The 72,089-nt window shown below is 40.9% G+C and overlaps 2 protein-coding genes across 4 annotated transcripts in view; both read right to left on the bottom strand.

Moving 5' to 3' along the window:
* ywhah (tyrosine 3-monooxygenase/tryptophan 5-monooxygenase activation protein, eta polypeptide) overlaps positions 1-6,923 on the bottom strand; it is a 7,431-nt gene extending 508 nt beyond the window's left edge. Inside the window, exons 1-2 of the mRNA XM_084047692.1 lie at positions 6,491-6,923; positions 1-4,730 (exon numbers count right to left, since the gene is read on the bottom strand). The exon at positions 1-4,730 is cut by the window's left edge and continues 508 nt beyond it. Coding sequence (XP_083903818.1) covers positions 4,077-4,730; positions 6,491-6,580 — 744 coding nt within the window. The 5' untranslated portion in view covers positions 6,581-6,923 and the 3' untranslated portion in view covers positions 1-4,076. The remainder of the gene's footprint in view (positions 4,731-6,490) is intronic.
* A 21,454-nt stretch (positions 6,924-28,377) lies between these two features.
* On the bottom strand, positions 28,378-71,288 carry gnaz (guanine nucleotide binding protein (G protein), alpha z polypeptide). 3 transcript variants are annotated; one of them, XM_084046884.1, is made up of 4 exons: positions 71,022-71,288; positions 56,289-56,354; positions 41,835-43,197; positions 28,378-28,729 (listed from the first exon to the last, which is right to left on the bottom strand). In XM_084046884.1, the coding sequence occupies exons 3-4, from the start codon at positions 42,555-42,557 to the stop codon at positions 28,385-28,387; spliced, it is 1,068 nt and encodes a 355-aa protein (XP_083903010.1). In that variant the 5' UTR covers positions 42,558-43,197; positions 56,289-56,354; positions 71,022-71,288; the 3' UTR covers positions 28,378-28,384. The 3 variants fall into 3 exon arrangements, with proteins under 3 accessions (XP_083903010.1, XP_083903011.1, XP_083903012.1); XM_084046885.1 differs by lacking the exon at positions 71,022-71,288 and adding an exon at positions 64,603-64,698; XM_084046886.1 differs by lacking the exons at positions 56,289-56,354; positions 71,022-71,288 and adding an exon at positions 47,539-47,581.
* Between the last annotated feature and the right edge of the window lie 801 nt (positions 71,289-72,089).

Genomic DNA, 72,089 nt, shown 5'->3' with positions numbered 1-72,089 from the left:
TTCAAGGACCCCCAAATTAATATCTATTTGGCCACGGAACCCCATCACTAAATATTTTGTGGCAAGATTTGTGTTGTTAAAATGTTCAAAAATATTAAATGTTCCCATATTTTCAAGATTTTTGAAAATAGATCTACTGTACAAGTGCACACTGTTGTGAGCTTGTAGATTGGCTTTTCAAAAAGCCAATGTATAGGGTTAAAGTGGTTAAACGGATTTTGATGCTACTGTATATTAACACATTCTGCTGGGGACCCACTAGAGCCCCCTCAAGGACCCCCGGGGGTCCCGGGACCTCACCGTATTAGAAGAGACAAACAAGAAAACATTCTGGTGAAACTCAATCCTAGCCCGGCAGGTGTACAGTGCACTGACTCATCACTGGGCCCTTCCACAGTGCACTTTAAGAAGCTTCTCAAATCAAACATCTAATCATGATCGATATAGGCCTAATATATTGTCTTCACAAACATCCTGTGTAAATATCACCTCAGTACCAATTAGTTCGCTCATCATCGGCATGAACAAAACATGATAAATAATATATATTAGAACACAGAAAGTGGTCTATGAGGAGGACGCTTTTAAGTTTCACACAACAATGACAGAGATAACAGTACAAGGGAGAAGGCAGCTGAATATACTGTATATAGGTCAAATGTAGATATTGTCACTTAAATATGGGTCATCATTAAAGACATATCCCAACTATCCCATATTAATTCTTATCCTATCTCATGTTAGGAGGCCATTGTGGATTTGCTTCCAAAATGCATTCAGGAAAGAAAACAAAATCCCATCTTTGCGGCAGATAGGCCTTTAGCTCTTACAGAAACAGAAAAATCCTAATTAGGAATATCCTAATTAGTTCAGCATGGCACAGACAACAATCTTAAATTTGAAATGCTACTTGCTAAAATGGCTAATGATTAAAATGGCTATTTTCACTAGGGCTAGATGGTGACAAAATGGACCATTAACATTTTGATAGTAAAGAGATTATTAAAGCCAGAAGATTGACATGTCATCGTCTGCAGACTACTCATAGACACAGCACCCCGTTTTTATAAGCAACTGTTTTAAATTCAAGGTTGTGCTATAGCATCAAGATACCAACATTAAAGGCATCTCATTCATTCAGTTACGCTTGTAACATTTGCCATAGTGAATGGCAAAAAACAAAACCATTGACGCAAAAAGTACAGATGCTGAGAACGCACGAGTGCTGCTTAAAAACCACAATAAAATCAATAAAAAAAACATTTGGTTCCCATTCTAACAATAAATACAAACATAAACAAATGATTACTGATTCAGATTTTCAAAAACTAAAATCTAAGGTCTGAGATTTGCTGTAGTTATAGAACTCATTTATATTGATAGCAAAAGAGGATTATTCCCATCTCAGTCATTTAGGATCAGATACATTTAGGATTTTTCCTTTTCTATAATGAGGCAAATGGGGAGGAATTCACTATATGCAATAGTGAGTGACATTACCGTACTTCTTTAGACCCTCTGAATCTTTACTCATCCTAGATACAGTACATGGACTGCACTGCATGCCACACAGACCCTGCTCCCCATTTGGACAGGTGCCCCAACTAAATATTACATTTTACTAATGGACAAATCATGTGGTTTTGTGGTTCAGATGCCCCATGATGAGTCTAAAGCACCTCTTAATGACGGTGGCCTGACTTCAGACTGTAAAAAGGTTCTCTTTTCATCCACAATCAAACGCATTAGACCTAAATATCTAGCACAATATGAAAGCACAGACGATATTTGTAGAGATGGCTAGTAAATTTAGACGAAAAGGAAAAAGCATTTTGGCGCAGTTACACAACTTTATTGTAACTTCAACTCAGTGTAGGCAATGCATATTGAATATAAGGTAGAACTAATATCCATACTGTAGGAACTAAAGAGAGAAATGCTGGTTAGTTAGGCATAAATTCAATGAAAATGCCACATTCTTCAGCAGGGCTTGGAATGTGGGCAAAACAATTCAGCCTATCCATTTCTGTTCTTGGTAGGGTTTGGCAGTATCCAATTTTGGGATTCTGGATAATTTCCCCCCATATTTTACTTTAAAAACAACGTGGCCAGAGGGCACCGCCGTTTCACTGAAATCTCACTGAAATGCAGTCAGAGGCTGCTGTACAGTCTACCGTCACAAGGTGGCTGCATTCCTCATAATAGCCCCTATTATATATAGTCATATTAAACAAGAGGGTTTTTAGCCTACTGTTATTATTGCCTCCACAATGCATTTTTTCATTGTTGGGCCACACACACCGCAAGTTAAAGTCACACTGTGTAACTTTCTCAATTACGGTAAGTCATTTTTTATATCACCTTTCACTGGTGAATTTTTCACAACCCCCATTCCACATAATTAGTTTTCTCTGAACAATATCTTAACCGCAAGTCTTCCCCATCACTCACCGGAATTGTACCAGAAATGTTTTTATCTATTTGAAAGATAACACATGCCATTTCTGAAGACGCCTGTTGCTTTGCAAAATATCCTCGGCATTCATTTTGTTATGGTACTTCCATGTTTTTGTTTCAGTTCAGTTCAATTTGCAGTTCTAAAAGACAACAGAGCTACGGGAGGTATCGCCAAAAAGACTGCTAAAATGGATGTTACACAGTAAGACTTTTAACTGTAAGGTTTTAATTTGTTCCACTTTAATATAATTCATTCTTCTCAAATTACTTTACTACAAACAAACAATATCTGTGGCTGCTGAAGAGATCATTTGGCATCACTGAGAGAAGGGGGGGGGGGCATAACTGAGTGGGTAGAGAGGCTGTTTAAAACCATATGTCAAATTACACAAGCAGGTTGGTAAAATCACTGCACTGTAGCTTAAACACTGTTTAAAAGGCAGGTTTGTCATGGTTTTCATTCCGGATTTTTAAACGTAACACACAACTGTGTGGCATCATTCTTTCTTTTAACGGTATTGCTGACGAGACCGTCAAGATTTCATTTATCTCAGGACAGTGAAACCGTCAACCCTATATGCTTGTCTTAGACACTTTAATATGGCATCAGTACCCAGAGCCTATCTCATTAACTGCTCTATCTGGTGGACAATTTAAATATTTTGTGTCTTCTCTGAAATTAGTGTGCAATGTTAGATGACAAAAAATGTATCTAATCGTTTTAGTTAAGCGACGTGAATGTGGACAATCAAGAATTAATTTAACATCCGTAGTGCAGACTTTATTTTGCTTTCCTTGCTTGTCTTCAATGTCAGCTATCAATCAGCTAGCCGAAAGCTCTGCTGCTTACTTGCTAACAAGAACTAAATAAATGCTAATATTGCTTCTACTTTTGAAAGGAGCTACTAAGTTTGCTATCCGTTTCTTCTTGGATTGATTTGAAAAGGATTATTTTATGGTTCAGCACATTTTTATCTCTCCGATTTCCTCCGCTTGAAACAATAAACCGACTTTAGCAAAATATGAAAATATGAAATTTGGATGGAGATTGAATGACATATGGCCCCAGCCTTTGGAATGGCCTGCCAAAGTCTGAGGGCTGGTCAAATAAGGACATTAAAATGTGTCTTTTTAGTACTGCTTTTACTTAACTTGATTTATGTTTGTATTTGTTTTAATGCACACTCATGCTATTTTATTTGTTGTCTTTCCATTTGCTGACAACACAACCTCACTGATTAGGTCTATTGACAAACTAAAATGGAACTGATTCTTTCTGACAAGGCCATAATTGAGCATTCAAATGGCACTAACGGATTATGAGGTGAATATTAGAAATAGTTTACCACTTTCAACCTGGCGTCCCTTATTTTGGGCATATCATTAGAGGTGAAAATTTTCAAAAAAGTTCAAAAATAGAGAAAATAGCAGATGTTCAAGCTCACAACGCATCACAATGTGACACGTTGTGAGCTTGTCGATCTGGTATTTTCACTATTCGTCGTATATGACGAAGTACATAGGGCTTAACTGGTTAAGAAAGAGTAGGGGTCCGGGGATATTGACAGGAGTAGAGGGGAAGTAGCTATTCTGAACTAATGAACTACTCATTGAAGGTCTCAGTTGTTGGCCTCTCCCCCCTCACTGTCCTGCTGGTCGCTAGCCCAGAGGGTCAGGTTATCCCGCAGCAACTGCATGATGAGCGTGGAGTCCTTATAGGAGTCCTCATTCAGATTGTCCAGGTGTCCGATTGCCTCGTCAAACGCCTCCTTGGCCAGCTGACAGGCCTGCTCGGGGGTGTTCTGGATCTCATAATAGAAGACCGAGAAGTTGAGGGCCAAGCCCAGGCGAATGGGGTGAGTGGCCGCCATGCTCTTGCTGATCTCGTAGGCTTCCTTGTAAGCCCCCTCCGAGGACGCGACAGCAGTGGCTTTCTTCTCATTGGTGGCCACCTCTGCCAGATAGCGGTAGTAGTCGCCCTTCATCTTCAAGTAGAAAACCTTACTCTCCATCTGGTCTTCCGCACAGCTCTTAATGAGATGCTCGTCCAGCAGGGAGAGGACATCCTGGCACACCGTCTCCAGTTCTTTCTCGATGGTCTCCCGGTAGGCTCGCACCAGTTCCAGCTTCTTCTCGTTGCCATCGGCCACAGCTCTCTGCTCAATGCTGGAGGTGACACGCCAGGACGACCGCCTGGCGCCTACCACGTTCTTGTAAGCCACCGAGAGCAGGTTGCGGTCATCGTTACTCAGAGGTTCACCGATTTCAGTTACCTGCAATGCACACGATCATAAATGCTTATTACAGATTAATTACAAGCACATTATAGTTAAGTAGGCTATGGATGCTAAAGAGAAGAGCTTGCAGAGAAGAATGCCCAGGTATCTGTTATATAGTAGGCTATATCTGGTTATCTAACTATATTTGGCCACATATTGAAGCACAAGATATTGTTCAATGGCCGGCACCTTAATTCGCGAAGAATTACTAGTTTCCTAACCAAACTAATCAAAAAAGAATAAAAACGTATTAATGGCTGTGTTGCTTAGGAAACCGCATGTGTCATTAGTTCATGTTGTCAATGAAAAAGCACCACCTAAAACCAGGGATTGTCATTGTAGGGTGCCAACCTCGCGTCATCAGGCTTTCCACACATCCACAGAGCCTGGTTTCCATTTACTGCTCAACGCTCTGATCCGGTCTAGAGCCCGCCTACGGTATCGACAAATTTACACCTACACATATGTGCACGCTAGGTTTCCGTATCCGCTCTAGACCGTTGTATTATACCTCTATGACCCAGACCAGCTCGGCAACCTGCAAAACGAATTAGATCCAGTCTAGTCTAGATTAGAATAGATCCGCCTCTCCACTTGTCTGAACAGTTCATTGTTAGCCACGAGCTGTAGAGACACAGCTTTCGTATTCTATTGCATTCAAAGAAACAAAATGTTGAGTTGAATAAGATAAGAAAGTTTAAAAAAAATTGGGGTGAAATTCTCATTTATAGCCCAGATTTCATTACAAAATCACAGCTGCAGGTAATGAACCCAGGGTTACAATGATGCTTGCTAAAGTGGCTAGCCTGCAAACAAACAGTGTTGCCATGTCGGCTTATTATAAGCGACATGGCAACACTGGCAACAGTTGCGGGTTGCGGTCTTTTGGGCTCCTTTCTAAAGTGTACTTGCTTATTTAGTCTTGCTTCGCGAAAACATGTATCGTTATTTAAACCAGTGGTTCTCAAATATATTCATGAAGATGTGTTATGCCCTGTGGAGCATTATGTTGTTAGAATGTTTCAAAAGATATTCCAAATATTCCACATTTTATTGCAAGAGTTTTTGAAAACAGCAGATCTACAAGCTCACAACGCGTCGTGAGCTTGTATCAGCTATTTTCAAAAAGCCGATGCATATAGGTTCAAAGTGCTCATGTGGCCTAATAGTTGCTTCTTTTGGGCTTGTTTTCCTAGACCCGGTTGCTCATTTCTCTCACAACATGTGGCAACACTGCAAACAAAGCCAGGCGCTTCAGTTCAGTCAGTGTGATACGAGCTATGATGACGGTGATGATGCTAACTATGCTAACACCGTCTTGTCTGCAAGTCATGCAGGCATAGATGCTCTCAAACGATAACAATGAGGTTGTTGAGTCAAGGGAAATATAATAAACGCATTATGACGGGGCCTTCCTTTCACATGATCTTTGTCGCATAACGACATTTTTTGTCACGACCAAGAATAATAAAGCAGAACGATTTATACTCCGCCGTACGACGGGGTCACTCCTCGCCCGAAAAAAAATAGCGCCGATCTGCAAGCCCACTTCAGCTCTATTTTTCGGGCGAGCCGAGCAACCCTGTCGTACGGCGCAGTATAAATCTGGCTTTTAAAAAAAAATAATGAGCGTTTGTTCATTCTTTAATAACAGTACAAAATATATAGATAAAAAAAAACTGCAATCGCACCTGGCAGCGGCCTTTAATAATAGTAGGGGGAAAAAGAAAGGGATAAAATAACTGCAATCGCACCTGTTTCATGGCAGCGGCCATGTCATCATAGCGCTCTGCCTGCTCTGCCATACGGGCTCTCTGGATCAACGTGTCCCGGTCTGCTGCCATTCTGTCTGCTGCTGCTGCTGCTGAGTGGAAGGTCGGATGAGGAGGAGGAGGAGAGCTTTCAGGACACACGCCAAGTTGCACTAAAGTCTCTCTCTATCTTCTCTGAATAAAGACAATGGAATAAATGCGTTTCGCCGATTTCTGTCGTCTCGATCGCCCAGTTGTCGCTGCTGCACAGTCAGTCGCCCTTTTATTAATCTCTACTGGCCTAGTACTACTATCCAATGATGCGGCCTGGTACCGCTCTAGACATGGATGGATGGGGTGCTGTCTGCTGGATGGGTGGTTGCTGCCTGCCTGGGTGCTGCTGCTGCTGCTAAAGGGCGTCCTGTCCTGTCCTGTCAGTCCGGTCTGTAGGGTGGAGGGAGGCAGCGTTGCCAGGTCTTGCGAGATAAACAAGCATCCAGGGCCTATGAAAACAAGCCCAAAAGAAGTGACTAGGCTACATGAGCCCTTTGAAAATAGCCGAGCTTAGATAGTAGATCTGCTATTTTCAATAAAATCTTGAAGAAGATGTGAAAAATGTGGAATATTTTTTTGAAATATTTTAACAACACAAATCTTGTATGGGGGTCCCTGGCACAAAATATTTTCAGATGGGGGGGTCTGTGGACAAATACATATTCATTTGGGGGTCCTTGACATGAAAATGTTTAAGAACCACTGGTATAGTATAAACAACAACATTACACAGCAACCCCAAAATAAGCAACAACTACATTTTAGAAACAAGCCCAAAAAATAAACGCAACCCGCAAACAATATTTGCAAGCAACTTACAGAAAAAGAAGTCCAAAGTGGCTTATAATAACCGGACATGGCAACCCCGGAGGGAGGGGGTTGTGAGGGGCTGCTGCTGCTGCTGCTATTTCAGGGTGACGTCACTTTCTAAAAATAGTCACCAGCGCTGCGGCCTCGCACCTGCGCACTGCCACCGTGGGCTTGCTGCATCGAGTTGCAGCAAGAAAGGCATGGATGTGGGTTGTTGCAGCAGCATCTATAGCACTGTTTCTCAAACAGTGGGTCGGGACCCATTTGTGGGTTGTGGAACGACTTTTGTGGGTCTGGAGTAAATATCCCCTTATTTTCTGTTTCCTACATTTTGATTTAATTATTATTATTAAAAAAAATATATATAGAGAGAAAATAAATGCTTAAGAAGTAGTGAAAATACTTTCACTACTTTCACTACTTAACAACTTTCACAAAAAAAAATCCACTAGTTTGGGTCTCGGGGAGACAAAATTTCTCTTTTGGGTCTCGAGCAAAAACGTTTGGGAACCACTGATCTATAGAGAGAAGCATCCAAATAAGTAGAGACATAAATGGCCCTTCTGTTCTCGCCATATTATAGCTTTTCTTGATGGTGCAGACAGACAGTAGACGCATAACATGGCAGTATAGATTTGCCTCACATAGATGAGTGCCCAACACGATTATGGTAAGGAAGAAGAATGAAGAAGTGGCATGTTTTTAACATAAGCTCCCATTAGGTTCTTTACTGTTCTCTGTTTCTCAACATTGGGTCGAGGGACCACCAGGGGTCCAAATGGACCCTTTCAGGTCTGTAACTTGTGTAGCTACAGATGGAACCACTTGGTTGCATTTGTACACTCTCAGGGTTAAATAAATACGGCTGGACTTTAGGTCCGTGGCCTAGTGCATATCAAACTGAAATCAAAGTAGAGTAACTCTTCTGTAGCAACCACCAGCTGGTGGTTGCTACAGGCATTGATTTTCAATCAATGCAGTTAATGGCGTAGTGCAAAATCGCGGGGGCCCGACGCAAGGAGGGGATGGGGGCCCAGTTTGATATGCACTGCTAGCCGTGCTAGGTAGGCCAAATGGACCCTTATGAGTCCATTTTATTCTGTTTGTTCACTTTCAGTGTTACATACCCATAAGGGTCCATTTTGGACCATTGGTGGTCCCCAGACGTTGAGAAAACAGTCAACTACTAGGGTACTGCCTTTGTATTGGATGGCACATGAAAAGAGCTGTAGGAATATGTGCTTTTTTATCCCCTCAAAGCTGTGTGACTCAGAGGTTTCACCTTAAATGCACCATGCAGAGAAAGTAATTAACATGTTGGCATTTATTGTACCAAAAAAGAAAAGCATTTTAAAAAATTACTTTTTTAGAATCATAATAATTTTTGGTTGGCAGGTTTGGAATATACAAGAACATTGTCTTGGTGAGGTTGGTGCATTACACTGAAAGCAACAGTATACAAACAGTTTACAAACAATGTACAACTATTTGCACAAAATATGAAGATACATTTTGCAGTCCCAGATATCTGACCATGAGAGGCAGTGAGCCTTGCTAGTGATGCCACATTCTGAAAACCAGAGACTACTGTTATGCACATAGCCTAGGGTCTGTCATAATAGACAAACATAGGCAAAAATAGGTGAACATTTGCTGACAATAGCAAATCTACAAACTCACAACATGTGGCTATGTAACACGTTGTGAGCTTGTATCAGCTATTTGCCGCGAAGAGCTGGGGCTTGGGGGAAATTTTCAACTGAAACAGAGAGGGACTTATAGACTTTTTGTTCAGAGCCCACAAAAACCATGGGCCGGCACTGTAGATCGGTACCTCACTGGAAGAAGTGCTTTTGGAAGAGGTTGTGACCAGGAGGAGAGGGGTCATTGTCTCCGCCAGGCCGAAGGTGTGGCAAAGACTATGTTTTGCACCCTGTCCGTCCGTCCGTCAGTGAACAGCTAATCTCCGCCACCGCTGCCCCGATCAACGTGAAACTGTGCACGCACACTCCCTAGATCCCAGAGCAGAACCTCAGAACTTTTTCACATCAGCCTGTTATAGTGCCACCAGGAGGCGGATGTTTTCATATTCCATCCTGATTGGCTAAGTTTACAGGAGTAGTTCACTTTGAACAAAATGCCTCAAATCATGAACGCAGCATCCAATTGCCGTGAAACTTTGCACACACATTCCTAGGCGCGGACGATTTTTCCAAAACACATTTTATTATATTACTTACAGAGACTGAATTCCGAACATTGCTGGCCCACAATGACCTACCTGACCTGGCAGAGACCTGTGCTCTGAGGAACACTTTTTCTACTTGATAATCTTTCCTGCTCGCTTTGCAGTCCTGAAGTAGTGCATGTGTTGGCGAGACGGTAAGTTGCAAACGATGACCCTCTTAGCCTCTCCTTGTCAACAGAGGCAGCAAACCGGATGGTGATGATACTGGACCATCATTTTCTGCAGCAAGTGGAATTTCTTCAGCAGCCACAGGCCTCCTGGCAAAGATGGTTTACTACACAGGCAATGAGGGTACGTGGATAAGGGAGATAGTATGGCACATCCACTTCAGTGTCCAGGTGCAGGACGAACGGAAGATCAACAAAATAATAAAATAATACATTGGCCCACTGGTAATATGCTCCCTCATGTTTATTTCAGATTCAACGTTTTGATCAAATGGATCTTCAAGAATACTCCTGAAGAAAATCTATTTGTCTACCCTACAGTATTTACCATATTATTTTATCAATGTGCGCATATATATATATTTTTTAATGTTTTCCTTTTTGTAAATTAATGCCCTACTCTGTCATGCAAGAGTGTTGTGAAAAAATAGCGAAAATAGCTGATCTACTGTACAAACTCGAACGTGTTGTGTTGCAAAATGTCATGTGCTTGTAGATCTTTTGAACATTTCCTGAAAAGTAACGGTTTTGGACATGCAAGGTTTCCGCCCGACAGTGACAATAAACTCAAAATGGCCACCTAAAAGCTTCCTGAGGAACAGGGTAAGGTCTTTCAGGGCTGCAATTAATCAACCCCCTGACTGTAGGGAGGAAGGGTGATGGGGCTTAGAGCGAGATATGTTGTCGCTGTCAGGCAGACACGGGCAGGATACCAATTTTATCCAATCAGGAGAGAGAACTCACACAGGATACAGATTAAACAAGTGAAATTGGAAGTGATGACACAAAGAAATGAGCAGACAAAATTGGTTCTGGAACACAACACAAATTGAAGTTGATAAATGGGTACTCACTCCTGATTGGCTGAAATTGGCAACCCAGCTGAAAAAAATCTATTTTGTGTTTATTAAGGAGCTGGAGAGACGGGGAGATCCCTCTAACAGGACAAACACTGTATAGGCCTACAGCAATGAATACTATCAGAATATAGTGCTTTTAAAACCTTTTAACAAAAAACGTACCCATAGCTTTAATGCCCTACTTTACTTCCTCGTACAAGAGTGTCACACAAAAGTAGCCTAAATGGCACATTCTACAAGCTTTGGAGTTTGTAGATTGGCTATTTTTGTTAATTTCTTTATTTTAAAACAGAAAGTGGTTAAGGGTGTTTGTGGGTTTTATGAATATTTAAACAATGTAAAGTATTAGCACAAGAGCTTGTGACTAAATAACAACTGCATTAGATACATTGGAACACAGGCTCTTTTTAAACGGTTTTGGACATACAAGATTTCCACCGGACAGTGAGGATATGTAAAAGGAAGAGAGAGATGGAGATCTATTGAACTGGCCTCATTACAATTGGCTGCTGGAAGCCTCTAAATGAGGACAATCAATATTTGCCTTAATGAGAATCATTACTGGAATGAGGCCAGTGACCTATGTGAATTACCTACAGTATGAAATCACAAGTGTGTTTGTATGTGTATACATCCAAACTGGTATGTAAATGTGTATTTTAAAGTCACAATGTGTAACTTTAATTAATTAAATAAAAGTATTTTTTTTATACATTTACATGCGAGTGTCTGCCCCCCGACACTCGCTCCCAAATGGAGTAGACACCAGAAATTGTGACTCGTGAGGCGTGCCCGAGCAAGACGCTATAGGCGAGCGAGTGCCCATGCCTGAGCAGCCGATGGCAACGTGTGCCTGGCTTGTTGTAAAGTGATGTAAACATAACAGTGATGGAGGCATGGTTTGCATAATATGCAAACCATGCAGTCCCAGCCCATGCAGGCAGTCCCCCCCCACCACACACACACACACACACACACACACACACACAGTCACTCATGCGCGCGCGCACACACACACACACACACACACACACACACACACACACACACACACACACACACACACACACACACACACACACACACACACACACACACACACTGACGAAACATAGTAAACGCAGGCTTTTCCACTCAGGTTGTAACTGCACACCTGTCCTACATATCAGACAGTAAACAGTTTCCCAACAAACACACCCATCCCCACCAAAAGAGAGGGAAAAAAAGAGTTATAACAACAAGAAACACCTGTGTAACCATACACTGGATCCATTCCAGTTGTGTAACTGTATCTCCATGAAAATAACTACAAGAATGAGGGCAAGGAGCTCCACTTGTCCACACAGGTATGTAGTGCATATCGTTGCTGTCGGGCGGAAAACTTGTACCTCCACATCTCTACTTTTTATGTTTTTCCGCCACTTAATGCCCTAAGAGTGTCAAGCTAAAGTAGTGAAAACAGCAGATCTACAAGCAGACAACGTGTCGCACCTGGAAGCGTTGTGAGCTTGTAGATCTGCTATTTTCACTGTTGCTGATCATTTTCGTTCCATTTCCTCAAAGGTAACGTTTTTTGGACGTACACGTTTTCCACCTGACAGTGACGATATACAATAAGCGTACCCTCACATTTACAAAGCCTGCCATGATATATTATTCAGTATTCACGCACAAATCTCATGAGATGTTCAGTGACCTCTGGGATTTCCATGGGCGCGCAAAATGAGGACATGTGATAAGGCTGCTCTTTTGTGCTGTCAGCTCTAAACCAAGATCCACATGTAGAGCAGGCGGAATAAAGAACCAGTTTTCTATACCATCCAACTAAAAGTCATACAATATTTAATGACTTGTGTGTATATAATGCTTAATTTAGAGCTATACTCTGTATGACAGACTTGAGTGGAAAAAATAGCAGGTCTACAAGCCCACAAAGCCCAGACTATCCTCTTTTGCTCCGTCCGACATCCAAAAATATTTTGGACAGGGTATACAGTAGGTCAAAACTACAAAATGGCATCATTCAGAACTTCGGATGGGTGGTCTCAGAACTGTCTTCGGATGCTCCTGCACCCCTAGATATTCTGACTGTTCACTGAAAGTTCAGACAGTGATAGTGGTCAGAAGTTGGGTGGGTGTGATTTTATCTCGTTTTGTTTCCGCATCCAGCCGAAGGCTTCCTTCTGATGCCATCCTCGGGCACTGCACTGCTGTATAGAAGTCGCGAATATTTATATCAAAGTTTGTACAAGCTGACATGATACTGACCATGATACTAGCATGATATACTGACCATGATACTGGCACAATACTGACCATGATATGCCAGATTCATTCCTCTGTCGTTTAAAACACAGAAGAATTCGGAGGGAGTATGCATGGGCATGTCCGAAGGTTTTTCGGACAGGTCTGTCCGAAGGTTTTTCGGACAGGCCAGACGAGAAATGGTCGGACTTCGGATGGATTATTTTGAATCACGTAACTACCTTAAGACTGTGAATCCTGTACAATATATGTTTACAGGTGCTTTCTTGACTCACTATGCCTTACAACTCACTCCTCAGTAGTGTGTTTGCCTGCTCTTGGTAATGTGGGATGTGGGATGGGGGCCATGGGGCCTCTCTGAGTCCTAATCCATCCCTGGCCGAAGCACACTGGCTGTCTGTCATTTAATGTCTCTATGAATTGAGTACGGAGGACCACAATTTAAATAAGCCACAGGCTTTCTTGGGTCTTTTTAATCCTATTTAGTTGACCTTGTATTTGAACTGTTCTTTCATGTGCTTTTTGTCTGCAAACGTCTAAATAAAGTATTCAATCAATCAATCAAAAATGGTGTGCCACAAGACAAGTGTGCTTTGGGATTTTGTGACAACCACACATTATCATTGCAATACAGCTGTACAAAATGTTATTAATTATCTTTTAATTTATTATATCAGCTCTCATATCCAATTACAGAGGCAAATTCTATACCCTAAAAGAATATATATTTCAATGACTTTTAATTACTTTTAATCTGGCAGATCTACAAGCTCCCAACGTGTCGTGATGCATGTTGCATGGTCAAAATACAGTCTCATTTTAAAAATATCTATAATCAAAATCTTTTTTTTTCTCTATGGTGGAAGTTGGCAGAGTTTTTCCATCACAGGTGAGTTGAAATTGGTCACAGGGAGACAGATTATGGGGAGGGATTAATGATTCAAAAAAGTTTTTTTTTTTACTCTCCTGTTTGTAGTTCTTAGCTTTTTTCTGCTGGGAGCTAGAAAACATCCCAGATGTGAAGCTGCTGTACAAGAAACATTTCAGCATTATTCAGCCACAAGGTGTCACAATAGGACAATGGTTGTTGAAATTGCTAGTTTCATTCAATGGGTTGAAAACATAGAAAAGGTGCAAGGGTTCAGATTTTTGGAAGTATACCAAGTGTGGGAGAGCAACAAGCAATACATGAAGAATTAACAGTAAATACCACTTTTTGATTGAGCATTCTTTATTCCAAGGTTCAAGGTGTTCTGATGATACTGACATGATACTTACCATGATACTGACATGCTACTGACCATGATACTGAGCATGATTAACCCTACTGACGTGATACTGACCTAGACTAACCATGATACTGACATGATACTGACCATGATATAGCCTTGTATGCATTGTAATTGGTGAAAATATGTGCCTCACTTTTCAAATGATTATTATTTGACTAACGCACTTCTGCAATGAAGTATATTCATATTGCTATAAGTGAACTGTTGTAATGTATTTGATTCATACCATATGTCTGAATCTTAACATTTTTTTTGGTTCACATTTATGATTGCTTGTCCATTTCCATTTCTGTGAAAGGTTTACCTGTTCTTGTTTTACTTAGCTGGTGCTTGCAATTCTCCAACCCCTTCTATACCTTACACCCGATAACGATGAGTCACAGACTCACAGTCAGGGACTTAAATACTCCTTCATTTTGCGATCGCGTCATAATGAACATAGAATTGGGGTAGGTGTTGTATAGTGGTCCCACACTGACTGTACAACACTAACTATGGGAACAATATGAGATGTAATATTTCAATGTCATACATCTGGCACCAGTAGTAGATTGGTGCCAGATATAAATTCAGACAGTAACTGTCATGGGATATATACTGTCCCATTTGTGTGGAAAATACTGCCCATGCACCAGATGTTTTGTCCTTTTTTAACCCAGGAATGACCTGAATATTTGAGTCCCGTTTGTGATGTATTCAACAGTGCTAGATAGCCCTTTTTTAACACTGGGAGGCAGCAGTGGTCCGGAAATAAATTACGTCATTGATTCATTGACAGCTGATTGATCAATTTATTCATTCATTCATCCATCCCTGGATTCTTTCATTTAAAGGTGCTGTAAGGGATTAATTTTCTTTCTTCTCCACAGTCAGGAAAGATAAGACAACCCATTTATCAGCTTTCTTATTAAGGCCAGTCCACACCAATGCAACTCCTTGCAACATGCAACTATACTTGCAACTTCTCGCAACCATTATCCCCAATGGCAGTTGCAAGGAGTTGCATTGGTGTGACATGGCCTTTAAACTGTTTTGTTGCAAGGAGTTGCACTGGGGTGGACTGGCCTTACATTTTATATTGTTCCCCCTTTTCCAATTTCTTTTCTTTCTTTTTTTCCAAGTTTTTTTTTTCTTTTTTCATCACTTCCAATTCAACTTGTTTATCATTATCCTGTATGAGTTCTCACTCCTGATTGGATTAAATTGGTAGTATGTGACCTAAAAATGTATTTACTGTTTACTAAAGAGCTGGAAAGACAGGGAGACCACTCAAAGCACCCAAACACTCAAAAGCAATGATAGTTATATGAATATCGAGCTAGTTAACACTTACCAAAAAATATCCCTTACACCACCGTTAACTCTCTATGTCCACTGTTTTCTCTATGAGTATAGGTTTTTACATGACAAAATGCATACAATTCTCTTTACATCTTGGTTTGATACCTGAACAATGTCAAAAACAGACTATAATAGATACACTGTCATACACCATAATAGACATGGGGGACCATAGGGGACATCGTAGTGATCTACAAGCTCATGTGATATGTTGTGAGCTTGCCTTTTTACTATTTTTGCTATTTCAGAAAATATTATATATCAATAATATAATATATATTGATTAGAATGACGGCCCAAAATAGGAACACCAGTTTGAAAGTGGCAAAAACACAACTGCCTCTTGTATCATTTTCTGCATTACACATAGAAATTTGTCAAACATATTTGAGGATTGAGGAATGTTGTAGTTTATATTGTTATCTCATCATGTGTCAAACAGCAGCTCAGATGATCATCATGTCATGAACAGACATAAATATTATGCTGCGACATTTAAACAGAATTCAACCGGTATAATTTAAGCACATGTTGTATGTCCGCTGTACAAAATGTACTGCCCCAAAACTGCCTCATGCATTTATAAGAGTATACAATTTGTACACTCTCATCAGGTACCAAATGGATAAAATTAGGATTTTACTATGTAACCAGGACCTACAATAGGACTCATATCACACCCATCTTGGCTTGTTTACTCTGGCTTTTCATCAAGAATTTGATGTCAGATTCTTGTGCTTTAACTCAAGTACAAATTTGACAGAGCAACTTTCACTTGTAGTTGAGTAATATTTGACCAGGGGGGGTATCCTGGTCAAATAGTTTGACTCAAGTATTGAGTACTTTGTCCACCACTTATTTTTTTCCTGTCTGTAATCATATCTGTCTTTTTCTGTCATATCGTTTTCATTTTTATCAATTTAATGACTTTTCATTTTCTCTTTACTGTCCTGTGGATGTGCTTCCTATCAATGTAAAATATTCTTACTGTACTTCCTCCAATTAGGTGGCAGTCAGTATTATGTGGTTTCATCACACAAACATCTGAATAAAGAGGGTCCAGGGGCGTCTGTGCAAGCTGTACCTTTACTTATCTCAGACTTTAAAGGTACAGTTGCCAAACTGCATTTCATAAGGGCTTATGAGGGTTAAGAATGCTGCATCCTTAAAGGATTCAGTTACATTTTTTCCATCCTCATCCACAGGGCATGGGCAACTTTCCAAATACCCAATATGATATGCCTGACTTTCCCTCTGCCTAAACTAGATCCTGAACTAAATCTCTTTTATAGTTGCTTAAAGGGATATTTCACTTTCTTAATTACTATATATATTATTATTTTTTGAGCGGTGCAACCGCTCCTATAAGAGGGTTTAGGACCCATCCGTGGTGAAAGTTTTTCTTTCCGTCGTGAAAATTTGTCTTTCGCTGTGATGCCATGCTGTGGAAAACACGCCCATTGGCTAAACTTCGCAGGACGTACTGTGATTGGCTAGCGAGACGCATGATGAAATTAATAACTCATAAATTCACCGCTCACTTCACACTGGGTGTGATTTTTTTCATTTTGAATATGTTCTTTGGAAAATAAAAACATAAATGAAAAAAGTTATAGAAAAAACATTACCCCTAACGCATTAGAAGGACAATAGCAGTCACCAGAACCAAGGACGGGTGTTTGCGATGAATCCTTCATGGTTAAAATGGAGTTTAAAGTTACAGTGGGTTTGTATAGGAAGGGGGCGTGTCTGATAAAATGAATATCAAATGTCTACATACTGAACCAAGCTACTTAAAAACTTTCTGGGGTCTTCACAAAAGCTTAGGTAGATGTTAAAATGACCCCAAACATGTTTGAAAGTGAAATATCCCTTTAATTCCTTCACACAGATTAGAAAATTGCAATATCCCTCCCGCAACGTGTGCCCAAACCTTTCAGATTCCACCACAAAAATGAATACAGACCATGTCCCTCCCTCACACCATTCCTACTTGTCCAGAATCCTTCGTCCACTTGCTTTTACATTGCCCCAGGTGAACACTTAGAAAGATGCCAGGGTCTTTGTGTGCCGATGTTGTGTGCTGAAAATAGCAGATTATACAGTAGATCTGCTATTTTCAGCACAGGATGCAATAACCTGGTCCTCACCACCACATAGTGGCCATCAGGGCAGGACACACAGTGTGTGATAAAAACAGACCCCAATGACCTATTACAATGGCGACTTCACCCCATGACCCTTATAAGTGAAGCACACTTTCTTCAGTTGAAATTGCATCATTGTTGTCAATGTCGACACTTTACACCTGATCAGTGATGTATACAGCAGCCTACATGGAAATGTTATAAGCTTTGCTCAGTTAAGGAGATTCATAATCAAAGTTAAGTGCCACAAAAAAAAAAGTAGTTGACACTACTTAGTATTTATAACATTAGCTAATATTATTCTCATGTTATAATAGGCTAAATTAAATCTCCCTGTCTCTGTTCCAACATTCATACTTAATAACATTAATACTGTTTGTGTTTATTACAAAAACATCATATATCACATGACTTATGTTGTGATGTTTGGCAAAATTAAATAAAAAATGTAACTATCAAATGATGATTTGTTTTATGATGTGAGATTGACTGCCTGGCCTTTAGTGTACATCACATAAACTTGCCAGTAATAAAACATTTCCATGATGAAATATCATGGAAGTGAAAGCGTCATAATGTATGATCATAAAATTGTATTCTAACAAAATAAATTGTATAATTTAATACATGTGGGAATAGCACAATGGCAGCACTATTCAGTCATTTAGGGAAGATTTGCCAAGAAGTATCTAATGTATGCTCCAGATGCTAGATTACGGTAAGTATGGCTTCTAATAGAACTCAGTGGTGGTGGACAAAGTATAGATACTCCCGGTCAAATATTACTCAACTGCAAGTGAAAGTTGACATGAGTGTGTCCGCCCGTCCGCCTACCCAATGTATCTGTCTGTCTACCTGTGCCCATTTTATGCCCATGTGGAGATCTCTGTATTTGTCAGTCCTTGTCCCTTTTATGCCCATGTATGGAGCCATACCGTGTATATTGGCATGCCCATATATGGGCATATTGGTTGGTTCGGCGGTCCTGAACTGGATATTCATGTATAGCTACAGTATATATGGACATATTGGTCAGATCATCGGTTATCAACCACATATCCAAACGACGAATGTTTGGATATGTGGTTGTCCGGCAAGGACTCGAGGGCGGGCACTGCACTCCCTCGAGTCCTTGCCAATGTGCGCCAAGTTTGAAGTCGGTCAGTCCCATATATGGGCAGGTAGGATCTATGGCTCAAGATGGCCGGATCTCTATATATGCCTATATGGGCATATTAGGTTTGTACATGGTTATGTCTGAGTCATAGTGAGATGCCTATATATAGGCGTATCGGATTAGTTTATGGATTATGTCTGAGTCATAGTGACGTGACCATGGTCCTGCCTATATATGGGCGTATCATAGACAGTCAGAGAGAGAAGGTTGAGGCTGGCAGGGCACTGCGTCAGACACCCGGAACTAGTAGCAAGCAAACTGACACTGTGGGAGCCAACCAGGCAAGCCAGGAAGCAAATGTTTGATGTTTTGTTTTTTACGTATAACAATATAATGTTGTCATTTTGACATTACTGCATGTCAGTCTCCAGGTTTTCTTCAGAATATGCATGACACTGATTTACTATGACACTATGGCAAATTAGGAGTCCACTAGGTGGTTCTCTAACTTTTTATTTTCAAGGACCCCCATAACTCTGAGAGTGCACAAATGGATCCAAATGGACCTGTAGCCATTTGTGCACTTTCAGAGTTACAGACCTGTAAAATGTCATTTAAGGCCATAGCTCTTTATGTGTTTCTGGTAATATTATTGTCCACTCATTTGTATGTCCATGGCAAAAATAGAATTTTGACAAAAATGTCCACCACAAGCCAGCATGGCGATGACCCCATGCAGCAAGAAGAGCACCACCTATAGACACACTGCGGCGTGGCGGCTTACAACACTGTAGAAGAGCTCAAGACCCTGATGCTGCTAGATAGGAGATTATGGAGGGCAGCGTTTCAGGAGTCCCGTGTTGGTGTTGGCTAGACCAGTGGTTCTCAACCTGTGGGTCCCCACATGATTTTAAGGGGTGGGGTCCCTCAGATGACAGTAAGTGACAATTTAAGGACTTTTAATTTTAAGACCTTTTAATACATCAAAAAAGAAGGAAAAAAAATAAAAAGTGCATTACTGCATCAAAAGTAATCAACAAAGTATACTATACAAACTGGTCAAACATTGGCCAAATTGTCAAATTATCTGTGGAACGAGTCAAACTAAATGTAATGCCTCAACTCCTACATTCCAAGTGCTTGTCAGGGTGGGGTGTGTCCAGTTCAAATATGATTATTTTGGGGGCTCACGGCCTGAAAAGGTTGAGCACCACTGGGCTAGACCGCACATTCACATCACATAAAATAAAATCATGTTAATGTTAATAATGTTGAATAAATGAATAAAAAATAGTAAAGAAGCACTTCAAGCACAGCATGTCTGAAAGACTTAAATTAATGTATTTATTATTTTCTTTTCATTGCACTAGGCTTTAATCTCAGACGTCACATGCGGTTTGTCCAATCAGATTAAAGCTGGCTGATTGTGGCGGTGATTTTCAAACGATCTGACGCTCGAGCGGGACAGGGCGCGCTGAAAACATCAGAGCTACAAGCCCACAGTGCGTCGTTAGACAAAGCTAAACCTGACTTCAGTCATGTCGTTTAGTGCATAGACGCGGTTTATCCTTAATGAAAGGAAAAAACATAATGGAAGAAGACGGGAGGAATTTTATTTTAAATGTTTTCTTTACTTTCAGCATTTTCTGGGGAAGAAAAGAGGAGGAAAGAAAAGAGATGGAGACCAAAACGGCAAGGCGTAGCAAGGAGTAGGCTATCTAAATTAGGAGTGAATTATAGACCAGTGGTTCTCAAACTTTTCGTGCCAATTAAGGATCCCCAAATTGATAAATATTAGCCTGCAGACCCCCATTTGAAAATATATGCCAGGGACCTCTGTAAGAGAACAGTGTGGCTAGCAGTGATTCTCAATGTTTTTAACTTCAAGGACACCATTTTAAAACTCTAGGACCCCAACATTCTCAGTGTTGCTTTAACTCTGAGAGTGTATGAGTCCAGTTGGTTCCATTTGTACACTCTCAGAGTTACAGTCCCACAAGGGTTCATTTGGTTAACTATCAATGATTTTTGCTGGGGAGTGGACCCCTGAAACATAAGGACCTCTCTGGACCCCGGACCCCACTTTGAGAACCACTGGGCTATAGGCTGTAGCCTGCATACGAATTAAGCAGCTGAGTTGTGTCTGTCGTGAAACAGTTGAACCGATGAAGTATACGGCCTATTGGAGAAGACGACAAAAGGTAAGAAATTGAACGTTAACTTTTCTATGCTGCTTAAATCATTTGATTGTAGACCCTTTTGGCAGCCAATTTTGACATAACATAAGTTGAACATAGGTGTTACCAATGATAGCCTAGCCTACTCATTAACAAGCAGCTTGCTCTGGCTGTTGCGAATTGAACGCACCTACGTATAATCATGAACACACCCATGTATCTGTTTACATTAGCTCAATGGTTCTCACACTTATGTCAAGGACAGACGAGTCCATTTGAACCCCCCAAAGAACACTGAGGGTACCTGCCTGGACCCCACCTTTTTCCTGTCTATAATCATATTTGTTTTTCCTGTCATATCATTTTCATTTTTATGTATTTAATGCATTTTCATCTTCTCCACTAAAACCATAGAGTTATGACTAAGACACTGGTTTTAGAGAACCACGGTTCTAGATTAGGCTACAGTGACCAGTGGTGTAAAGTTATTTACTCAAGTACTGTACTTATATGTACAATGTTGAGGTAGGCTTCTTTTACTTTACTGGAGTATTTCCAGTTTTCAATACTTAATACTTCTACTCCACTACATCTCAGAGGCAATCATTGTACTTTTTACTCCACTACAATTATTTGAAAACTTAGTTACTATACTTTCCTGATAAATTATTATTAAACATACATTAACCACTTTAGCCATATTTGAAAATAGCCAATCTACAAGCTCACAACACGCCATGCCACCTGTTGTGAGCTTGTAGATCTGACTTTTTCTTTTTGTACTTTAAGTGTATTTTGATGCCAATACTTTTGTACTTTTACTCAAGTAACAGAACACAGTTGGCGGTCAGGATATGGCTTTTTTGTTTTTTGAACTTGGCGTAGAAAAGGAATTATCCATAGGCCCCCTGACCTCTAGCCTACCTGTGGTCTGACTGACACACAGTGCTACAATGGATTGTGTGTTTGTTTTGGCACAGGCTGTGCCTTTTGGTTATGGTGACATATTGTCAACTAAGCCTGATAGACAACATGCTTTAATTGTTTTAGTTGAACACTGGTGCTGTAGATATAGGCTACATGTAGGTCTGGTCCATAGCGTTAGCAGTAGAGCTAGGCTACCTGTTTGGTTATTGTGTTTAATGGTTAATAGCAGTATGTGTTGTTTTGATTTACTGTATTCCAAAATAGGCCTAGAATTATGTCCTGTTTGTTGCACATCAGGAAAAAAGAAAGAAAGAAAAAAACAGTTCAAGTGACAAATTGTACAGTATTAAAGCAAAACTCAGAACATTTAGCATGACGTGAACAATAATTGAATGAACACAATAATTATGTTTGTGCTCTGTTATCGAAAAGACAAATATATGCTAGTGCCCACCTTGGGCGTGATGTTGCCCCTGCACCTTGAGACTGACTATTCCTGAGAGTTTTTTAGGAGAAGAATGGCTTTGTAATTAATGTGAACACACCTAAATCAAGAATTAAACTTTGTTTTTTATTGTCCTTTAGCTATATCATGATAAATGTTTAAAAATTAAAACTATTCAACAGGTGTCAAAAACTACATTTGATTTGTTTGGCCTAAGACCTTAAGTGATGCAGATAGATTCATTGCTCTTTGAACACAAGAAAGTTATTTGCATTCTAGTCTATAGAATGGGATGAGAGGGATGAACCAACAAAGAGAATATGATGTGACTTTTATTTTGTCTCCTGATACAAATAATATTTCAATGTGTCCTTCTCTTTTTGTAAACTGTTTTCTGTGCAGTTACCTAGTCCACACCTATTTAAGACCAAAGCACGCTTCTGGTTGGCTGGCGCTCTGTCTACCCGCAGGCAGTGCATGCGGCAAAGTTGCACTTTTATACTTTTTGCTGGCTTCGCCTTCTCCTGCCGCGATGGGGAAGGTGGCAGTTGCTCCTCTCCATATAGACAATGCATTGAAGCTGACCGTTTTCTCAAATAGCACTGCTGCTGTGAATTCAGTCCACACTGGCTGCATCATGGTCAGCAGAGAGAGAGAGAGAGAGAGAGAGAGAGAGAGAGAGAGAGAGAGAGAGAGAGAGAGCGAGAGAGAGAAAGAGAGAGGAACGCAGCATCATAATTCATCTCTTTCTTCAGAGGAAAGAGTCAATAATCAAGCTTAGTCATTTGTGTGTGTGTGTGTGTGTGTGTGTGTGTGTGTGTGTGTGTGTGTGTGTGTGTGTGAGAGAGAGAGAGAGGGAGAGAGAGAGAGAATGTGAATGCACAGATAACACACGTCAACTCATGTTGACTCATTTTACTTGATGGGAAACCTCTTCATTACTCATTATATATCTGTCTGTCTGTCTGTCTGTCTGTCTGTCTGTCTGTCTGTCTGTCTGTCTGTCTGTCTGTCTTTCTCTCTCTGTCTCTCACTGGAGACTCTTCCCTGAGTGCCAACAGGATGCCTGTGTGTGTGTGTGTGTGTGTGTGTGTGTGTGTGTGTGTGTGTGTGTGTGTGTGTGTGTGTGTGTGTGTGTGTGTGTGTGTGTGTGTGTGTGTGTGTGTGTGTGTGCTCATGTGCTCGTGCGTGTGTGATTGCTGTATATTAAACAACTGGGAAGCAGAGAGATCCTTGATTACAGATGAATAACAACAGGTGTAAATGGTTCATTTTATCAATGAAGCAGCATTGCTTGTGTTAGAGGGGTAAAAGCAGTGGTGGACAGTAACAAAGTACATTTACTTTTTCCATTCCTAGAAATGAAGGGGAGTCAAAAGAAAAACAATATTTGTCTTTGAAATGTAGTGGAGTGAAAGTCAAGTATCAAAAAATACAAATACTCAAGTAAAGTACAGATACTAAACATTTTGACATACTGTAAGTAGTACAGTACTCTAATAATCTCTCTAAATAAATGTACTTTGTTACTGTACACCACTGTTTGTCATCGCCTCCCTCCACATGACAGTCACAAGGGATCATTTCACTTCACTGCAGTCAAATTTATATGTACTCCTCAAACAAATGCCCACTGTTAATCATACTTCTAAACTCAACAAAGTAATACCGCCATTCCGTCATCAGCTGGGCAGTATTTTAACTGTATTTCTTGGATCTATATGAAAAATAAACTGCTATAATTCTTGTGGCCCAGGCTGAGGCTGTGCTTCTGACAAGTTCAGGATAATAACTCTTAAGAGGTTTAGTGCTGCATTCTCATAACAGTCATCTTTCATGTGAAAAGGCAACACTCAAGGCCTGTACTCCATCATAGGACGTTGTTGTGCGCTGAAAATAGCCGAATTACAAGCTCACAACGTGTGGCAAGCTTGAAAATCTGCTATTTCTTTTTTTAGAAATCATGCTTAATGAGTGGCGTTGTTTTTACAAAAATGAACCCATGACTCGTATATCAGATGTTTAGATGCGATCAAAATATCACTGAGAAGGCTTATTTTTGCGTGACAAAAACTACATATTCTGAGAATTGTTTTTGTAAGTATAAATCCTGCCCCACTGCTACAGCCACTAGACCTCTATGGTGGCTCACATGACCACGTTATGCAAAATAGAACATTGTGTATCTCAATTTGATATGATGAAACCCATTCCGAATCATACTGTGCATGAAAAAAAAAGCCTATGCATTATTATGCAAATAGGGTTTTATGGCTTGATAAACTGTTCCTGAAATATCAGACGAAAACATTTTAACTACTTTTTTAATGAATGTAATTTGTGAGGTGACAGTGATCTTGACCTTTAACCTTTGATCACCTACTTCAAATCAGTTCATCCTTGAGTCAAAGTGGCTGTTTGTGCCAAATGTCATCAAAATCCCTTGAGGCATTCCTGAGATATGGCGCTCAGAATTTGTAATGTGCGGACGGACGGACGGACGGACGGACGGACGTACGTACAGACAGACAGCCGTCTGTCTGTCCGTCAGACAGACGGAGGCGGACATTACAAAAACATAATGCTTCTGGCCATCCGTTTCGGATGCTGTCAATGCGCTGAATGGGACATTATCACGTTTAATCAGACTATTGATTGGTCTAAGTAGGTGAGATACTGACCTACCCACGTTTAATCAGACTATTGATTGGTCTAAGTAGGTGAGATACTGACCTACCCACGTTTAATCAGACTATTGATTGGTCTAAGTAGGTGAGATAATGACCTTAGTGACCTATCGACGGGGCTCAACAGTGTTTTGTATAAAGTATAGTTTTGGACTGCGACGGAGGCGGGCCGTCTCAAGCGAACTTGTGCCACGAGAGGCACCACCGAACGAGCTTAAGCAAATTGCTGCGCCGAACGTTGCGAAGTTTGCTTGAGCCGACTCAGCGCCGTCCGAGTTATGTACCGATAGGCATAGAATCGTAAATCACATTTGCCCCAACTTTTATCAACCCACAGAATAACGACAAAACACCTACTGAGCCCCGTCGGTAGGTCAGTATCTCACCTACTTAGACCAATCAATAGTCGGATTAATCGTGGGTAGGTCAGTATCTCACCTACTTAGACCAATCAATAGTCGGATTAAACATGATAATGTCCCATTCAGTGCATTCACAGCATCCGAAGCCGGTTCTCTGGCACAGCTGTCTGCCGGTGGATGCGTAAACTGTAGATCCAATAGTGAATGACTAACAAATTCCACCAGCAGACATGTTGGTTCATCCAGGGTTTATGCTCTAATTGGGGTGGAATGTATGTGTGGCATTCTACACGGTTTGTCATCCCCATACACGCACAGGCAGAGTTCCTTTAGGGGCAACTTAATTGCATAGTTTGTGTACTAATTACTTTTGCCCCAGTGGTTGTGTTGCATGGCCAAGAACAGACTCTTTTCATTATGATCTTGGACAGCCAGAGATGGGGTAATGATTTAGGAACACCATGTTCCATTCCCTCATTCCAAGCTGCAAATCAATTGATGCAGCATAATTATGAAAGAATGACAGAGATTATGAGGCAGAGAACTCTGAGAGTGTTAGTGTCAATGAACGTTCTCATCCCACCCTTCTCAACACACACAACTTGCACAAGCCACTTTCAAACAACTTAAACCAACACCCAAAAAGACATTTTCTCCACAATCTAAATTTGCATAATTTGTTTTATTTATTGTTATTGTCCTTTTTTAAATATTACTTCTAAATTGTTTTATTTTTATTTTCATTGAAGTGGACATCCCATAAAGTAAAGTCAAGCCTGAAGCCCTTAGCTGAGTTGTTTGCACATTGTCTGAACTAAAAAGTAAAGATTGGAGGAGTCGATTTGGGTTTTCCTCTCTCTCTCTCTCTCTCTCTCTCTCTCTCTCTCTCTCTCTCTCTCTCTCTCTATCTCTCTCCCTCTCTCTCTCTCCCTCTCACTCACTCTCTCTCTCTCTCTCTCTCCCTCTCTCTCTCTTGCTCTCGCTCTTGGTTCTCTCGCTTTCAGTCACTAACAGAACACAGTCAAATCAAGTTATTTTTAACATTGAGAGTGTAAAAATGGACCATTACACTTTCAAAAGTTACAGTAACACTCCGGATTCCTATAGTGCATCCCAACTCAACCTTCATGTATCATTTGTTTTGAACAAAGAGTGTACCTTACAGTATATTTACACATCTGACATACTGACTGACTGTATTACAATTTCACTTAGATAACGCAAGGAGGATTAAACTGAAAGTTTTTTATCATTCATATTTTTTTTGCTGTCTTAAACTCCTTTCCTTTAGTCCTCCGTTGACACACTTTACCTTCTCATGCTGGGTTTGTAATGATCTTGTCATCATTATCATCATCATCATTATCATCATTATCATCATTATCATCGAAACATCATTGTCACCATCATAATTATATCTATATATAACTCTTCAATAAATTCCTCTCTGACAACAACTGTACAATCGTACACAGTGTTTGACTTCTATATATATTTTTGGGAATATATTACTTGAACCTAACAAAAAAAAAGAAAAGAAAATATATTAATATCCCAAAGTAACAAAAACATGCATGTTTCAATGTTTTTGTCAATAAAAAACAAAAAAACAAAATAGGTAACATAATTGATGGGATCTGTTTTTCTTTTTTTCTTTTTTTTATTTACACTATATTGGCACTGTTTTTGTTGTGTTTTGTTGGAAACTGGAATGATCATAAAGAATACTATCAATTCTACTGTGTGTTAACACTCTCCTGGTACCGAAAGTCAGAGGCCTGCTCTAAATGTCAGGTTTGACCAACATACTCACTTTATAAACACACACAAAAAAAAGAAACAAGGCAAAATAAAGAGGGGTGAAAAGAGAAATTTTAGACTCATTCAGGGGGAAAGGGATACAGTGTGTAGAAAAAAGCTTTTCACTTCAGCTTGAAGGCTGATTTGTACGCCATCGTAAGAAGGAGTTGTGCAACATAAAAACACACGTTCTAGAAGACTTTGCATCGCAACATTTTAACCTCTTAGACCCTCTATTCTTAGTAAAGTTGTAAGTGTACTTGGACCGCTTTTTTCTGTCTACACCAAATATCTTTGCAAGAAACAAGCTCACAATGTGTTATTGTGAGCTTGTAGGTCGGCTATTTTTGTCTGATATGCCTCCCAGAACCTATGAACCTTTGGGGTTCAAATGGTTAAGTTTGTAGATCGGCTATTTTCGGCGCTTGGCTCCCTCATACAATGGCGTATAAATTAAGCATAGACTGTGGCAGTTTTCTCCTTTAGGCAGAAACCCTGTGACATCATGTCTAGTGACAATGTTTCCCAAATAATGGTCTCTCTCCCTACTTCTCATCTGGTGGACCTGCTGTTTACATTTATTAGGGTGAAAATTCAAAAAGAGAGCATTGATTTTTGCTTTGTTTTTTTTGTTTGTTTTTGTTTTTTGAAAACTCTTCTTCAAAAGCAGCATTAACTTACTCAGGCAAATTAGATAACCTAAGGAGACAAAAGTAATTGAACATTGCCAGAAAAGAACAACGACTCACTCGGTTCCAATTTTGGCAGGCAGGTAGGGATAACTGTCTTCAATTTCCAGTGCTTCCATGTCAAACTAGTGCTCGACAGTTAATCCAAGGTCCTTGTGTGTGAGCAAACATAGGGATGTGTGTACATGTGTTTGTGTGTCTCTACATACTCATATATTCAGTGCAAACACATTGGGTAAAAATCCCATCTTGACCATTAAACCACCAACTCTGTTATTTCAAGTGACAAAGTTGAACCTACACTAGAGTCCACCTTTCGACCGTCATCCCTTCCTTCACAGTTCTCTGTCGCGTCTCTTCGAAGAGATAAACCGATTTGGCAGACTGACATGCCTTTTTGTCTACCCAGCCCAACGGTGGGTCACGTGCTGCCATGCAGCCAGTTCCCACCCCACCATCCACCCCACCCCCGCCCAATTCCCACCCCCCCACCCACCCTGTGTCTGATCCTAGCACAAGCCAATGTACTTGAGATTGTTTTGGATGATCACGTCCGTGACAGCGTCAAACACAAACTGGATGTTGCTGGTGTCGGTGGCGCAGGTGAAGTGAGAGTAGATCTCCTTGGTCTCCTTGTTGCGGTTGAGGTCCTCGAACTGCCGCTGCACGTAGACGGCGGCCTCCTCGTAGGTGTTCTGGCCTTTGTAGTCGGCGAAGCACACTGTCAGAGGAATGCGTTTTATCTTCTCGGCCAGTAGATCTTTCTTGTTGAGGAAGAGGATGAGCGATGTGTTGGTGAACCAGTTGTTGTTGCAGATGGAGTCGAACAGGCGCAGGCTCTCTGCCATACGACTCTGAGGATGTCCAAGGTGGGGGATGGTGGGGGACAAATGTAAAGAAGAGAAAAGAAAAGAAAGTGAAATTATGAGAACATTTTTTTTTCACAGGTGTACAACATACATTGTAACAGCTCGCTACGGTCGGATGTTGTTCTCACATGTTGGATAAGGTGTTTTAGACCGTGCAGGGTCAGAGGAGATTTGAATGTCATTGTCAAGTATCACAGATCTCCACTTGACTTGGCAAAGGTATGGCTGCTCTGTTGTATCAACAAAGTCTCAAGATTCATTTAGGCAAATTCATTCTGACACAGTACACATATCTTGCCCTATTTCCTTATAAAAAATTGACCATGTGATTTAAAGTATGACAGTACTAAACTACAATTCTTCACGTCAGGGGATGAAAACCTTTCCCTGTTCCAAATGTCTGAAATGATCATGTGTAGCCATGAACAATGTTTATGTGGACTTCCAAGACTTTCAAGTACAATAAAGCTCCAACTCCAAACCTTATGCTCAGTGATGGCACTTTCACTCAACCCTTGGGTCTTAGCTATAGGGCACCAAAGGTACAACATGGCAAACTCTAACATTTCCCAACTTGTGTGTTTGTGCGTGTGTGTGTGTGTGTGTGTGTGTGTGTGTGTGTGTGTGTGTGTGTGTGTGTGTGTGTGTGTGTGTGCGTGCATGCATGCGTGTTTTCAAATAGGTCTTGTAGACAGTAGCAAATAGTCATTCAAGCCCTTATGCATAACCTTCTAATTCACATTGCAGTAAAGATCATTTATTTTCAAGTTTGTAGACATGAGGAAATGTGTGTGTAGAGAGAGAGAGAGAGAGAGAGAGAGAAAATGAATATAAGAGTACTAGTATTTGTATGTGCCAGTGTATGTGTAAGAGAAAAGAAGGAGCAAGTGGGCGGGTTCAACAAAGCTGCAGGCATGTGGTGAGTAGCCAGTAGCTTGTGACTGGGAGGTTGTCAGTCGGAAGACTGGGCTGCTGTTTAAAAGGTTACAGAAAAAAAGCTATCGTGCTCTGAGCAAATCACAAGATCTAGTCAGAGTCTGAGGAAGGGAAATAGTGAAAAAAGGCTTTGACAGATTACGTGTGTGTTTTGACGTTTTGACAATCATACGTAGCTAGCACTGTAATCTTCGAACCTGTCAGATTTTTGGGGGTTTTATGATTAAATGACCACAGGTATAGAAAGCTATGGCTGGCATTTAAAACATCTGAACAGCTCCCATTCCTTTTCATGTGGTGGTTACCCTTACAGATTGAAAGATGAGCTCTCCTTTTGGGATAAGTAGGCCTCCACACGGGATAAGGGTGACACATAAATAGTGTACATAATTTACGGAGTGGCTCCTAGGGGCCGAGCTGTCTAGAAGAGTGCCTGTCTGTCTGTCTGTGTGTCCGCTGCTAATCTTGCAAACCACTGGGCCGATCAGCGCCAAATGTCTTGTGCATGCTGCCAGTTGGTCAAAGTCAAGAGATGAATTAAACCATGAATATTTTTCACATATTGTGAATATTCTTTTATTTTTAGAACTTTAATGTCATACTGGAAGTCAATGGAGGTCAGACTGGGCTGAAACCTTGCCCAAATGACGTCATAGTACTGAGATTCACAGGGAAGCAATGCCGTTTATTACCCTCTGTTGTTTGTTTTTTCATATTTTTTCATTGTCTCCCCAGTTTATTTATGCCAATTCCTCATGTGTATAGTCCTGCTAATTTGCCAACCCGTACTGTTGGTCTGGGGAGGGTGTAGACAACCTCATACTCTCCTCCAATATAGATCTGTGTTCTGCCAATCTGCCCCATGCTGAACAGGTGCCCTGACCAACCTGTAGGAGTTGCTAGAGAACCCCCCCTGCTAGCTTCCCACTCGAGAACACGGCCAATTGTGTACATTGGAACGGACCGTGGAGGAATCGAACCACATTTCCACCCACTATCTATCCAGGCTATGGGACCCCGACCGTGGCTAATGATTACATAGCCTGCGGGGACCGTGAGTGCGACTATAGATCCCAGAATGCTAATAAACAGCTTAAAGGGATAGTTCACCCCCAAAATGACCTTTTTTCTATCGATTACTCACCCCATGGAGCCTTGAATTCATGGAGATTTTGTTGTTTTTGCCGCATTCCTAAGGACTCTTAGGAGACTCAAAGAGTCTCCTAAGAGTCCTAAGACTCAAAGAGTCTACGCCGGTCATCAAATTATTGGCTCAGGAATGCGACAAAAACAAAAAAAAAATACCACAAATTCAAGGCTTCATGGGGTGAGTAATCGATAGAGAATAAATCTTTTTTTGGGTGAACTATCCCTTTAAATCTGGGGAAAGTTAGTCACACTTAAAGTTCCCTTTAAGTGTGAAAGGTTTCCTCTATAATGACCATGCCCAAAATAGGGATGCCAGGTTGAAAGTGGTTAATAGGGTGTGAGGGAAGAAGGGAGTATAGTTCCCAGAAGGATGTAGCAAAAACACCCTTGCCTTCCTTCTCTTCAAAACACACAGATGTAGGCCCTACAGATACACACACACACACACACACACACACACACACGCCCACGCACACGCGCACACACACGCGCGCATGCACACACGCCCGCGCACACACACACACACACGCAGACACACATGCACGTCCCGACACATACGGTACGAACACACATGCAGTATGCAGGCACTGAGGCACTTATGCACCCATGCGAGCATGTGTGTGCAGTGCACACGCACACACATGCAGTTTTCCCCTCTAGTCTCCCTGCAGCAGCATCCTGTCCCCACGGGTCCATTTGTTTCAATTTGTGAGTTGAATTGAGAGTTGAGAGTTAAATGAATACTGAGGGTTTTACGCTGTATGCTGTCCAGACACGGGCCTTATTAAGCGCAAAGCATTAATGAAGAGGTTCTGCCCAACGTTAATGCTTTGTTTCCAGTAAATACAAGTTGCTGAAGTGAGGAGCCACCCCCACAATAATTCAATTCATTAAAGCTTCTTTTCAAATGCCACATGCGTCACAAGAAGGTACTCTTTGTAATGGCATCAATGGAGATATTTTCCCTTTCCCTCTGCTTTGCAACAATGCCTCCATGTCAGAACAGCCATTCTCTTTCAACTTGTCATCTCAGATTGAATGTCTTTCTAATTTATTCCTCATCCTTTTTGCACTACACTGCGTATAGTCGCGACGCAGTGAGATACATACGGTAACAAAGGAGAAAATAAAAATGGAGTCATGTGAATCTCGGCATCTACTGTACATGCATGGATTGAAGTTCTCAGTCTCCACGATTGATTTCAATCATTTGGAAAATTGCCTATCTACAAGCTTGTTGATAGGCTATTTTCGGATTTCTTTTTAAGATTAGAGCATTTTAAGTGGTCAAACTGGCAATTATGTTCAAAAGCATCTTCCATACAATCTTATTAGTCTCGGATATTTCATATATAAAAGCAAAGGTTAGAGCCTCAATCTGTGATTACACCTGGTTAGCAGTATGTATACTGTAACAGCAGGAACAATGTAAAACATCCTCATTTTACACATTCACATTGTGTTAATTGTTTAGGGAACAGTGCTAGTGTGTTTTTGTTTTCACAAATCGCACATTAGGACTTGGTCACACAAACATTTTCAGTCGTGAGATTTTATTTTGCTCTCATCCATGTACATGGGAGCGGCATAGCACCGATGTGGACCTCGGACTTCATGTGCCCAGCCTGTGACGTCACTCGTCTGTTCTATGATGCGTCTTAATATATCTAAATCCAAATTTGGGCACGGTTTCAGCCCAATCAGAGCCCCATTGACTTCCATTATCAAATTAAAGGCTAAATAAAACATAATGTGAATTGCATGGAAGTTGGCCTAGGCACTGATCAGTAGGGCTGGGTGCAATAACCGCAACACCGCCATACCAAGGTTGTGTAATGCATACAGTATGCGTGGTATGGATAATCGTGGTTCATAACCGTGATTATTATTATTGTTATTTTATTTTATTTTTCAAAAATGTAATTTTTTTCTTTTGGGGAGATACTGCCATACCGTCGGTAAACAGTGATTTATTACCACGATAACTAAAAATCCATACTACCCCAGCCCTACTGATCAGAGCAACAGTTTGCGAGATTATCTCTGGACACATGGTTTATACTTTGGCCATTCAAAAATAGACATGCAACACGTCACAACGCAACATGCTGTGAACTTGGAAGATCTGCAATTTTGAAACTTTTTGCCTCCAATGAAATACCCAAAATAGTTATGCCAGGGTCAAAGTGGTTATGTTAAAGTGACTAGCACTGAGAATCACATACACACTGGTATACTGTAACTCTGATAGTAAGGGACTCTTATCTAATTTCTATTTCACACCACTGCTTCTGGTTGCTAGGCATGACTATCATTTACAGCAACTGTATGCGATAATCCTATTTGCTTATCATACTGAATAGGTGGCATGATGTAGTTGCATCCATTGGTTAACTACATTAACATGTTTGTCCTAAAAAAACATTAGTCACACATTATTTGTCACGTATCACTCAGGCTTCAGTGGCCTCATTGTATTTCAGGCAGCTTACTCTGAAACCAATTTCAAAATGATTTTTTAAATCAAAATGAGCTAATTCAATTACAGGTGAGTAATGCTTTTGTTGTAACTCATTCACCAGTTATGATGTGTACTTGCCAAGAGATAAACGTAACTGAGTTCCCGAATATTGAAATTCTGAAATGTACTACCTAACTTGTACTACCTAAGCTAACTTGATTCTGAAGTAACGGCCAGTTTGAACTGAAAGATATTAACCGGGCTCAGGACTATATCCAATTTTCAGTTCTGTAAGTTTATTCAATGCTTATTGTGTGTCTGTGTGGACTGTTGAAGGGTTTACAATAAAAACACAAAAGCTTAAAATGATCCCTGGCTAACAAGCCTTATATACCTTAATACATTATAATTGCCCTCTATAACAACATTTTAAAATTAAAAACACCATTCATATTTTATTTATTTCAGAAATAGTTAATCTTTTTCACTCAATAGTTAATCTTTCACAACTCCCATTGCAAGTTGATGATGTCACTTGTCCATGTGTGGTCCAGCCCTATGGAATTTATGGAATGCATGCGCTGATAAAAAGTATTTAAAATATTGCTTTGATGCTCATATTAACCTTAGGAAGTATTAAGTTGTTTTTTATTTGCACATGCATTCCATACATTCCATAAGGCTGGGCCACACTTGGACAAATTACATCATCAACTTACGATGGGAGCGGTACCTGAAAGACGTACTATTTCTACAAGAAATAAAATATTTAAGGTGTTTTTAATTTCTAATTTTAGTTACATAGGGCAATTATAATGCACTAAGGCTTATTAGCCAGGGATCCTTTTAAACTCATTAATTTGCAATTAACGTTTTCAACACAAGAGTAGCACAAGAGGATTGATTACTGTCTCAGTTTGTGGTCTGCACTATAGTGCCTCATTAGCCACAATGATAATGCCAGCTAAAGACATTGTCACACTCGGGCAGAAACCTTGTATGTCCAAAACCGTTTAAAAACCGTTTAAAATAGCCAATGTACAAGCTGTGAGCTTTCACTACTTTTGTGTGACACTCTTGGATGATATGAGGTTTCTGCCCAACAGAGACGACATGGCTTCTTCTTTGGCTACTGAAAGCTACACTCAGTGGTGGAAGAAGTAGGCTACTGGCTTCAAAATGTACTTGAAGTACCAAAGTAAAAGTACAAAAGTAAAACAGGCGATCTACAAGCTCACAACGCATCACATCGCAACACGTTGTGAGCTTGTAGATCGGCTATTTTCAAATAGCTGAAATATAAAATACGGCTTGAGTGTTTAATGTATATATTAATAGTGAAAATAATCTGCAAAGTAACTAGTAACTAAAGCTATCAATAATTGTAGTGGAGTAAAAAGTACAATATTTGCCTCTGAGATGTAGTGGAGTAGAAGTATAAAGTATCAAACTTTTTAAATTACTCAAGTAAAGTAAAAGTAGGCCTATCTCAAACTTGTACTTAAAGGACGACTTCACCCATTTTCACCCTATAGTATATTCATATAATTGGTCCTCATTAATGCTTATATTTTAATATGGTACCATTTTTGTGTACCCCGTCTTATCTCAGAGGAGGGCTGTGGACAGTTCAGAAACCCTTATAGAAACTGTAGGTTTTCTATTCCTGGAAAGTTGGCATGTTATGATGGAATCCATTGTTCTCGCGTTAATAAAAAAACAAAAACCTGCTTAAGTAGGCGGGTTTCTGAAGTGTCCACAGCCCTCCTATGAGACACAGACTGGTTCAAAATGGTACCATTTACCATGACCATTAGTGAGGACCAATTATATGAAGATAGGTTGAAAATGGTCATCCTTTAAGTACAGTACTTGACTAAATATTCTTAGTTATTTTCCACTGGGTACACTACTAGTGGATACAAACGTCCAGTATGTAGCTCTACATAATAATAGGTCCACAAAATAATACAGACACACAGGTGCACATGCACACATGCACGTGTAAAAGCACACAATACCAGGGCTGCAACTATAGACTATTTTCTTAGCGATTATTCTATCGATAACTTTTTTGATTTGGTCGAATAATCGAGAAGTGTGTTTCTTTGATCATTTGTCGCATTTCATGTATAAATGAATCGACTCAAAAATAAATAAATAATTTTTGATTGATTTCTAATCAACAAAACCCTGTGACATACTAGCGTCATGTCCAGGGAGTGTACTTGTACATCAAGCTGCCTCACGCTACAGAAACAAGAGATAGGTTCCTGCCGGCCTCATGGTTCGACAAGGCTTACTTGCTAATCAACTAAACCGATTATTGTCCGAAGCCCATTCTATACTTTGTTGTATACAGTGTCCCACAAAAATAACGGAAATAACCGATCTACAACCTCCGATCTACACCTTTTTCCATTAATCGAGAAGTGTGTTTTTGTGAGCTAGATTGGCTATTTTCGCTATTTCTGAAAATACATTTATTTTTTACCCAAAATCAATCAATTTTTATTAAAATCGGTTAACGATTATTTTTCATAATCAATTAAATCGACTAGATTGATTAACTGTTACACCGCTACGACATACACATGTGCATGCACACACACCACGCGAACACACACACACACACACACACACACACACACACACACACACACACACACACACACACACAGACACAGGCGCACGCACACACACACACACACACACACACACACACACACACACACACACACACACACAGACACAGACACAGACACAGACACAGACACACGCGCACACACACACACACACACACACACACACACACACACACACACACACACACACACACACACACACACACACACACACACACACACACATTTGTGTTCTTTCCAGCGCTGGTGTTTGTTGTACAAGCAGCCTTCTCATCCTCCATTCCCTAGCCACACATCTCACTGTCAACAGCCCAGGATTAGGAGCATTTGACTGGCCTGTTGCTAAGCAACAGTAACCCAGGCAACCAATTCATTATGAAGACAAGGATGGGACAGGGGGAAAAAGCATCAGGGCTTGGTTTGGTGGGCAAAAATGGTTACACTGTGATTTTTATTATTCTGTCTCTTATATAGGCTACTATGTAAGTAATGGATGGGATTATTTTCTACCTTTTATGAAAATACAACAATAATGCACGCTGTCAGTGGACAGGAACAGGATACAGCTTTATTATGAAAACGTATGTATATTATTTAAGATGCAAATTGATCTCAGATGAGCATTTATATCCTTAGATACTTTATGACAGTGAAGAGACAAACAGTGGTACTGTAAAGTGCCTGCCCACCACCGCGGAGGTATCCGGCTTTGTCGAGCATCGCCGCCTATATACAAATACAATTGGCCCGTGTTCGGGGGAGGGAAGCTGGGCGGGGATAGCCTGGAAACCAGACGAATCTGCCACCATAGGCATTTCTTTTAATCCGCCCCTTGGAAATGCAGGTTCCACACAGAGATCCCAGACTAATAGCTAAGCACTGATATTAGTCTGGCCATGCCAGGCTAGGGCGGGGAGGGTGATACTTGTCACTGCAGGTACTCCTACGGGCTGGGGCAGCACTTGTCAGCAGGTAGTGTTGGGCGGGAGGAGTAGGATGAAGGCTCTAGTCTACGTCCTCCCGGTGGGGGCTCCTCACTGGCAGGGTCAGAGTCAGCAGTGACAACACAAATGTGTATGGGGAGGAATCAATTGGCATAACGACTAAATTGGGGAGAAAAGGGGTGTAAAGCACAAATGAATACAAATAAAATAGCTGATCTACAAGCTATACGCTGTGTGTGCGTGTGTATACAACAGATTTAGTGTTCATTCACTAGTGAATTATTGTGAATAGATGCGAAAATGTATGCAAGAGCAATAGTTTTGTGATGCCATGCATACAGATTGTGAGAGAACGTGAGGAAAGTGTTGTGAGACCACATAAAAATACTGTGAGAGAAAGAAAGTGTTGAGACCATTTATCTCCCCCAAATACATTTTTCAGATTCCTTCAGGGTCTCTGTAATTTGAAATTCCAACCAACACGTTATCTATAGTGGATGGATGGTTGCACATTTTTAAATATAATTTTAAGTGTCTCCAAATTGTGACGAGTGGTGTGTCCGTCCAATATTTCATAATTTTACACGTCCACTTTCTAGGGTCTCTCTACAGAATTCAACTTGCAGGGTGTACATTTCTGTTTCAACAGAACTGCTAGAGGGATGATTGTGAATGTTTATCATCACATTATTGTCCAAGGGCGCAGGAAAAACACAGGAATAAAAGAATCTGCTCAAAATATTTGTAGTCCTTTTAGAAGTATTGAAGAGTGGAACAGGCACAATAACCGAGTCAATCTCTATGACCTGAGTCCACTAATAAAGATTGAATTGATAGATAGAATTTTATTTTGATACCTCACTATTTCTCAGGCACTATTTCACAGTCTTTTGCTACGTAATCATGCTTCAGAAATGCAGTGAAGATATGTAAAAATTATGTCATGAATGTTGTCATGGAGTTGCTAAATAAAACCTGTGCAAAATAATTTTGCACAAGAAGAGTATTCAGTTTGTAAAATGTGATGTGAGCAAAAGTCAGCTCCTTGGCTCGACCCGGTTTGGCAGATTTCCTTTAAGTTGATTTTGCGTTCTTGTCTGATAACCCACTGTATATGAGTATGCTCTGTTAACGCCCTTTGCTGTCCTCAATAATATAGTGTGTTTTCTACCATTTTAACCCCCAACATATAGTACTGTAATGTAACAATGCTGTTCAATCACCCAGGCCTAGGTATGCTGAAAGCACAGCTAATGCACACACATGCACATATGCACACATACACATGCACGTGCATGCATGCACACACACACACACACACACACCCATCTATGCATTAATGAACTGTAAATATGATCTCTCCGCTGCCTAGGGACCTTCTCCATGGGTGGCTGCTCATCTCAGAGAATCCATCCGCTCTCCATAGAAAATGAATTGGATCCGTTGACTGGACATCCGTCAATGTGTGCAGTTAGGTCTACGTACGGTATGTGTCAAGGTTCAAGGATCAAGGTTTATTTATTGTTACATCTTGCGTGGGTAATATAAGAGTAGAATTATTTTGCTAGCTCAGACATTGTGGTAGCAATAACAATAATAATAATAATGATAATAAAATAATAATAATATAACATTATCATCGTAGTAATCATAATAATCATAATAATGGATGTTGTACTGTAGCAACTATAAACATGTTTCAAAGATTCAGCAACCATGGTTAGTCACAATTAATTTGTGTTACTCAGAAGTGCCTACTTGATGTTGTAGACAGCAAAAACATTGTTAATGCTATAAATAAATAGCCTTGCCAGCCTTAAAACTACTCCTGTAGCATTTACCAACACTCTCTTTTACTTTCTTTTTTCATTCCTTTCCTACTGTAAGAAATCACTTCTGCACCTGTGCTCTCGCTCATACAGTGCTTTCACAATGAATCTACTTATTCTCACAGGTACATATTCACACTTTATCCTGTGAACTCAATTAGCGCTGTACTGGGTTTTTCTCCTCAGTGTTTATTTTTGCCCTAAAAACACAACAGATTTTGTGTAATACTATCACAATGTACAACATGTTGTTTACAGAAATGGCTAAGGTTACAAATGTTTATTAATTTTACTAAGGGAAGAAAAAAAATTGTGTATACAGTATAGTGTATTATTTATTGTTGGGATGGTATCAGGAAGTTGGGATAGTACAATATTAGACTCATCCTAAAAACCTTTCCTGGGTGCCTAGAAAGACCAAAAGGTCTAATCTACAGTTGACTTTATGTAAATTACTCTCAAGCAATCCCTATCAATCCAAAACACTCAGATAAGACAGTGGATATGCTATTGGATTGAAAATAGCTCACATCCTATATGGCCAACTAAATATAGAATGTATTACTCTAGGACTTGGGTACAGTTCTTATATCGTCCCACGCTATACTTTAAAAACATATATTGTACTTGGTGTCTGTAGGAATAAGTAGGGGTATGACAATTGTCTAATTGTTAACACTTTAGCGCCATGGCAGTAGCATAATGTGCAGGGAAGTCGTTTGGAGCTGTCGCACAGGACCTTGTGCCATAGGCAGGCACAGATTCTATTTAGCTTTTAATAGGCTACATTTAGAAATGTCCACACACTTAGTCATATTCATACTAATATAAAATACTAATATAAGATACAGTACAATCATACTAATTTCAAATCACCCTGGTATGACCTACATGGAATATATGGTGGAATAGTCCTTTAGTCCTATTATGTGCGCTTACGTATATAGGTCTATGTCAATTTTGGGTGCTTAAGTGAGTTTGACACTTCATTGTGCATGGTGTTTTTTGCATTGTGCGTGGAGTATGACTGCTTTATGAAATCCTAATAAACATACAGTAGTTGGACTTGGTAGCTAATCTAAATACTAGTGAGTATGTTACTATTTATATATTATTTAACAGCAGTGAAGGGTAGAATATACCTGTAGGTTACAACATTAGTTCTCAAAGTGGGGTCCGGGGACCCCCAGGGGTCCTTGAGGGGGTTCCAGGGGGTCCCCAGCAAAATGTGTGAAAATAGCATCACAATAGTTTTAACCTTTTATACTTTGGCTATTCAAAAATAGCAGATATACAAGCTCATTGCGCGGCACCGATTGCCGCGCTATGAGCTTGTAGATCTGCTATTTTTGAAAAATCTTGAAGATTTGTGCAAATCTTTGAATATATTTATTTTAAAGCGAACATTTTAACACAAATTTTTGCTTCTGGGGGGTCCCTGGCACAACATATTTTCAGATGGGGGTCCCCGGCCAAATATATATCAATTTGGGGGTCCCTGGCATGAAAACGTTTGAGAAGCACATTGTAACAATGTATCACACCAGAGGAATAAATACATGCAGGCGTGTCGAGCATGCATGTTAGCGCATCATGACAAAGGCCCTGCACTGCCAGCTCTGTACAGGGCCTCACCAATCTCCCAGACAGGCCTGCCATTGTATTAGTTGAGTCACTTTACTGTACACGCCTACTAGGGATGGGTGATATGGCTATCACCATTATTTCAAACCTTTACCTCGATTGCAATTAATGGGGGAGAAAAAAAAATGAATAATGAAAATAGCAAATTTTCAAGCTCACAAAGCATCGCATCACAATGCGTTGTGAGCTTGTAGATCGGCTACTCTCGTTATGTTTGTCTCCATTGTACAACCACCATTGTACAACAAAGTATAATAGTTTTACCACTTAAACCCTTGTTTGTGGTACTCTACTAGCCCGGGTTAGGGTTAGCGGTTAGGGTTATGAGCTTGGGTTAAATCTGATTTCTAAAGCTGTTTCCCAGTCTGCACACTGGACACTGCAGCCTAGGATAGATAGGAGGATGAATGGATGGGTAGATGAGAGGGATGTATAGAGGGAGCATGGGAGGTTAGATAGAAGGAAGGAAGGAAGGAAGGATGGATGGATGGATGGATGGATGGACGGATGGATATCATGGATATCATCCTTATTTGTTGATGATATATATTATTGTGTTATTTTTTTATACTATGTTGATGAATTGAATACATAGGACCACAATGGAAACAAGTCCCCAGGACAGGATTTCTGACTAATAAAGTATTCAATAGATAGATAGATAGATAGATAGATAGATAGATAGATACTGTCGATAGATGAGTGTGAATGGTTAGAAGATGGAAGGATGAAGGAATGTGAGAAGGGAGGGATGAATGAGTAGAGAGGGTTGACATGAAATAGCAGCACTGCAGAACAAGGGATAAAAAGCAGACAGCAAATATACTGTAGCATGTGGTTATTACTAGATGTACGTGAACACACCAATACATCTATTTGGAAATTGATAACATGCTATAGGAGCCAGATTAAAGCTGCAATCCAAAACTCATTTTAATTAATTTAATGTATTAATTGACAAGTAGTCCTGCCTGAAGCACATACTGTGAGCCCAATATCTCCCCTGGCCGAGGGCAGATTCTATATTACTACTATTCTAACTATATACATAGTCATACGACGAATACCAAAAATAGCAGATCTACAAGCTCACAACGCATCGCATCATGAGACGTTGTGAGCTTGTAGATCTGCTATTGTCACTATCTTTGAAAATGAAGATTACTGAGGAGTGTAATCTATAATGACTTGCCCAAAATAGGGACGCCCAGGAATAATAGTGTTTAATACTGAGCGTCATAGTATAGTCCCCTAAGCAGACACAAATCCCGAATATCTCAATTAATGGGGACATTACAGCAACAGTCTGTGAAAACAATGAGGATGTTAACCTGTATTGTATGTGTGCGTGTGCATGTGTATGTGTGCGTGTGCATGCGCATGTGCGCGTGTGCTTGTGTGTGAGTGTGGCTATCTGTGCATGCGTTCACACGTGTGTGTGTGTGTGTGCTTGTGTGGCCCCTTGAAGTTAGCTTCTCTTACCGTTTGGTTGTCCTCATAGAGTTTGAGGTCATAGCCACTTAACTCGACACAGAAAATGATTGCGGTCACGCCCTCGAAACAGTGGATCCACTTCTTTCTCTCCGAACGCTGTCCCCCCACGTCCACCATCTTGAAAGTGAGCTCCTTGAAGGTGAACTTGTTCTCCACAATACCAGTGGTCATGTCGCGGGAACGCAGGATGTCCTCTACGGTGGGGATGAACTCGATCGCAGAGATGCGGTCCAGGTCGTTCAGATAGTAGGAGGTGTTGTCCTCCAGGTGGTACTCGTTAGAACGCTGGAAACACTCTTGCACCCCCGAGTCAGCCCACAGGCGTTTCATGACCCCCTGCAGCTCCAGCGTGATCTCCCCCTTGCTTTCGGCTGGGCCTGTGAGGGCAAAGAGCTGCACAGCGTCGTAGGCGCGATCGGCGTTGTGGAAGTCGATCTTAAGGGTGGCCAGGGCCCGGATGATGCGCGTGAGGGAGTCGATGGCGTTGTAAAGGATGAGGGGCTTGTATTCCTTGCAGGCATCCAGGTTGAAGCCTCCGCTGTGGATGATCTTCATCTGCTTGACGATGGTGCTCTTGCCCGAGTTGCTGGTTCCCAGCAACAGGAGCTTGATCTCGCGCCGCTGCCGCTGACTCTCCGAGCGCAGGTGGCGGTCGATCCGCCGCGAGCGCCTCGCGGCTTCCTTCTCTTCTGAGCTCTGGCGGCATCCCATGGTGCCCTGTGATAGATTTCGCACACAGGAAAACGTGGCTGCGAAGAATGATACCAACGTAGAGGGAAGGAGAAGTGATACGAGTGTAGAGTTGAACTTGTGTTCGGCCTTGTACTTGCAGAAGCTTGCCGGGGGCCGAGATAGTCCAATCTGGTTCACCTGCTAATCTCTGCTCTCAGAAAAAGTAAACCACCACAGAAAAGGCGTGAATCAGGAATGTTTCATTCTCCTTGTTCCGCAACCTGGTCTGGAAGTCCATGTGACGGCAGAACCCAAGCTTCAGAGCTGGCCTTGGCACGGGGCTCTACCAGGACATGGTGGGATGCCAACGTGGAGCCTGGCACTGAGGTTGGACTGCCTGCTGATGCCAAGGGAGCGGTGGGTTCATAGCAAGGGACTCCTCCTGAGGAAGTGCCCTGGAGGAGGGGTGGGGCGGCGACAGTGTACGTCAGTGAAGACAGTGTTTGGGGTCGATGGGTGTGAATAACGAGACCCCCTTGCACTCCACCCACATGGTTCTTGTGGTGCTTCTCCCTTTGTCTGGCTGTCACGACTGCCCACGTCACTCCGAGACTCTCTACCCGGACCCCCTGGCTCCTCTGTGGGACGATGACCCTCAGATGACTGAAGCCGTCCAATTCTGCACACAGAATAGTGGAGAAAGAAATTAGCAGTGGTTCGGGGAGAATCTGAGCAGTTTTTCAGTCAAAACAAATATCACACATGTTCAAACTGACTTTATCCGCATCATCAACTGCTATTTTTAAGTAAACTGCATGTATTCAAATCTAAATGGAGTTATCTTAAGACCAGGAATGCATCTGTGTAATTTTAGATTTCTTTGGCTATTCAAAAATAGCAGATCTATGAGCTTGTAGATCTGCTATTTAAGAAAATAATTTGGCCACGGACCCCCATCTCAAAATATTGTGTTCCCCGAAGCAAAGATTGGAGTTAAAAATGTTTTTAGAAACGCTTTAGAAACTCCCCTGTGAAACGGTCAGTGTCGTGTGTCATGTGGCTGCGATACCATTTCACTGTATCCACTACCTCTTTACTCCTGTTCCTGACGCTTATACACTTCCCTTCTCGCAGTCCTGTGTTACCATGGCATATTAGATAGTCAGCCGCAGCAGATCTCACTTCATGTTTCCATTTAACTCACAAGCACACACGCCTGCCAACATACACACACACACACACACACACACACACACACACACACACACACACACACACACACACACACACACATGCACACAGTCATTGCATGGATTAAAGCAAAATAAAATCTTACGACCAAGTCCTAATGTGCGCTTTGTGAAACAGTGTGAAAGGAGCTCCCCCCCCACACACACACTACTGACACTAGTGCTGTTTCCTAAACAATTCACAAATTATGTAAAATTATGTTTAGTAATGTTCCGCTGTTCTACATACAGCCAAATAGGTGAAGAAATCACAGACTGAGGCTTTAACCTTTGCTTTTATGAAATATCCCATACCATTAGGGTTTTATGGAAGATGCTTTTGAACATATTGCTAGTTTGACCACTTCAAATGCAGTAATCTTAAAATAATAGCCTAAAATAGGCTATTTTAGCTGTGCAACATGCTTCCATAGAAGACATGCTGGCTTCTGTGGAATCCAAACGACCGAAATCAGTCGTGGCGACTGAGAACTTTAATCCGTGAGTCATGCACTCACACACACACACACACACACACACACACACACACACACACACACACACACACACACACACCTATTTTGAAAATAGGAGATCTACAAGCTCACAATGTGTGTGCGCTGCGACACATTGTGAGCATGTAGATCTGCTATTTTTGAAAAATGTAGACTAATTTTGATAAATCTAGCACAAAAATCTTTTCAGGCGGAGGTTCGCGGGCAAATACATAATCAATTAGGGGTTCTTTGACATCAAAAGGTTTGAGACACACTGTTCCAGACAGCTCTGCCTCCTACAGCGCCATGTGGTCAAAAGCTGTTTTTGGGCGGGGTTTGTGTGATTCACACAGAGCCGACATCACCCTTAGCGTCACTTCCTGTCCACAGTGATCAGCTGAAGGTCAAACACAGAGATATCTAACATTTGAAAAGGGAAACGCTCGGGTGACACAGTGGTAAAGTCCCTGCCCACCACCACGGAGGTTGTGGGTTCGAATCCACCGTGGTGCAACCGGCTTTGTCGGGCGTCTATGCGAACACAATTGGCCTGCGTTGGGGGAAGGGAAGCCGGTGGGGGCTCCTCACTGGGCACAACAGCAGTGACAACACAGAAATGTGTGTGGGGAGGAATCAATTGGCTTAACAACTAAATTGGGGAGAAAAAGGGGTAAAAAAATTAAAAGGGAAATAGAATGCAAAATCTATTTGAAAAAGTGTGACAATCGGCCTTCCTGAACCCATTCACACCTCAATCCACCTCACCTGGCCTCACTAATCTGCCCTCAACCTAGAGTGGTTTGCAGCGAAATAATGACATCAGGTGTAATGTTTATTTACTATCACAGTGGAAAATAACTGGCCTGAGCCAGCAGGTGCCTCTCCTCTCACTCTCCTCCTTCATACTCCCTTCACACTGGAAAGCCTCTTCTCATTCCCCATACATCAGTTTTGTGTTCTGCAGGTGAGGTGCTACAGATCAGTGTGATCGTAAAGACAAACTGATGGATCCTTCCTAGGTCTGTTTTGACATATCAGGCATTTGGTATGGGCACCAACTATAATTTTCTATTCCACGCATATGACAAAATACTGAATTACTGCTGAATTATGGTGACATGGATTTGGATATTGTACAATAGTCATCTATTTTAGAGCATAAATTGTGAGCAAAGACAGGTTGAGAACAGCGAATATGCCTGTGGGACTGTGTGATAAATAGATGCACATTGGGATAGGCGGTATGCTCTTGGCTGAGTAACAAAAGTGAAATCATGCTGTGGCCTATTTTTTGTTGCCAAAACCATACTCCCCAGACCTGTAAAAGACACAGAGAGAGGGGGAGAGAGAGAGAGCATCATGCAAAGCTGTCAGTGAAGCTCAATGTATACCTATTATACGCTGAAAACAGCTGATCTACAAGCAGACAACGCGTTGCATCAGCGACGCGTTGTCTGTGAGCTTGTAGATCAGCTATGTTTAGTGCACGACACATGGTACGCCGGAGCATAAATTGGGCATGAGTAGGTCCACTCTTCGAAGGATTGCAAAGACAAACAGAGCGGAACGAAGGCATAACAGAGCATCACAACACAAACAGAGTGAAGAGTAGCCTATTGTTCCCCTTGGCTTCAGGCATCTGACTACCCTCTCAGAGCCTGCCAAACCGGTTAACCACATGAACCCCAGCGTCCCTGTTCTGAAAATAGCAGATCTACAAGCTCCCAAGCAAAATTGCCGATTTGCATCGCGCTGTGAGCTTGTAGATCGGCTATTCTCTGCAAAGATTTAGTGTAGCGAGTATAGAGCCCTGAGGGACTGCGATCAACGAAGTGTACAGAGTTTAAGTGGTTAAAGCCTCATTTATACTTAATTGTATAGCGTTGAATTTTAATATCCAATCCACAACAGGTCACGATGCAACTTATTGTGAGCTTGTAGATCGGCTATTTTCAGTGCGTAACACTGTCGTACAACAAACGTAAAGTAGCCTACATTACGCATTACTCACATAAGAGACCATTCGGGGGGGGGGAAATATTAAAATTGTGTGCAGAATAATTTCAATTAGCTGTTTAATTCAATAATAATATGCAAGGCATACAGTTCTGGTTTTTGACGCAATGCCTATTTAGATAATTGCTGAGGCAGTGTATTTCTAGACTGTACTATATCACTCTACAAACAGAAAGCAATGTGCTTTGCACCACGCTGCTTGCCCAGCGTTTCCAGTGTTATTGCCAACCAGCATGTTCAGGTTTTGGTACCCAGCATTGGCCGGGTTATTGCATGGGTGAAATAGGCTCTCCCTCTCTCTCTCCAACCTCTCTCTCTCTCCCTCCCACCTCTCTCTCCCTCTCTAACTCTCTTACTCTCTGTCTCTGTCTGCCTGTCTGCCTGTCTGCCTGTCTGTCTGTCTGCCTGTCTGTCTCTTTCGCTCTCTCACTCTCTCGCTGAGCGAGCTCTCCATTGCCTAACATGATTTGTACTGACGTCGAGGATCTCCATATATGGCCATATGACATCAGACACAACAGAAGCCGTTGCCTAATAATGCTGACATGGCCAAATCAGCTCTCATCTGCGATGTGCAAACATTTCTCTACTTCTGTCCATATTTGGAATCAGCGTTAATTATAGGTTATGTCCATATTTGGGCATAATCTGTCCACACTTGTGCATGGCAAATTGTGCTGACGTCAACCGTTGCCAAGCAATTCTGATTTGCACATTGGGCTTGGGCATGTCCATATTTGAGCATAATCCGATATGTGTGTGTGTGTGTGTGTGTGTGTGTGTGTGGGGGGGGGGGGTGCTGAAGGACATTTTTGCAATAGCGTCACTGATTACTGAACTGAAGGATAAAACAATCCAGAAGCAGAAACATATTTTGGCTACTTCATACATTTTAACATCTCTATTATTATTATTATTATTATTATTATTATTATTATTATTATTATTATTATTATTATTATTATTATTATTATTATTATTATCATTTACCATTCACAATATGGCTTTGTGGTAAGACAAAGTATGGATCCTTTGAAGCTGAAAAAAGTAATGCCCCTAGAGGAAGAACATGTACAGTACCTGAAGATACTCTTTAGTGCATTATTCTAGTTGAAAACTGGAAATGTGTAGATGTGATGTGCCATGCAGTTGTATATGTACGAGTGTGACAGAGCAAGGAATGTGAAATCAGTGTCCTATAATATGCTCAACAAAATTTCACAAGATACCTTGCAGTTGAAGTAGTATAAAAAGTAAGTACCGTGTATGCATATATACCTCTCCTCGTATCTCATATCTTTCCACATTCCCAGCCATCAAGCCAAGCGTGTTGTGGGTTATGAAGAATGCACAGTTACGGTTAATTCATGTAAAAAGAAGAAGTGTCTCTTTAAGAGTAAGTGAGTGGAGGGAGAGCCGTAGGGGCCATGAAGAGAGGCCAGTCTCTTGTTTTATCATGAGAGCTGAGGTAATGTGATAGCTAGGGTGAGACCGGCCCTGTCACTCTCTAGCCTTTCCTTTACGTCTCTGTCTGCGCATGGTACAATAATACTCCCTCTAGCCCCCCCACCCCCCCGGTCTCACCTCACATTATTCATTTACCATGCTGCAAATAATTACAATCATGATCTTTATCAGAAATGATCACATGAAAGTCACAGTCCAATAATGTTGTATAATGGATTCTTTCAGTCGAGGGTGACGAAAGTGCTTCTAAGTTTAGGTCAGTCATATTGGACTGAGAAGGAATTCGGAATTGTGTGAGCGACACTCACGCAATCACACAACAAACCGTGAATTAGTCTTACTGCTGCTGTCATAGGTTGTGCATTCTGTGAAATCATTATTGACACAGATAATGTCAATAATGTCATGTAAAGCTTCAGAATTCACAGACAAGAGTGTGCCATGTAGATATTTACAGTAGTTTTCAAAAGGGTATGGAAGGGTGCCACTTGACATCCTCTCATTTCAGTAGAGACACAGATACCAAAGTGATTGGATCACAAGGTGGGTGGGGACAGATCAATAAAACAGTCAATGAAGAGAAAGGTGCATAGAATTACTCACAACATGAAATAACATCTATTTGACGCCGACATGGAAAACAACATAGCTGCTGAAGAGGAGTAATTTAGATCAAATTAACTCAAGAGACATATGGTACAGTATAATCATCATAACTAGAAAAATGCGCTCCTCTGAGTTGTGGGTTGCAGCCGTCAGGACACAGGGAAGCTGGGGGGGAATAGCATTTTTATAACATGAGGAACAACTTTACGCATTTGTGGTGACCCTCTGGGCAGAAGTGAACGTGCATGTGTAGGTGAAAGAGGCCCCTCAACATGCGATTCCAATTTGGGGATGACTGGATGTTGCGTTCATGATATAATATAAAGCCAATTACAGGCAAACAGTAGTATAGAATATCAAAACCCTGGTTGATGGTCTTTGTCACATGACTCACAACATCATTTGTACCAAATTTGGTTGGGTTGGGGGGGGGGGGGGTCATGTTTGTGCAACAAACAGTAGGCCCCACCCACAAATTTGTGAAGGCAAATATAGGCAAACGGTATGCGGTATCAAAACCTTGTTTGATCTAAGTGGTTAAGCCTCACCACAGAATTCCAAAGATGTTTTGGCTTTGGATAAATAAAAATAAGTGCTGTAGCAAACAAGGGCTCGTTTTATTAACATGTTTTGTTCAACCAGATAATCTTCATAAAACTTTTATTAGTCTCAGGAGGTCAGACCCATCGTCTTATGTCATCACTTCCAGCATTGGAGGGTTTGAATCGCGACTCAGCATGTTTGGGTTTTGCCAGAGAATGACTCAGGTAAAAGCCTCTGGTTAGCTGGGCTGGAGGTCTGTGGCTGGCCAATTCATGTCCTTAAAATATCTCAATAGTTGTGCACCAAATGTGAGATATCTATCTAATCATATTATGACTAGTACAAAATTACACTTTAAAAAAGCACAGCTTTGAAATTCATGGTTGATATATAAACAAACGTGTGTAATTAATGTCATACAACAAAGCATGATACTGTAAATAAGGCTTATGCTAACCCCAGACCTTATTTTCTTCATGAATTTTAAACCACATGATAAAATTAAAAAATAATACAAAAACATTGACATTGACATTTGGCGAGGGAACACATCGTGAACACATTCTAGGGTTTAGAACTACAAAACTGTAGCACACTATTCAGTGTGTGTGACTGTCATACTGTCAGACAAAGTATAAATCAGGCTTCCGTGGTTAACGAAATGAAGGAGGCTAGCTGGTTTTAGCTATATTTTTGCGTTTTTTTTAATGAGCTGTGCAGTTGTGTGTGCTCATGTTTTGGTTGGCAGGCTTGGTGTTTCAAGAGAGATCAGGCGCAGGTGTTCAGGGTCAGGATTAACAGGCAGTGGACAGGCGTCAGGCAGGGTGCCTGAAATCGTTGCTGTCAGGTGGAAACAATTTTGCAAAAACATATTTGCATGAAAGCTAACAATATTATAAAGAAAATATTGTATTGTGAGGACACCCAAAGAAGAACACCATGGACTGCTCAGTTAAAGAGAAGCCATTAAAGAAACGGCCAGATGTTGGCACTTGTCCAGGGAAAGTGACAGAGAGAACAGCTGCACAGCCCATTTACAGTAAGCATTAGTTAGGATCCCATAAAATATACATTTGGCCCCATTTGTTTCCTTTAGAGCGGGTGCATATAACATCAAGGTGTGGTCTGCATGCAGTAGCCTGTAGGCCACTGCACCATAAAATCCTTAATTCTTATGCTCTGAGATGAATAAACACTGATGATTTTCACTGTTCGTGCAGCGCCATGAGTTAGACCAGACCTACTGTACCTAGTTTGTCACCATTTATCCCCACCCACCCCCACCATAAAACAGGCCTAGCTTTGTGCAATAAATAGATGCTTATATAAGTAGCCTACTGACAAAAAAGCGCAATGGCATCTCTGTCTTATTGATGAATGTTGTTGTTATGTAAAGGGGCATGCCAGCAAATAGAGCACTTTCCACAATATGCAGCCCCCCACCGCCCAGCAATCTAATATACAGTGCATGCATTCGCACACACACCAACTGGCTCACCCTCTAGGCCACATTCCAACAATCACAGTTACTTCCAGCTGAGCCCCCCCCCTCGCTCTCTCTCACACACGCACGCACGCACACACACACACACACACACACACACACACACACACACACACACACACACACACACACACACACACACACACACACACACACACACACACACACACACACACACACACTAGCTCTCCCATCTCCCTACTCTGAGACTGAAGTTTGCCTTAGGATTATTTACACAGTGTGCATATTGCTTCTGCTTTTCACCACTTAGGCCCTATGTACTTCGTCGTGAGCTGAGTAGCAAAATTCTACAAGCTCACAACGCTCCGCAATGCGCCGCGTTTTGAGCTTGAAGATCTGCAATTTCTTTAACAATTTGGGGATTTATTCAATTTATGTATTTATTTTGCCCAAAATAGGGATACCAGGTTGAAAGTGGTTAATGTGCCATTTATGTGTTAGCTAGTCCATGGCGCAGGCAGTGATTGAATTTTGGGAGGGCCCTGCATTGACTGGCTTCCACATGGCTGCTTGGCAAAATTAGGTTACTGGGGATCAAAGTCTGTTTGAATGTGAGGTGATAATCAATAGACGTTTTTCACAGTTTGTTCAGGTGTCAAAAATCTGTGGAAAACAGACTGGCATAAATGTTTGTCAACTGAATTTTATCAACAGTTCAACACATGCAGAAACCTATCAATTATATCAGTCTTGCATCAAATAGTGCATGGAATATTTCATTTGCTAATAAACACATATTTGAGATATTAATCATGTTCAATGAGCTAAGATGATGTTACTTCCAGCTGAGGTCTCCACCCTCCCTGGACAGGACTGCCAAACCTTATTCTTGGCATTACCAGAATATTAATCCTGATCAGGGTTCAATTGGTAAAAGAAACAGGGGGCCATTTTCTTAACCACTTAAGCCCTAATTTTAAATTGTGATCTGATCAAACATAGCAAATGAACCCTGGTCCTGATTCTGAGCACCTTCTGTTGAAATTTTGTTAAACAAAGAATGGATATGGACGTGACTCGGTATGTGATAGCTATTTATATTCTTTCATTGCCATCCAAACAGTTGCTAGTGCTAAAGTTTTGAAAAGAGCAGTCGAGGGGTGGTTGAGAAGCAGTCAGAAATATATAATTCTTGGAATGTACAGTATGTGTATGATATCAGGTTTTTCTTCCTTTTTACTGTATATTTATGTGACTCATGTGATGTCAGTCTTTCCTGTGCTGACCAATGCCTAGTACCACCAGGACTGCGATGTAAATAAGTCATTAAGACTTTACTCACTTGAATCCTTGCATCCCTTTTCTAGGAGGAACATTTGCAAAAAATTGCAGATCTACAAGCTCACAATGCATCATAACGCAACACGCTTTGAGCTTGTGAATCGTCTCTTTTCGGTGAAGAGATTTTGTTTAGAGGGGATAAAAAAGAGACGGATTAATTTACTAAGTGTAGAGGGTTTAAGTGTACAAGTCTGTGCAATAAAAGCAATCAGTAATTGAGGCCATTTCTAAGTACACCTGTATTGTAGACTTAGACCCTTACTGTATGTAACGGTGAGAAAAACAATTTGCACCAAGGAATTGAATACCATGACAATATGGGTTTGGCTGTTTACACTATTGGGCTCGGTCTGTTAACATTTTGTCAGAGCATGTTGCTCACTAGAGGAAAGGCGGTGCAGATATTCTGCATGAGATAAGGAGAGCAGTAGTTATAATGTTTAATACATCATTCTCCTGCTTAGCTTCATTATTTCTCCAAATTCCTATATAATGGCAATACATTGTAGGACATACAAGAACTGGTTCCAGTTAAGGTGTGGCATGAAACAGGAAAATAACAATTTAGAAGGCATAGGGCCGTGACAGGACAATTACACTTTACAAGACAAACCTTATGTCTAATTCTCTCTTTGCTTGCATCACCATTACACATGAGCACTGTATGAAAGCACTCAAGCCATGCATGCGCCAGACAATTAAGTGAAACTGTTGAAGATTCAATTTCAACAATTTAAAGTGAATTATTATAGTTCATTGATTATAGTGAATGCATTGAGCATCACTGCTACAAATGAATCGACTCCTTTTTCCATTAAATAGGAGCAGCGTGCATGGCCTTCTCTGCACTGTAATTTCGCAATGAGAATTGTTTGTAGCACGGGAAAATGATTGTGTGGAAAAATAAAACTCCAAAAACTTAAATGCGGCGAAGCCTGCTGAGCTAATTCAGGAGACAACTCAAAGCAGCGCTAACTCCTGAACAGGTGATCAATCACCTGCACATCTCATCTGATTGGGGCGGGATGTTTAAACTCTTTCTACTTGCCGCTACTTTGCCATCTTGCTGCTTCCACCCCAGCATCCACCTTTTCTATATGGTTCCCTTAGGGGGGGTTTGCGTTCCTTGTAATCTGTTTTGCTGAATATGTATTTATTATAATATGTTCATGGTTATAGTGAGTGAACGAATTGAGAGAGAGCCTTGATGCCAAAATATGCTTATACATATTTATGCTCAATAAATATTATATTTATGCTCAATAAATATATTTATTTCAATCCAAGAGTTGTCTGACTGAACTTAAAAATGGTCACCAGCCTTGTACTGCTTGATTCAGCCAGGAATTAGGCAAAAAAAAGGTCCCATTTCTAGATTTTAATTTTATTTGTTACACTTATAACTTATAGGCCTAAAGACTTAGAATAAGTCTTTAAATGGGTTGTACTCCCTCCCTCAAAATGTACTTGTTTTTCAGAGCGCTCACAGACAAGCACTCACTGTAAAGCACTGTAAAGCGCTCACTGTAAATCATTATTTACAGTGAGTGACACGGTCATGCAACAGACAGACTATGAATGAGGCCTTACACACGTGTACGTGACACCGTAGGATGCATGTGACATGATAACTTTCTCTGACAACCGCACTACTCATTTTCAGGGGTAACGTTTATTGTACAAAGCATACTCTACATCTACCTTACTATTTCCAAAAGAAGCTTACAGATTGTTCTACTAACACCAAAGTTTGACATGGTCCATTCTTTTGGACTTGTTTTGACTATAAATAAACCTGCAGTTGTGTACAGTATCACAGATATGAAAGGATGCTCAATCACCATGCTGGAAGACTTAACCACTGAAGCCTTTTTTTTCTCTCAACACCAAATCTCTTTGCCGAAAAAAAGCTAATCTTCGAGCTCACAACACGTCACAACATGACGTGAGAAAAACTGTCCATAAGACCTGCAGGAGACCTTTCTTGGCATAATTTCACAACACATAAACGAGGTAGCATGATACATATTTAGATCATTACATTTTGTTCTCATTAGATTTGTTCTACTTGTTCTTTTAGACATTGTGCCATATAACAATCCTAAATAACCTTGGGGAATGAAGGGTGAGGTGCATGGGGGCATGTCATGGTTGTTGTTTTCGTTTTTTCTCTGGTGAAACTTTATGTTATAAATGATATGATAACTTATTTTTATCATACTGATTAATGTATGTATCTGTCCATCCCTGGGAATCTTATTTAGGGATTTTAATTTACTTCCTTAGCCTACACAGCGTGCACAAGAATTGTAGCGTTGATCGGCCCTGATTGCTACATTAGTCGCGGGCAGACACACAGACAGAGAGACAGACCATAAAAATGTATATTGTCATCATTATGTACAGCAGTGTTAATGTAGGTTACTGTATGTGATCCCCTGCAAAATGTACTTCAGTAGAGTGGTAAGCTGCACACAAAAGCACGAGAGGGGGAAAAAATGTAATGCTCATGGTGAATAGCTCATATTGCAGTGTAGTCAGCATTCATCACAAATATATAACCACACCCCACAGAGACTCAAAGTGTGGTGCCCGTCACGAGGCAAGAAAATATTTTAGGACCTCTAGATTGAATAAAGGACTGATGTTAGGCACACTGTCTTGTTTATTTTATTTCATCTTTACAGCCTGGGGCAGCTATACTCCCTGGTGCCTGAGTACCTGCTCCAGCTCTAAAGCCTGATTTATGCTCCATAGTACAACGCTGTCACGCACTGAAAATAGCAGATCTAGACAACGTGTCACGATGCAACGCGTTGGAGCTTGGAGATCGGTTATTGTCAGCAGGGGACAGGGCAGGACAGCGCGGGACAGCGTCATACGACGGAGCATACAGTACACGATGTGAACATCATTTGTTGCTGTCGGGGTGGAAAACCTGATATGTTCAAAACTGTTACTATTCAGGATTCAAATTCAAAAGTAGCAAAAATAGCAGATCTACAAGCTCGGCTATAGGGCATAGCAGTGGCGGCCATTTTGTGGTGCCACATATAGAAAACCCATTTATTCTTCCCATAGAGATTTCCGAAAATATTTATATAAATTATTTTAAGCCTGGAACCAAGCCATCCAGGCTCCCGGTGAATCATGACCATAAAACATTTGATTCTGTGTCAAAAAATATTAGATATTATATACTATACTATATACTATATTTAATATTAAATATAGTATATAATATATTTAAATATTCAAATATGTGACACTGAAGTATGTTGAAGTAGTAGGGTATTAATTCATTCAATCCGGGAACGCATCTGTGTCATTTTAGATTTTAGCTACCATTATTTTATACTTTGGCTATTAAAAAATTGCAGATATACAAGCTCATAGCCCGGCACCGAGTGCAGCGCTATGAGCATGTAGATCTGCTATGTTTTTTTAAATCGTGAAAATGTTTGTAAATCTTTGAATATATATTGTTTTTTAATGCCAACATTTGTAACTCAAACCTGTGCTTCTGGGCGGGGGTCCCTGGAACTAAATATTTTGAGATGGGGGGGCTCCGGCTAAATACATATCATTTTGGGGGGTCCTTGACATGAAAAAGTTTGAGAACCACTGATATAGCAACGTTAGGATTCAGAAGACATTTGTAGATGCGTTCCCGGATTGAATGGGTTAATTTACAAAAACAATTAAATGAAATAAGACTCTGAAATGTGAGAGGTTTTTGCCCAACACCAGTTGGGTTTGAATCCAGCACCTTTCGTGCCGTGACGCAACAGTACTAAACACTGAGTCACTATGCAACCTGATGTGGCACTACACACGTTCCAGGGATGTGGTTACATTTTGTGGGTTCATATGTAAGGGCACGGACACACCGCACTTTAATTCTACCTATGAGGGTGGATTCTGCCAATGCTTTTCAATGGGAATGGCGTGGTTTGATGGTCTTGCGCATCTTTCTGTGTGTCGCGCACACCTTGCGTTTATGCGTTCTATACGCCATGTCTATTTGAAGCAGATAAATGCTCGAGACAGACGCTGCTTTTCCCCCTCTGTCCAATCGGGTGAGTCGAAGGCGGACCGTCCCAAGACTCTGGAAGCGACATGGTGCTTGCGATAGAGCAACTGCGGGCTACGGGGAGGGTCCTGAAAGTGAGTGACAGGTGCGTCACTGGTTATTGGGACAGAATTCGCTGCAAGCTACGTTTTTTAGAATGCGCTAGCTGCAAAAAACTGTCGGCTGCGCACAACCTAAACCAGAGTTTATCAGCCGGCAGCCATAGTTTGGTGTGACTGTGCCCTTAGTGTAAAAATTCTGTTTCAGAACGTTTGCTAGAAAGATATTACTGATTTGGCTTCAAGTTGTACGTTCATTATTATTATTTAAACGTTCCATTTTATGGTGCATTTATAGATTCGGCCTGTTAATGTGTGTTCCGCATAAGCATTAACATAATTATTTCATGAGGTGACCCAAGTCCTGTGTCACAACATCTCCTTGTTATTTCCAAAGTGCTATCAAAAAAGCAGAAATTCCTCAAAAGCTGTTTTTGGAAGAAATAAAATAATATCATTATTAAGTTATACTTACACTGTTGGCCCTTGACACTCTTAGAATGTCAGCTGCAATAGCAAGGGTTTTCCAACTGCACACTTTCTGTAAAAAAGAAAAGAAAAGATAAAGTTGTTATTTTCCAAAGTGAAATATATGTATTATTTTAGAGATGTGACATATTGTTGCAACAATGTCATTACTATATGAAAGTGCTGTAATGCACTCTATATTTGGGTACAGATGGGACAAGTAACTGCAACTGAAAGTGTACATGGATCACAGGAAAAGGACAGGTTGTTTCTTCAAAATGTCTTCTAAAGTTTTCTGAAAAACTTATGTTGCTATAATTCAGTGGTGCTCAAACTTTTTCATGTCAAGGACCCCAAAATATATTTTGTTTCAGGGACCCCCATAAAGATTTGAGTAAGAAATGTTCAATTTGAAAAAATATATATATTAAAAAATGTGCACAGATTTTCATGATTAAAAAAATATTTTAGATCTACAAGCTCGTAGTGACATGCTATGAGCTTGTATATCTGCAATTTTTGAATAGCCAAAGTCTAAAAATCTAAAATGACACTTTTCCGGGTTTAATGGGTTAAATAAAAAGGCAAATATCGTGTGATCAACTACTATATATACTGGAATGTTCTGTTTTAAAGATAATAAAAAATTGCATTGAAGACACAAGGTTTCAATTTTAGTGGTACTAAGCTAAGGACCATGGAACACACTATATGATGATGTGTAAGGGTGACACAGCGATTTAACTGCCCATGAAAGCTCATTCTCACATTAAGCTATTTGATTGTTACAGAGAATACTAGCAATGAGTACAGATAAGAAAGGGGGAGGTAAGACAAGGGAATGTAAAAGAAGGGATATGTTGTTGGCCATTTTCCTTAACCGCAAGTATAAAACTGACTGGCAGGCTTGAGAATTTCTCTCACTTGTCCTGACAAGACCTCTCTATCTTAAATAATTATGCTTTTGTAGACACTGGAGTCCCTAAAAGTCCCCAAATGCGTCCGAAGTTCTGAATAACATGGAATTTAAGCAAATGTTGCCATGCAACCAATTTAATTCCAAGCAGTTAGCAGAGTTTTGACTAATTGCTAAGCTGCACATTTATTTTAGGCTTTTTCTAAAATACATGACATGAGACATGAGATCATGACATCAGAACTAGTAAAGACATCTAGATGTCATTACATTCATGACTAAATATTAGAACTGGATAGCTCTGCTTACCATTGCAAATAATTGCAACCAGTGCAAATCATTTTGGTGCCTTGAAAAGACCAACCCAAAAGTGAATGTGGTTTTAACTTCATTAAAGCCGAAAAGAACAAAAAAAATAGAAATGGAAAATTTAAGATGACAATATGCACTTTAACCTCATGGCTATTATACAATCTTGGCTATATATGTGATATGACAAGATATGACATTAAGCCCATTTTGTTTTAAACCTATTACTGTCAAAATATGAATGGAGCTGATTGCAGGTCCCAGAACCTTCCACCAATAGTTTATGTGCAAATTAGATAAATGCTCTGTGTAGTCTACAGTTGGTTGGGAGAATGCTCAGTAAGAATAAGTGTACACTCTAATCTAAAGTGTATACTGTAGGTGTCAACTGCTAATAGGTGTTTCCTTGATTTACGGCTTTGAAGGCTAAAGTAATACATGACAAGCATCTTAACAGAATAATGCATTATTAGTGTAATTACTGACATCACTAACAGCGCTTTCTACTTTGACCTCTTAAACCCTATATACTTGGTTGACTGGGGTACCCCAGGGGTCTATACTTGATCCCCTACTTTTTTCCTTCTACACCAAATCGCTTTACCGATAATAGGAAACGTATAAGCTCACGATGCGTTGCATTACGATGCGTTGTGAGATTGTAGATCATCTATTTTTGAAACAATTTAGAAACGTTTATAAACTTTTTTGATTTTTGTCTCCGCCAGGCCGAAAGGCATGGCGAGAGAGTATGTTTTGCACCCCTTTTTCCAAAACACATTTTTTGACAGTACTCCTGCAGATTTTGTCCAAACATCACGCAAATCAGTACACAGTATCTCTATAGTCATTAAACAAAACCGGTATTTCAGATTTTTCATATTCCATCCTGATTGGCTAAAAATGGCTTTCAAAGTTTGCAGGAGTGCTTTGTTTTGAACAAAATGCCTCAAATCATGATCACAGCATGCAATTTCCCTGAAATTCTGCATGCACATTACCACTATGTCGAGGAAGAAATACCACTTCAAACTTTTCAAATCAGCCTCATGGTGGCGCTATAACAGGCCGATTCGTGTTTTTACCTATAACTGCACCGATCTGTACAAAACTTTGTATGCGCACTCCCTAGAGGCCAAGGAAAAACCTTTTCCCTGCATTTTTCACATCTGCCTTTTATAGCGCCACCAAGAGGCCAACTTATGTAAAACACATTTTTTTATATTACTCATTCCCATTTTATCCAAATTTCACGCAAATGGGTACACATGATCTCTATAGTCATGTGATCAAGACAGATCTGTTTGATTTTTCATATTCCGTCCTGATTGGCTAAGATTAATATCTAAAGTTTGCAGTAGTGCCTTGTTTGGAACAAAAATGCCGCAAATCATGAACGCAGCGTCTGATTGCGGTGAAACTTTCCACGCACATTCACACTATGTTGAGGAACAAATGCCACCAACATTGTTTTGTTGTATAGCGCCACCAGCAGGTCAACTTTAGCTAAACACATTTTTAGAACAAAATAGCTCAAATCATGATTGCAGTGTCCGAATGCTGTGCATGGCCTAGGAAGAAATGGCACCATTTTCACATTGGCCTATTATAGTGCCACCAGGAGGCCAAAATAACCTACCTGACCTGGCGGAGACCTGTGCTCCAAGGAGCACTTTTTCTAGTTTATTTTCAAACATTTTATGAAAATAAGTGATTCATGGCTGGATGCCCATATATATTTTTTCTTATTGACAGTTTTACTTATCTTTTGCAAATAAACACCTCAGCTTTGGATTTTGACTCAAGCCATCTGTCTTTTCTATGTACTTCAATCAATAAACCCACATGTAACCTAACCACTTAAGCTTATACTTTGTCGTACGAATAGCGTAATTATCCGATCTATAATAGCTGATCTTTCTACAAGCTCACAACGCATCTTCTTTAATGGTCTTCTATAGCATCCAGCAGCAATCACATAGTAGATCAGTGTCACTCTCCAGCAATGGCCATATACAGACAGTATTCCAGTCAGAAGATTGCTCTGTGTGTGGCTCGTTATTGTTGCAAGCAAGAAAGAAAGGAATTGGTAAATGTCACTGTGCACTATCGAGAGGAATCAATATAAATCAAGTGTTCCCACCTAGATTAAGGCCTAATTTATGCAAAAACAACCGTGATGCACAACATTGCATTCTTCACTTGTAAATCAGTTATCTTCGGCAAGCGACAATGTCGTGAGACGAAGCATAAATGAGGCTTTAGGCCTATTTCCATGTAGTGAGTCATTGCTGCGAGCTCACCCCATCCTACGTCAGAAACATATAAGATGTAGGTCGCAGTCTGAGTGGCCTTCAGCAGTCAGTGCTTGGCATTGCATTATGCAAGATTTTGCGCCTGCTGAAAGACGTCACTTACGTCACTTTCTATCACCTGGTTCCCTACAATTCCCAATTCAAAAGTCTGCCTCCTTTGAATGTCACCTCTTGTCCTTGAGGATTGCTGCGAAAATAGAGCCACAAAATGAAGTAGTGAGCCTCTCTGGGCACATGTTATCAGACAGTTACACTACTATATCCATATACACCATAATAGTTTACCATATCTATACACTGAGGACACGTCTAAATAGATAGCCTGAGTCTATCAGAGATGCGTGTCTGGGATCTCTCTCCCACACGACTCTGGGAGGTTGTCAGATAACAGGTTTTGATTTGTAAAAAAAAAAAAAAAAGAACAGAGGGTGGAATTTTCTTAACCACTTAAACCCAACTAACTGAAAAAACATTAGGACAAATTTACCCAAAATAGGGATGCCGGGGATAGAATCTAGACTACATTTCCCAAATGGAAATGCATGTACGTATTTTTTTCAGTGCAGAAGCAGGGATAAAACTCCCCACCGGCCATAAAAAATGAATGACCAGAGGCAAGAGGAATGGGTTTTGCCCCCATCCCCCCCAGCAAATCGAACCCTGCAGATAACACCTTCACTTCACCAATGACGTGTCAGCTGACACTGTATCCACTGGATTACCCAGGATTCTTGTCACATGAGGTGAAGCACCGCCATCTCATTTGATTCTATGGGGATAAATGAATTAGAGCTGTTGTATCCTATCAGCGACCCTGCATTCAATCATCAGATTGAAGTCATTTATTATTATGGTTATCATCAAAGCGCCTGGGATGTACCCACGGTCACTTCAGTTCTCTCCCTGTTGACCCGAGAGCCGCCAGAGTTGCGTCAAAGAATTCCCAGCATATTTCTCCTCTTGGGCCTTGGGCCTGAACACAGTCAATTTCACAATTACACTTTGTGGAAAGACCTGAAGTCATTTAAGGGGATTCTTTCATGTGTTTCACCTCAGAGGGAATTTTTGTGCAAAACATTATTTAACTTTTTGAATTCTGTGACCAATTATAATTCCTTTCTTCAAAACAAAAACATTTCATGAAAGGCAATTATAGTCAGTTGTATCATAGATTTTCCAATCGCTACTTTAAATATGAAAATGAGAAATTAATCATTGTTTCCTTGAAATATCAAAGCAAGGTCTTAAAACTATTTCAATACATAACCTTAACCAAAACTGTGTAAAACTAGGAAATGATGTGGCTCCTGTACTGGGATCTTCCTAGAAATGGTTCCAGTGTGGACCCCGGTCGTGGCACACACACACACACACACACACACACACACACACACACACACACACACACACACACACACACACACACACACACACACACACACACACACACACACACACACACACACAAACACACACAAACAGTCATAGATGACCATGCCATAATTGATTACATTGATTACAGTTGTCTGATCTCGTCAGTCTGACCGATCCTTAGCTCGTGAATATCGATGATAAACAAAACAACTGTACGCATTATTATTATTTATTACGCTTATTTTACGCTTTGCTGTATGATGGCATTGAGGTCCGAAAACATCAGCAAATATCAGATCTACATGCTCACATGCGACGTGTTGTGAGCATGTAGACACTCTATTTCTGGCACGCAACACCGGTGAGCAACAAACTACAAATCAGTCTTTAGCGTTCCAACTGAATTCAATGTCATAAAATGTAATACGGTAAATGGGCCGAATTTGCTGTCTCGCGTTAAAATAATTTTAGTGTAACGTGAATCATACAAATAGCAATATGGTCTCACAACTGTTTGCTCAACGTTTCATATTACCCTCTCATCATATTCAGCCCTGAATGTGAAAGTCACTGGCAGATAGATGCCTGTTTATGTCCCTCAGTACACCAGTCATTCATTATGGAAAACAACGATAGGCAGTGTTCTTCTTTCTTCATTTGTCCAAAAGAGAGCCTGGTGGGGGTGAGGTCTGAGTATGCTCGATGCTTTTTTGTGATAAGCAAGCGTCTGTGTTTAGTGTTCCTCATCTCAATGGCTGCATTCCCCCTGCTCCAATGCAACGGGTCACACTGAGTCACAAGGCCAGCCAGTGATGACAATGGCACGTTTGTGCATAGGGCAGAGCTACGGGCATCCCGTCTGATGTGAAGGGATGAGATGGTGCAAGGTGGTCGATTGAGAGAGTCGCGCGTGTGTGTGTGTGTGTGCGTGCGTGCATTTTCAACCACTTTCAACCTGGTGTCCTTATTTTTGTGCATGTCAAAAATAGCAGATCTACAAGCTCACAAGTTGCAACGTGTGCTTGTAGATCAGCTATTTTTGCCAAATTTGGAATAGTGGTTAGTGGTTAAATTAAATAAAGTTCAGTTTATGTGCTTATCTTTTTATATATATGTGATTTGTGTTCATTTTCATTTATTTGATTTCTTGTAAGTTAAGGCTTTCAAATTGATTAGAAAATGTTGCACCTTTTCGCCAAAATATCGTTCAAAACATAATCTATTGTCTAGGACTCTCCAAGAGCAGGATTGCTATTGGCCCCAACAGTCATAGCTCTAGTGTATGAATGTCTGTCTGTCTGCACGTCTTGTCAGCTTGTCTGCGTGTCTGTCTTGTTGCCTGTTAAACAAGGATGTTTGTTTCTGCAACAGTTGAGTGTTTGCACGTATCAACTACCAATCACAGCTTTAGCTAATTTCTTCAGCTCTTTATTGTCTCCGCCAGGCTGGACAGCCGAAGGCCAGACCAAAGAAAGCTGGAGACATGTTTTTGCCCCTATATCCATCAGTCCATCCATCCGTGTGTCAGTGTGTCTGTGAACAGCTAATCTCAGGCACTGTTGGACCGATCGGCGAAGCTTTGCATGCACGCTCCCAGTAGGCCCAGGAAGAACCTCTACCCAAAGTTTTTCATGGTTCCTCGCGTTTTTTGCAAAATACAATTTTTGATACTATTCCTACAGATTTTGTCCAAAACACATGCAAATTGGTACACATTATCACTGTTGATGATGATGGAGCTTATGCAAAAACAAATTTCACACACTTCTTTACACCTGTAAACCAGTGATGTGACAATAAAGTTGATTACATATTATCTCCAGAGTCATGTGACCAAGTCCTATCAGTCAGATTTTTCAGATTGCATTCTAGTTGGCTATAACTGGCTTCCAATTTGCAGGCCCTAGGTAGACAACCCAGGCTGGCGGAGATCTGTGCTCCCGGGAGCACACTATAGTTTTGATATCCGTCAGCATTATTTTTCTGGCTGTTCAATGACACCATACAAGCAATTTCAGTAGTGTCATAAGCATTCTTATCAATACTCAAATAGCGTCACCAACATTATACTCATTTGGGTCATGACAGATAAGATAAACGTTTCCTGCAACAGAAGGAAACTGTGAGTTCGACATCCCACAGACACTAATCAAGGGGTAGAATTTCTTGAAACTCAACTAAGCGTCGCCTTCAGTGTTGCAAACCCTGTCAATTTAAAAAGTATCGCTGTAATGTACCCAACTTGTCAACAGCACATATACGTGAGTGTGTGTAAAATACTTTATAAGGATGGATGACAGAAGCTACTGTACCATCCAATGTGAGTGACGGATGGAATCCTCTTGAGCAAATATATAGCTATTCATTAGGCCTATTTTCAGTGGAATAAGACTAAATTCAAAAGCGCCCACATACAAATAAATGACACATCTCATATTGGAAGAGACTATCAATTATTTGGACAGGTAGAACTATGCTGTACACAGTAAAAAAAAGTGTTCATTTAATTCGGAAAGTGTACAAATGAATAAATAAACACTGAGGATTTTACTATGTACTGAATGTGAATTATAACCTTACAGGATAATATTTTTACAACATACGCAGTACTATTATTTATACAAGTACTTTGATATGCATTGCAACAAAAGGGAGCAGCACTACTGGACCACTGTATATGGGCCACCAAAAACAAAAGCAAAAGTTGACATAGTGATAACTCAATATCAATTTAGCAGGGAAAACTAGACCCAGATGCCTCAGAACAAGCTATCATACTGTTATGATCTTCAGCTTTCAGCCACATGCATTCCAAATTGCTTAAATATTGCAATGACATGGTCTGTCCCATAAATCATTTTTTTCTCTTTGCTTTTTGTTTCTGTTATTCATTTTATGTTAGAATTGTAACATTCAAAGGTACCCCCCCCCCCCCCCCCCCCCCACACACACACCCAAACACACACCAGGGCACGCATAAATACAAATCACAAGTGGACCGCCATATGAATAGGATCTACTTATGTGGCCGTTTACCCTGTCATCTGTTTATAGGGATCATGCCATTTACTCCGATCTTGCCAGAATGTCTGCCAAAAGCTTAAATTGTAAATTGGACATGAAGTTAAATTCTGCCCTCTTCTTCACACTTTGCATGTTACGTGTAGCTTTGAATTTGCTTTGAGACAGGTAGGAGGCTTCTGTTGGAACGCCTCTATAGAACAACCGGGGTGACATGCATGGGCAGCCGTACAACTTGATTACAAGCACACACACACACACACACACACACACACACACACACACACACACACACACACACACACACACACACACACACACACACACACACACACACACACACACACAGGCATACTGTACGCACACGCTCACACATTTACACTTACTTTCACTGACTGTCTTCTGCCACTACACAACACCTCTCTCTCCGGTGGTAGTCCTGAGCAAGACCTCCTCCTCATCCTCCTCCTCATCCACCCTCCCATGACCGCTGTTATGTGTGTGGAATGGAACACAAAGATGCTCTGTTAAGTCCCCTCTGCTCTGCCCTGAGTGCAGGGAGGAAGCTCCTCTTATATGCAGTCCCCAGAAACACAGTCAGTCCCTATGTCTGACTGGCAGCACCGATTACAAGAAAGAGAGAGAGAGAGAGAGAGGGGGGGGGGGGGGGGGGAGGGAGTTGAGAGGAGGGAGGGAGTAGGAAGAGAATAAGGGGGGGGGGGGTGAGAGGGGAGCAGAGAAAGAGATACAGAAGAGAGAGCAAGCGAAAGGAAGACAGAGACACGAAGAGAGTGAATCGGCAACAGAAATTAATTGTTCTAAAGTGTTGTAGATTTATTGCCGGATATTCAGACTGAATGGCCGATTCGTTCACCTCTTGTGAACAATGAGTGAATGATGAAAAATAAGCAGTGAATAGTGATTTAAAGTTCTGGAAATAGGCTAGTAGATTTATGGAAGACTGACAGATAACTTAATCCTTACAGACACACCGAATGTGGCGGTCACATTGGAGGCTGTCCTTAGAAAATGAATTGGATCCGTCGCCTTGACATCCGTCACCGGATTTGGTGGCTGCACCACCATGCCACGCCCTAAATTAGTTCAGTCCAACAGACAGCGATAATTATTGTTTTTTGTTTCTTTTTAGGCATATTTATTTTCAATAATAAACAGACAAAAAACAACAACAATGGCATTTTCTTAGTTCTCCATGCACCAGCGGCTAGGAGCCTGATACTTTAGCAGAATATCTGACAAGGATTAAAGACCCAAAACATGTACAGATGCTGAACCAGCTGATTCAGAGCAACACCTTGTGTTAATATATATTATAGAGCAATGTACTGTAGCAATGCCAGGGAGTTGGTTTAGAGACAGATGTTTTAAATGTTGTTCAAAACATCATCACATAGACAGGAAGAGAGTGAATCAGAAACGGAAATTAATTGAAATGTTGTAGATTTATTGCCTGGAATTCAGACTGAATGGCCGATTCCTTATACCATGTGTGAACAATGAAGTGGAGAAATAAGTAGTGAATAGCGATTTAAAGCTCTGGAAACAGCCTAATATATTTCTGGAAGACTGACAGATAACTTAATCTTCACAGACACACCAAATCCTGTGGTCGCATTAGATGCTCTCCATAGAAAATTAACTGGATCAGTCGACTTGACATCCGTTTCCAGATTTGGTGTCTGTACCACCATGCCACGCCCTAAATTAGACAGACAGCACTAATTTCTTAGTTCTCCATGCACCGGTGCTGGCGGTGGCTGACACTTTGGCCCCAATACTTGACCAGGATTAAAGACCCAAAACACATACATACAAATGCTGAACCAGCTGATTCAGACAGCACCATGTGTGAATATTTTATTATAGACTACTATAGTTAATGTGCTGTAGCAATGAAGAAGCCAGTGAGATGGTTTGGAGATTTAGAGGTTTTGAATGATCTGCAATTGACCCTATTCACCTGGCGGCCATTTTGCACTTGCATCACACTCTGTGGGTTATAATGTCTTTACTGTATCACTTGGTCATTAATGATTAACCTACAATAGACTGCTCAATTTTATGGCAGCTAACATTAGCCCTACTGTACAACAAAGATATAGAGATAATGTCGCCAACCGTGATAGTGCACCTTTAAATCACTCCAGAGTAATACCTTTACTATAGTAGGCAACAGAGGAGATTTACAGTTACAAGTACCTCTGGTAGCCTACTTTACTGTAGTACAAATTAATGCAATGTTCAAGTCCAAAGTGTATTCACCTACAACAGTGGTTCTCAACCAGTGGTCCTCGGTCCCCAGCTAAATGATGGAGAGTTGGTAACCAAATGTCCATTTGATCCTTATAGATCTTTAACTCTTGAGACTCTCAATAGTTAAATTATTGTTAAACATCTGCATTACTTAATTTACAAAAAGTCTACAGAGAATGTAGAATAATTGTTATTTTGATCAAGTCTGCCAGTTATCTCTCCTATGGTACCACATCAATACAGCATGGAATTGTGGACAAAATCTTATCCAACGATAACAAAATGTTCTTGGGTCTGAGTCAGGCTAGTCTCGCGTGGCCAGACTGTTGCCTCCCACAATTTTCAAATGTTTCCGGTCATACAGTCTGGGACTCGGAAGCTCTGATCACGATTAACATATGAATCGGATGTGAAGCCTCCTCCCCACTTCTGTTTCGTCTTTACAGTTGCGCAAATGTATCCGAATATAAATCAAAATCATCGAAGTATATTTAGCTTGCTGCTTAGCAGAAATGGAAATTAAAAAATAAAATGTAAAGATATTTTGAAATATATTTTCGGGAATGGAAGTGCCAGTTTCCTCAATCGGATTTTGGGAGGTGTAGTTCCAGACTCTATACAGCATTCGGAGATTGTGGAATAGTTGTCAGGCTACGCAAGACTAGAGTCAGGCTAAATCTCATCAATGGTGGTCCGTGCTGGCTCAAATGCCGAATAAATAACGGACCTTGTTATGAAAAGGGTTGAAAACCACCAAGATGTTAACTTCCACTAAAACAAAGTGTGTTGTTCTTTGCCACTATGTCAGCCCTGCTGGAGTGGACGCAGAGGTTAAAGGTTCAAGGAGGTCAAACTCAACATAGGTTTGCTGGATCGTTGCTCTCCTTGTTTTCATGTCCTCAAACGTTACTTAACTGACAGGATATAACGGACCATTTCACAATAACAAAACGATTAGCTAATGATGCTCTGTTGAAACTTCCTTATGAGGCATTTATGTGATGTGTAATGACATTCATGCTGAGCTGCCTTGTCAAGAATGTCTATATGTTTGTTGGTAACAACTTTGGTTACCAAGCAACTAACTTTGGCTTTTATACAGTATATGTATATATATATATATATTGTGGATCTCTAATTCTTATTATGAATCTGTCATTATAGGCATGTACAGTATATATCTGTGTGCGTGTGTGTGTGTGTGTGTGTGTGTGTGTGTGTGTGTGTGTGTGTGTGTGTGTGTGTGTGTGTGTGTGTGTGTGTGTGCGCGTGCGTGCGTGCGTGCGTGCGTGCGTGCGTGAACTTAGTGAGGGCCCACTCCCACTATGGGGGGATGTGATTAGCCGTCATTTGAGAAGCTGTTCCCTGTCATCCATCATTGAGTTGACTGTCAGTGGCCTCTGGCAGCTTAGTTAAACCGCATTACCCTTAAGGATCATTTATACTTCGTTGAAAATCTGTTATTTATGGCGAGTGATACCACCATGCGACAAAGGATAAATTACACTGCACTCACACCAGCGGCAATAACAAGAGAAAGCAACCGGTTACATTAATTTAACCTTTTGCAGCCCTTCTGTAGCTTAAAGCACTCCAACTATATTGTTCACTTTCCTCATTGAAAGCATAAAAAAGTGTAGTTTTAGAATTTTTACATTTCTGTAACATTTCACAATCACTAAATGTGACTAAAAGCAACAGTATGGCCCTAATCTCTCTGAAATATGGCTGGCAGTGAACGTTCACAGGTTAAATAAATGAAATGTCATGTTAGATGCAGTTTGTTTGGGGATAAATGCCACTGTTGTCCCCTACTGACCCAGAAGTGGTTGGCAGATCAATTTGTCATGTTACTGTATATGTTCTGTAGACTATGTAGTATCTTGTGCTATAGACCACAAGCAGGTTTCCTATATGGGATAACAAAGTAACTGATCTTTTCTAGCTGATCGTAGGAGGTCGTATAATAACTGGAAAACATTACAGCAACTTAGAACTCCTGTTGCTGTAAGACAGGTGTACATTTAGGAGCTTACACGGGGAATTGCTGCAAAGAACTTGTTGTGATGTAGGCTACCATTGTCCCCCTATGATCTTGCAGGCGTCTTCCATTTCTTTATCTAAAAGCTGACTTGGCAGCAACTTGAGAGAGGGACATGTTCCCTTGTTATGACATTACCAAGTTTCAAATTTCTGCTTTCTCAAGGGTTACTCCCTTTAATCATTGCCACTCCTCAGACTCCTTAAACTTGATTGTACCCAATATCACATCGTAATGGAAATCTAACATCAATCTGCCTTGCTTTCTGTTTCATTGTTTTATTATCTATATCAATACCTAAATATTCTGTTATTTATCATCTTTGTCACATTTGTGCAATATGACTCACCAAGTAAAATGCATGTACAGAAGATGACATTGATGTTTCCTCTCTGATATTATCAGGAAAGCATTCCTTCTGTTACTAAGCAGCATACTATGTTGCTGGGTATTCCCCCTGTTACTGTCCTAGGCTCCAGGAAATAAATATTTGAATATTTCTTAGGAAAACAGTGTTTTGATTGTGTAAGTCATATGTATTGAAGTTGTCACCACTCTGTTAGAGCAAACATAAATATGTGCTTGATTGATTGATTGAATACTTTATTAGACAGAAATGCAAGCAGCACGAGTACAGTCATACACTTGGTCTAAAAGGATAACACAAAAAAGTCCTGTGGACTTGTTTCCATTGAGCGTGAGCGTCAGACAATGCTTTATTCTTATTCAGTTTTATTCTAGCAAAAAAAACATCATGCTTACTGCTAGTTGACTTTGTATGGTGTAGGGAGGGTTCAGGAACAGCATCAATCTAATATGTCTAATCTATTTTGCTATCAGTAGCACTCAGGAGATTCCAGCAAAGCATTGTGGGATTTATCCACCATTTTTGCTTTGATTTATTGATGTCTAAGGGCCTGAATGTGAGCTGGTTTTATTTTGTTGGGTGAACTACACACACATAAATCCTGTATTCTCTCTGTGTCTGTGAATCCTAAACGGCACCTCTGTTTGACACCCTAATATTTGTACATGTATCTCTATTACTCTGTGTTTTCGAATCCCCCTTTCTCTCTCTCTCTGCTGCATGAACCTCCGCCCCTCTGCCCCATCTGCCTCCCTACTGTTAAACCCCCACAGCCCCTCAACCCCTCCCTGTACCGTCTCTCTCCCTCTCCGTCTCTCACTCTATCGCCCTCTCTTTCTCTCTCAAGCATATAACGCACGTACATCTACAGTATGTATGTACACACACACACACACACACACACACACACACACACACACACACACACACACACACACACACACACACACACACACACACACACACACACACACACACACACACACACACACACACACACACACACAGATAATACACACGCAACTTCATCCATTTCTAATCCTGTCAAGGAATAATAATAATGATAGTAATAATAGGAGAAATTGTGGAAAGATGCCACAAATTAACCTCATCCTGTTTCGGCTACTGAGTACTGAACATGTCTCTTTCTTTCTCTCTGTTTAACTGTGCAGAATCACATTCATAAATAGACACACAGCTAATGAAAAAATATATCAGATGAGCTCTGGGAGAAGATTCTTAATCAATTTTCATGTCATTTTTCCTGTCGAGCAGTAGGCAGTGCACTGCAGGGGCAAATATTAAAATGCCCCTCTCTGCCAGTGTAGAGCTACAATTTGTCCGCTCATCCTGGTGCCTGCAGAGCCGAGCTCCACGGGATGTGTGCACCTCCCACCGCACATTCACATTCAATGTCTGGCAAAAGCCAGTCAGCAGTACTGAACACCTGATCCAACATGATAGTGCTTTTACTCTCTCATCTTCGTCCATAGGCTTATGGCCTGGTCTACACACACACACGCACACGCGCGCACACACACACACACACACACACACACACACACACACACACACACACACACACACACACACACACACACACACACACACTCTCGATGCATCCTCCTGTTGTCCTGCACTATATACATTATTCACCTACACTCATTGCATGCCACAATATGCATTCTATATGAATCAAGGATGATATCAAGGAGAAGATGTGTTATCGCCAGGCAAAGGCAGCTTGTCTGCCTGCCCAGAGCTAGAAGGGTGGAGGAGGGGGGGGGGGGGGGGGGGTAGAGAAGCTGCCCGCCTGCCATCTCTGAACATCACCTTCCCCATCTGAGCACAACATAAAGGCTTCTTCAGAAAATAATAATTTTAAAAAACTGTTACACACTTCCACAGAAACTGGCTACCCCACCCCCTGAAAACAAAGGGAGTCCAAAGGAGGCCATTCACTCGGTGATTGCAAAACAAGGTGTGTGTGTGTGTGTGTGTGTGTGTGTGTGTGTGTGTGTGTGTGTGTGTGTGTGTGTGTGTGTGTGTGTGTGTGTGTGTGTGTGTGTGTGTGTGCGTGTGCGTGTGTAGGCTGAGAGGGAAAATAAAATAGCCAGCCTTACCGTATTCACAATCCGGCATCCATTCATGAAGGATACTGCAGACTAAACCCTTGCAGGGAGAGAAAGGCTGTGTGCAATCCACCCTTTTTAGTCCTGCTGCTGTTTCAACATCCTTCCACCTCTCATTGTATCAGCCTCACATATACATACACCGCTCTGTCAATACCCCCCTATCCCTGCCTGCCTTATTATTGTCTGTGTTCTATTTCCTCCCTCGTTTGCTCCAAGGCAGTGGAGAGACACTGCAGCGATGGGGGGAGAAGGGCGTGTGTGTGTGTGTGTGTGTGTGTGTGTGTGTGTGTGTGTGTGTGTGTGTGTGTGTGTGTGTGTGTGTGTGTCTGTGTGTCTGTGTGTCTGTGTGTGTGCGAGAGAGAGAGAGAGTGTACACTCGTGCGTGCATGCATGCATGCGTGCATGTGTTTGAGTGTGTCAGAGAGTGAGAGGCAGGGAGAGCGAGTGCAGGAGAGAGATGGAGGGAGGAGTCAGCAGGGGCTAGTAGAGAGAACAGGGAAATGAAACGGCCAGGATTAAATCATGAGAGAAACGTAAAGGGGCTCTGATACTGTAGCCACACCAAGACCACACAACATTATGTGTGCTTTCCTGCTATGTCATAATCAAATGTATACTGGTGATGAGGAGACTCTATCGGTAAGAACGGTAATGTACAGGGCCAATCTGTGTCTTGTTGCACTAGCATTGGTTCTGGTTGTCATTTCATTGATGACTGAAGAAAAAACATGATAGGGAGAGTGAGGAGGAGGGGACATGAGGGGAAAGGAGAGGGTGGGAGGGGCAGAGAGCAATGACGTCCAGGGACTGGGAGGGGGATTGGATAATGGTGTAATGTGCTGTTTCCGTGCCAACTGTTTCTGTGACAGTGGGGCTACTTATCATCATGACGTCACCGCAGCAAAAATATTACTTCCGGGTGGAAAACAAATGTATTTTCATATTATTTATAATGGCACTGAAATAATAGTCGATATCTTCAAATTTGACAAGAATAGTTTGTATGTGTAAAAAAAAGGGGGAAGGTTAAAAGAAAAAATTGACATAGAAATGTAA

This window comes from Gymnoscopelus microlampas (genome assembly GCF_963454915.1).
Source record: "Gymnoscopelus microlampas genome assembly, chromosome: 21".
Taxonomy (NCBI): Eukaryota; Metazoa; Chordata; class Actinopteri; order Myctophiformes; family Myctophidae; genus Gymnoscopelus; species Gymnoscopelus microlampas.
Note: the sequence above shows the minus strand (reverse complement) of the source record. Positions and strands in the feature narration are given on the sequence as shown.

Bases quoted from the DNA above. Each gene is read 5' to 3' on its own strand.
- gnaz (XM_084046884.1), bottom strand. From the start codon at position 42,557: ATGGGATGCCGCCAGAGCTCAGAAGAGAAGGAAGCCGCGAGGCGCTCG. The intron at 28,730-41,834 runs GTAAGAGAAGCT...GGACATCCTCAG, and splicing joins TCTATGAGGACAACCAAACG to AGTCGTATGGCAGAGAGCCT.